Consider the following 72,089-nt stretch of genomic DNA (forward strand, 5'->3'; position numbering starts at 1 on the left):
TGTAGACTAGGGAGGGTTGCTACAGGTTAATTGGAGCACCTGTAGGCAATTAAGGCCCTGTCAGGAACCTAATAAATTAGGCTCCTGACTGGAGCTTGGAGGTGTGTTGTGAGAGCTGAAAGACCAGAGAACCGAAGTAAGGGAGACCCTGCCCTGGCAGGGTGGGGAGACTCCCTCCCCCAGCGTCTAAGGAACGAGGGTAACACCACCCAAGGGGAAAGAGGGTAAAAAACCTGCAGGGCTTGAGAGGGCCTGGGACTCAGAGTGAGGAGCAAACCCAGACCCCTTCCCCGCTTCCCTCCTCTACCACCTTCCCAGGCCACTAGCAAGGCCTTCGGCGCCCAAGAGCAGGGGAAAAGGTGGCGTCTTAGCCCCCCCCCCAAAGAAAAGCACAGAACCCCCATATGAACATCGGCCATCTTGTCACAGTATAACCAGCAGGTGCTTGATCCTGACAAAGTTTACACATGCAGAGTAGTCCTTACCTATGTAAATTGACTCATTGACTTCAAAGTGAATGGCACCTAGATACCTAGGCAATGGGCATATTAGAAATGCTATTGATAGTAGGATTGGTAATGCTACTGATTGATCCGTGATTGATAGAAGATCTGTATTATCATGAGCTCAGAAATGGTTTTCCAGAAAGCTAAATAGGTCAGAAGGATTAAATACATCCACTGATCTCTCCATACCAAGCTTTTTGTTATCAGTCTTCTGCTCTAGCTCTCTATACTATTTACTTTTATTATAGAGTCCTGCTGATAGGCTGCACCTAACACATAAAATCTTGCTGCTATTGAAAATTGTTGAGAGAAGGGATTTCCTCTGGTTTCAGAGTAACAGCCGTGTTAGTCTGTATTTGCAAAAAGAAAAGGAGTACTTGTGGCACCTTAGAGACTAACCAATTTATTTGAGCATAAGCTTTCGTGAGCTACAGCTCACTTCATCGGATGCATACTGTGGAAAGTACAGAAGACGTTTTTATACACACAAACCATGAAAAAATGGGTGATTATCACTACAAAAGGTTTTCTCTCCCCCCATCCCACTCTCCTGCTGGTAATAGCTTATGTAAAGTGATCACTCTCCTTACAATGTGTATGATAATCAAGGTGGGCCATTTCCAGCACAAATCCAGGTTTTCTCCCCACACCCCCCCAACACACACAGAAACCCACTCTCCTGTTGGTAATAGCTTATCTAAAGTGATGACTCTCCTTACAATGTGTATGATAATCAAGGTGGGCCATTTCCAGCACAAATCCAGGGTTTAACAAGAATGTCTGAGGAAGGGGCGGGGGAGGTAGGAAAAAACAAGGGGAAATAGGTTACCTTGCATAATGACTTAGCCACTCCCAGTCTCTATTCAAGCCTAACTTTCATGTCTGTAATCGTGTGACCAGAGAAATTGAAGTGTTCTCCGACTGGTTTATGAATGTTCGCAAAAAGAAAAGGAGTACTTGTGGCACCTTAGAGACTAACCAATTTATTTGAGCATGAGCTTTCGTGAGCTACAGCTCACTTCATCGGATGCATACTGTGGTATGCATACCACATACAGTATGCATCCGATGAAGTGAGCTGTAGCTCACGAAAGCTCATGCTCAAATAAATTGGTTAGTCTCTAAGGTGCCATAAGTACTCCTTTTCTTTTTGCGAATACAGACTAACACGGCTGTTACTCTGAAACCTGTCTTTATGAATGTTATAATTCTTGACATCTGATTTGTGTCCATTTATTCTTTTACGTAGAGACTGTCCAGTTTGACCAATGTACATGGCAGAGGGGCATTGCTGGCACATGATGGCATATATCACATTGGTAGATGTGCAGGTGAACGAGCCTCTGATAGTGTGGCTGATGTTATTAGGCTCTGTGGTGGTCTCCCCTGAATAGATATGTGGGCACAGTTGGCAACGGGCTTTGTTGCAAGAATAGGTTCCTGGGTTAGTGGTTCTGTTGTGTGGTATGTGGTTGCTGGTGAGTATTTGCTTCAGGTTGGGGGGCTGTCTGTAGGCAAGGACTGGCCTGTCTCCCAAGATTTGTGAGAGTGTTGGGTCATCCTTCAGGATAGGTTGTAGATCCTTGATAATGCGTTGGAGGGGTTTTAGTTGGGGGCTGAAGGTGACGGCTAGTGGTGTTCTGTTATTTTCTTTGTTAGGCCTGTCCCGTAGTAGGTGACTTCTGGGAACTCTTCTGGCTCTATCATTCTGTTTCTTCACTTCTGCAGGTGGGTATTGTAGTTGTAAGAATGCTTGATAGAGATCTTGTAGGTGTTTGTCTCTGTCTGAGGGGTTGGAGCAAATGCGGTTGTATCGCAGAGCTTGGCTGTAGACAATGGATCGCGTGGTGTGGTCAGGGTGAAAGCTGGAGGCATGTAGGTAGGAATAGCGGTCAGTAGGTTTCCGGTATAGGGTGGTGTTCACTTTACATAAGCTATTACCAGCAGGAGAGTGGGGTGGGGGGAGAGAAAACCTTCTGTAGTGATAATCACCCATTTTTTCATGGTTTGTGTGTATAAAAACGTCTTCTGTACTTTCCACAGTATGCATCCGATGAAGTGAGCTGTAGCTCACGAAAGCTTATGCTCAAATAAATTGGTTAGTCTCTAAGGTGCCACAAGTACTCCTTTTCTTTTTGCCTCTGGTTTGTACAGTTCCCAGAATAATGGAGGCCCCAATCCTCATTAAAGCCTTTGGGGGCGTGTGTTAATTAATAATATTGACTCAAAGCAATGATGTTTAAAAGAGGCAGAAGCATCCCAAAAATAGATAGAAAGCACCATAGCACCTTTGATGCTGTACTTCCTGCTTTAGACACATCACTTACGTTGAAAGAAAAAATACATGGAAAAGAGAAATAATGCTTGTTAATTTAAATACCAGGGAAAAAAAGATCAGATTTGCAGAACATCAAGTTCCAATCTATTGAACATCTAATTTATCAGCAGAGGTAATTTAACAGTCGGTTCATACTGCTGTGTTAAAGAGAGACTCGAGCATGTTGGAAATTGAAGAATACTAACTAGTATTATAATTATAACAGCAGGACTTTTTATAATTTGTAATTATCTGAAAAACCGGTGCACCTGGAACATTGCTTAATGTATAAAATCCTCTTTATTTTCAAACAATTTTCAATTTTCTGCAGCACAGCATTGTGTATCTTTAATTAGCACCCTAAATTGTGATTATTTGCTTTGGAATTTAAACTGCAAAAAGGCTAGCTATAATTTTAGTGATGATTTCTTTCTCCCAGGAGGTATTTATAACTCAGAAATAAGATTTATTTTAAATTGTGACTGATTACTTACCTGTCAGAGTTTTGTAGCAAAAACAGTTTTTCCAGTAGATGTTTTAAGCTAAAACTCCTTCACCCCTTTCACACATTGTCAGTTCCTTTAGTTCTGTGAAAAACTAACAAGATGAGGGCCATATTAAATTGTTATGTCAATGCCTGGAAGAGAGAAGTTTAAGGCATGATTTTATTCCTCTCTCCTGATGCCCAAAAAATTCCTTCTACCTCTTTCTTTAGTAGAGAAATATTGGTAACCAGACCTAAATTATGGAACACAATATAGAACTCCCACATCATGATAATAAACACCGTCTGTTTTGTCCTTCAACAGGTTCATTTCTTTAGCAAAAATTACTGTACTGAAGAAGGGTTACATGACAGATACAATTAATGATAATTTTGTGCAGAGCAGGTTCATTAATTTTAGGTGCAGACACAGGATTCTGACCTACCTCAGCTTTCACAGGCTTGCATAGAGCAGAATGCCTGTGACTCCCATTGCTGGATGGATAGTAAGTACTTTGTGTCTGCACCACGTTTTTCCAAACCAATCCATATGATTCAAAAGACAGTCAATCGCCTGCTTACAAATTACTATGCTGTTTTATATAGGCTCTTATACTGCACTCATCACTGTAGTATCTGTGGCTCCCACTAGGACATTAGATAGTCATAGTCACACAGCTGGTCATGTGTTGTTTGTTCTCTCTGCCTCTCCCCAAAGGAAGCAGTGTGTGCAACGGAGTGTCTTATTTAGGTAGGATTTTAGGAATATTTTTAATATACATGTTGCTATCTATTTATGTTAGAGAAGGGAAGGTCAAAGAAATGTGCCTTGCACTTGGTGCTAGAGGAGTGGACTTGTCTTCGTCCTGAATCTGGTGATTTTAGATCACTCACTTAGCTCAGGCTGGATTTCTGGGCCCTTTTGATAAGATTAGTTGTGGGTGACAGTTTCAGTGATGGTTCTCTAAATGCTGTTCATTTTTCAAATCATACCCTGGAGAAGGAATAATTCCATCAATGGTGATGGATGGTAGGGGACATGTTGGCTCCACTGCAGTAAAGCACATAATCTCATGCTAAATTTTCAGAATGTGAGTCATTTAATTGACTTCAATGTCATTACTTATATAGAATTTTTTTTCTGTACTGTGGTATCTGAATCACCTCAATATTTCCGGGTAGCTGAGGGTGACTATAGTCCCGTTTGGGCTGGGAAAATCCCTTTTTTAAGCCCTGTCCCGGCCGTCACGACTTTTTTGGTAAAAGTGGGCATTTGTCACATACGATCTTGCCAACTTGATCAGTGAGCAAGAGCAAACAGGACAAATGCCCTCTTTTGTCAAAAAAGTGGGGTGCGGAAGAACATGGAGGGGGGGCAGGCAGGGCTCGGGCAAGCAACAAGGCCAGCCCCGTGAGGGGAGGGGAGGCAGGGCTTGGACAAGCAGCTGGGATCAGGCCTGTGCAGGGTGCGGAGGAGGGGAGGCTCGGGCTAACCTCATGTAGTGTTCCATTTTGCCCTTGGAAAATATGGTCACACTACTATAGAAAATAACTGCAGTATCTAAGATGCTGTGCTTTTGTACTAGGTGGTAAATGTTGACTTTAATGGCAACCATTGCATAAACGGACTCTGAGAGAGAATTTCTAACCAGGCGTTGGGGTACCATCATTGTGCTGATGATTCACTTCTGTGTGTTGATTCCATCATTGTGCTGATGATTCACTTCTGTGTGTTGATTGCACTATATATCCTCATGAGTTAGACTCTTGAGCTTTAAATATATTAACACAACTGAATCAGGACTTGACCCCATTAAAATGATTTACTAAATGTTGCATCAGTTTAAGAAAAATGACAGTGTTTTACAGAACTATAATATATACACAGGAAGGAAGGATTAATATTTGAAATTGGCCAGTGGCTAGCTTGTTTTCTCTGTTAGTTTCTGAAATGTATGTCAGAGTGAATACTTACCTCTCAGTGAACCATTTAACTCTATATAATATAATCACAAATCTCTGGTAAGATAGGTCTTGAAAAGATGCCTTCATAAACTTCAAGTTATTTATCAGTGACAGCATCATTTTACCCATAAACAAATCCATTAGTATATTTGTAAAACAAGCTCTTGGAGGAATCATTAGGTAAGGGGGGCTCCATGTGAACTAGGATTCTGTAATAGTAGCCTGAGGACAGCTATCCCAATACTTCTGTAGAGTTAATTGTATTCATGCAATTCTATCAATGTTGAATACTTAATTTTACAAGCTCACTGACTAAGCCAGAACTGCTGGACTAAATAATCAACTTCATTTTCTCCCATGCACCAATAGAACCTGTTATGGACACTACTGAAAAAAAAAACTTTTCAGTGATTTAATGCAGCATATGCAGGTACAGATAAGAGATATTGTTTCTTTAACACTTTATCATATTGTGACATTTTAATTTCCTAGTGAGCATGAGTAATAACACTTGGAATTAATTTATTACCAATACTAATTCAAATGGCGGATGATCTCTAAAATCAGCTGGCAATATTACTGATATTTTGCAGATACTTTCTTAGTTTGATAAATTGACATCAACTCATTAATACCACATTCATTCTCATTGTTGAGAGGTAACTATCACATTCCTTAGCTTGAAAAGAGTGTCCCCTACAGTTGAAAGAGATTTTGGTCTCTAGGAAACCAAATTATGCTAAAGCAGAATAAAATTGTCAGGATGATTCCTGCCCACATAGGAAAAGCTCTCTGAACGTTGAAGTTGTAGTGCTTATTCTGCTATATAAAACAGATTATAAGGAGGCATGTGTCATTGGTACCAGGCAATAGAAGACAACTTTGGGCTTTATTTCCTTTTAAATTTATCATGCAACTTCAATGACAGCAAACACAGTTTAAGCATCTATGTTAAAAAGAGGACAGCTATTGCTTGCTTAAAACAAAAAAAATTCAGGCTACACACATGGTATTAAAGCTGCACACCTGCTTGTCCTGTAGAAAAGGACTTTACAGCTACTTGCCACAACTTACCTATTTTCATATGAAATTATATATCCTTGATATGGTGCTTCCTCACGGTAATGACACATATAAGTTTTAGTTATAAGTACTTCTAGAATTCATTGGGCAACTTACCATGCGTGGTATAAAAATATCTGCAGAAGAAAATACAATCTCCTGTACAGAAAACCGCCTTGAAATCATGTTGCACTAAAGTACAACTCCTGTTACACAGTTCAGATACCACCACAATTCCCACCCGTCTCTGAAAACACAAATTTCCAAATATGATATCTTCGAGCTGTACTGTTTATGTTTGCATCCCAACAGGTTAGGCTGTATTCATTATAAACCACTGTTTTCAGGGGGTTGAAATAGGCCATGAAAAGTCTTAATCCTGTAATCTGATCCACATAAGTAAGGGTAAGGTATCCCACTGAAAGCAATGGAATCTTTCATTGACTAATGAGTCTAGTCAAGTAGATAAATTCACGGGATCTGGACCAAAATTTGTTCCAAGTGAATAATCAGTACTTCCCTTTTAGTAACTTATTAATATTACACGGTGTTACCTTTGTGGAACAGCTATAGAGAATATCCTATAATGAGGAAAATAACGTACATTAAAGAAACCTTTAGAATTATTTTTAACATCTCAGGAGGAGGAGATGATAAAACATATTTTGAATGGCGTTTTGCATCCATACACGTTTTTAACAGTGTAATTTGGATTAGCTGAGTGCTGTTTGAGGCTGTGATCCTATGTTTTATCTCTTAACTGACTTTATAGTTTGGGGATCTTGTAACTATTATTTGTCCTTTTGTAACAATACATTTTAGAAAAATTCTTACTGCTTGAATGGAATGTGCACATGTGGCAACCAGGCCGAAGGACTGACACTGCACCAAAAGAGAAACAGTGGTGAGAAATAATGAGAGAGCTGAGGATAGGCCTTAATCAATGCGGTGGCAGCACACCGAAGTGTAGCAGGACATAGGTAAGCAGATGGAAAATACAGGCCCAAATTGAAATGTGGCATTTTCCAGGAGGAATGGGTTGCCAAAGAATGAGCTGGAGCCTGATTCTCCACTGCCTTGCACCTTGTGTAGTACAAAGTGAGTGGCAATCAGAGCGGTAATGTCTGACACCCACTTTTTACAGGTGTTAATGACTACAGCTGTTTAAGGCAGCGGAGAAGAAGGCTGTGGGTTAGCTAGACAGAAATGTGGAGACTTCCCTCAGGTGTACCAGTCTTTCTCATGCCCTCGTTCTTCCCATGCTGTCTCTTTGTTGCATATCCCCCTTGTACTTGCTATGTAACACGGCTTTTTGAAATAGTTCTGGCAGTTGCACCCAGGAGGATTCTACATAGGTCAGTCCTTCAGATTATGTGCACACCCTCCACCTTCAAACACACCCCCATTTCCTAAGATCTTCTGCATGTCCTGCCACTGGGAGGGTGCTTGTCATGTGGAGATGTCAGAAGGCAGCAATTGCAGCTATATGCATAGGTGGGGCATGCAAACACGCAAGGAAGATGAGCTATACCGCTTTGCACTATGTAGGACACTGCCAGATTCTGCTGTCACTTAGAACCAGTGAATCCTTGCTGACTTCTTTCCTGAGCAATTCTTACTCCATCTTCATCCTCCTATCACACTCACACTCCCTTTCCCTCCCACGTATGCAATGAGAAATGTACTGCAGGCAGAGGAAGGACCACGGGATGTGTTCAGTAAAGGTTAATCCTGACTCCCTGTGACCATGCTTTACTAAGTCGGCTCAGAATGGCCTTTTTCCCCTCGCTCTGCATTCACTATGAACTTTATTTCACGTGCTTAGATGCTTTGTTAGAATTTTTTGAAGGGAGATAGATGCTGTTAACAGAGCACACCATAGGAAGTGACTGTAACACATTTTAGGGAGGTGGGATTGCTATCATTGATTTCAATCTGTCTGTGGTAGCATTCACAGTGTGTGGGGTTGGAGGAGAAAAGGATGTAGGTTAGAGAACTGCAAATAAAGATCACTGGAAGATCAGCCTGGTTTTTGAAGGTTGAGATGAGAGAGACAGTTTAATGTACTGTACCACCTTTTCCTCATATTATACTTGGGGTTGGTAGCGCCAAGTATTATTAAGGTTGCATGACACTTCCCAGTATAATTCTCATTTACAGATGCTTATAACTTTGCCAGACTAACTGTTTGGGCTGAAATTTTCCCTGCTGTGTGTCTGCCTTAAGCTTACCCTTTCTGGAAGTTGTCAGCCAACTGTCCAACCGTTCCTGAGAATGGAGGTAGGTGTGCTTATGTTTAAAAAAAAAAAGTTCTGGTGACCTTTTCTTTGAAAAGCTCTGGCACCTCTGTGCTTTGGAACAGGTACTTGAAATTTGGCATGGGACGGTATCTTTTATGTCAGGGGTGTGCTTTTTGCCATCACCATGAAAAGGAAGTGGTGGGGAGGGAAGACTGGGACCAGGAAATAGTGAGAGAAAGAGGAGGCACTGGGAGCCAGTTGGCTTGAGGGTGACATGAGAATTCATGAGGAGCTGCGGGGAGGGAGAAACTGGGAATGGCTGGACAAGGACACTGTGGAGAGAACCTGGAGACACAGGTGCTGGAACTAGGGGTTCTGGGGGTGCTGCTGTACCCCTGGCTTGAGGTGGTTTCCATCATATACATATACAGAGTGTACCATTTGGTTCTATGGCTCTCAGCACCCCCACTATACAAATTGTTCCAGCACCTTTGCATGGGGCTGGAAGAGGAGCGATAGCTCTGACAAGGAGCTGAGGTTATTACAAACAATAGGATAACTACTGCCTGGAGCCTAGAGACATGAATCTATATGTTAAATTATGTGTCGCAGGTTGAGTTACCATTTATAGACTGGAGGAGATTTTACTTATTACTGTGCTGGAATTTTTCTGGCCCTTTTAAAATAATTTTTGTTAAAGCAAAGGGCAAAGACACTATCATCTTTCATCAGGAAGCCCTATGTTTTATTTAAGGTATGATTGTGTTGATTTTTATCACACAACAGAAGACAAGAACTTAGTGGATAAGAATTTTTTTATTCTCTGAGGCAGAGTTTACAACTTGCTCAGAAGTCTCTACTTCAGATATCAGTTTGGGTTTTCACAACAAAAAATGCATTATGCTTTGGCTTTGAAGCTGTATTTTTAGACCATTTAGGAAGAGCACTGTATGCTCATTTAATCACATTCTTGCTGTATTTCTGTTCACAATGTATATAGGAAACTGTTGAATAAATAGAGCAAATTGACATGATACTGCACAGATATTGATGGAATACTGTACAATAGCAAAACTGTGTAGTGTATATTGAAGAAAAAACCATACCATTACACAGCCATTACAAAATAACTGTGGCTCCGCTCTGCACACACTCCCCTCCCTCAAGCCCCGGAAATAAAGATTATTGGTTTATATATAGGCAATATGTGCTGGCTGTATAAGAATGCCCTAAGCTAATGAATATTCATTAGAAATCTGAAAATCATGTACAGCTCAAGTGAGCGCGCAGTTGGTAATACATTTTGGTTTTTGAATACTGCAGCCTTTAATTCATTTATTGTGGGGACAGATGAGTAGTGCTTTAAAAATAATAACAATAACAGTTTCAATATAGAGAACAACACCTTGTAAACAGTAATCTGTTCATCTTGTAAATCAAAAGAGATTAATAAAAGTTCCTCAACACAATGTAGCTAGTGGTGCAGCATGTGAATTATTATTACATACCTTGTTATGATAGGCTTTTCTCTCACCTTTCACTATTTCCCACTTATTACTACTTTTGTTAGTACATGGTAGCTCCACTTAGATGTGAGACTGAAGGGTAGAGCATTTGCCAACAGCCTTCTTATACTATAGACAAACCAGAGCCTTATTCTACATTTTTTGTGGAAGGCCCTCCAGGGTACCAGTCATTTGTATCTGATATATCCCCTAGGCCCAAAGATTTTGCATCATGGTGACCTTTCTTCTGGCCTAGAAGGTCTGGGACCTGGTTGTCTCCAGAGCCTGTGAACACCTCTCTGAGCAATAGCCAGGAGGGGTTTCTGAAAAGAGATGGACATCTCAGATAACACCACACACACAGATTGCGTGTGCTGCCTCTGCAGCAATCCCAAGATCTTGCCCGTTGTATTCTGGCATTACCATTAAGAGCAGATTTTTTTTTCCTTTACAAAGATGGCATCTGCTCCAGCTGTTTGGCATTTTGCCTGCAGAGTGTTTGAAATACCCAGCCAGCTCCTGCATGGAGGTAAGGGTTTGACAAGCAATGTTTTTACATGCAACTTCGGAGGGCTTCCCTTTTGACAAAGTAAGGGAATGCCACTAAAACTAATACTCGTCATATCTTTACTTGACACATTGATTTGACGATAAGCAGTAAATAGCAACAGCTTGTGTTAATGAGATATGGTCGATGAACATCCTCAGAACATTCATCCTGTGCTGTTGATTCCAAAAATTTTGCTTCGGCATCCAACAAGCAGGTACCAAAACGTGCTGTTGCGTATAAGGCAAAGGCCCCTGTTGGATCTTCACATTTAAACTCAACTTGTTCATTGCTCTTACTGCCCAGAAGAATGGGATTTCTGCTTAGAGTACACCCAGTCGCTGATATTCTGAATGTGGCGCGATTAAGGGGGGAAAGAAATGGAATGAGATCTTATATGTAGGGCCCTACCAAATTCACAGTCCATTTTGGTCAATTTCCCTGTCATAGGATTTTAAAAATCATAAATTTCATGATGTCAGCTATTTAAATCTAAAATTTCACAGTGTTGTAATTGTAGGGGCCCTGACCCCAAAAGGAATTGTGGGGGCGGTCAGGGGGTTGCAAAGTTATTGTAGGGGGCTTGCAGTACTGCTACCTTTCTGTGCTGCTGCTGGCGGTAGCATGTCTTCAGAGCTGGGCAGCTGGAGAGCAGCAGCGGCTGCTGGCTGGGATCCCAGCTCTGAAGGCAGAGCAGCAGTGCAGAAGCAAGGATGGCATGGTATGGTTTTGCCACCCTTACTTCTGTGCTGTTGTCTGCAGAGCTGGGCCCTCAGTCAGCAGCCGACACTTTCCGGCTGCCCAGCTCTGCAGGCAGCAACGCAGAAGTAAGGATGGCATGGTATGGTATGGCCACCCTTACTTCTCTTGCTAGCAGGGCGTCGCCTTCAGAGCTGGGTGCCCGGCCAACAGCCACTGCTCTCTGGCAACCCAGCTCTGAAGGCATCAGAGAAGTAAGGGTGGAAATAGCATGACCCCTTTAATAACCTTGCAACCTCCTTTTGGATCAGGAACCCAAATTTGAGAAACGTTGGTCTCCCCTGTGAAATCTGTATACTAGAGGGTAAAAACACAGAAAAGACCAGATTTCATGAGGGGAGACCAGATTTCACAGTCTGTGATGTGTTTTTCCTAGCTGTGAATTTGGTAGGACTCGACTTATATATATAATTTAAAACACATGAATAAATCCCTTCATTGTAAAAGGGAGACAGTGGTAAAACTATCTTAAAATGTATCCAAGATCAAGAAGTGTCCCTTTGGATGAGCAAGACGTGGTGTTTACTGATTGATCGTCTGTCAGTTGTTGCAGGTCACTAGAGACTGAAAGGGGTCCTGTGCTGCATGGCTGCTCTTGGATATTGCAAATGTCTTGTCTGAGTGTTGTGGGCAACTCAAAATTAAGGCCCTGATACTGCTATCTGTGCAGGTGGACCCCTGCACTCATATGCAGCAGCGTTGATATTAATAAGATTCACACCAGGGTCCTTCTGCGTTTATCTAGTTGCAGGATCAGGGCCCAAGAGTACAAGTTCTTAACAGGTGAAGTTTGTAACACATATATATGTAGAATAATCCCAGTTAAGAATTTTGCAGTACTTATTCAAGAGTCAGAAGCAAGCACAATGAGATCACAGCTCACGGCTTCATGGCTCTTATATGAACAGATAGCACAGACAGGTATTCTGAACTGAAATGGGAATGGTTTGAGATTACAAGGAATTAACAATATTCTGGGCTCTTTCTGTCTTTTTGTAATACTGGTTTATTGAATCAAATTTGATGCCAGTTTTCAGCTTTGATCATGGTAAATTTTATGTTCAAAAGTCTTAACGTTTCTCTTGTATTCTGTATAAAACTTGGAATAACAATTAGATCAAAACTGCAAAATTCAGTAACACCTCTAGAGCCTCTATCACAGAAAGTAAGAATTACAAAAAGCAAAGCCAAAAATTAATTTGAACTTTCTGTGTATAAAAAAATGTTTTTGAAAAATTGCTAGGAAATAATCATAATTCCCACATAAAAATGCCATTGTCTAGAGATACTTAAGAGCTTAGAAAACAATAAAGAATAAATATACTCTGTAAAGAGACTTCTATTTAAATTACATTTGTGTAGAGTTTCCATAATGGTTTGTTATTAGGAGGAACAGACTGAAATGCGAGAGAATTAAACATTGTATATACAAATATGTGCAAAGTTTATCCCTGGAGTTTTTAATGAGCTACTTGCATCTATTTCAAATCAAATAAATTAGTAACTTTGCAGAGAAAGCTACCTCAGAGGCAACACCACTAAGGGCCGCACACAAAAGAATAGTGCCTTTGGAAAGCACATTGGATAGTAATTATTGCAGAGGACAAAGGAGCTGAAAAGTGAATAAATAATTGCTCTTGTTAAAACCATAAACTGTGATGTTTTAAGTCTTAACGTGTTCTGCACATTGATCTTTGTTCACTTGGGTAATCAAAATAAGTTTCCAAGTGCAATTATAGAACAAAAGGTCTTGAACTAAAATTCATTACAGGATTGGAATACTCAAGACCACCCACTTACTGAATTGATTATGATTTGCCCATAGATTGATTTTCTTTTTTCCTCTTTTTTTTACTTAAAGCTAAGCCGAAAGCGGAAAGAAAACACTTTTGAAAATAGAATGCTCTTAAAAGGTATGAATTATAAGTGAGGAAAGTAATTGCTGAGCAAGTACGGTAGCAGCAACATCTTGGAACAAGAGACCCTACTAGTGAAATGCCCTGAAAAGCATAGTCTGTTTTATTTCTGGCATGTGCTTAAGTTCTTGCAAAATTGCAACTTCTAGTCATTATGCAGAATGGCAGTGATATGACCAAATATTTTGTACCATTAACAAAAATTTTAAAAGTCATGTAACTATTAGTTTCATGTCCAGTGGAGAACTGAGATTTTTGTCTTCTGTTTAATGTTTTTCTCAAAACTAAGGAAATTTTTCAGAGCCCCCCGCTCCAAAAAAAAACCCCAACAAACCCACCAGATACAGTTGCCAGTTACACCACAGTAAATACAGAATAACTCCGTTGACTTCCCTGTAAATTATTCAGATTTTCACTGGTATAACAGAGCAGAAATTTTCCCCATTCGTCTCTAAACTAAGTAAACATTAAGAGTGTCAGCCTTCAGTCAAAACAATTCTCATGAACATAGACGAGTCCACTGAGTGTCGACTTCTCTACTTTGCAAATCTACAGAACCATAGTTTGTTTTCCTGCTGAGAGAGCACGTATAAAACAAAGAGCAAGTCATCATCTCTTGGAATCAGTTGACCATGACACATGATAAACGGGGTGTTTGTGTGTGTGTGTATGCATGTATGTATAAATCTGTGTGTGTATTTGTGAAAACATTTAGCTGTAGTAAAATAATGAATCTTGTCCAGTTAAGCCATCTTTGTTCCATTATTCTTTTTGGGAAAATATGTGATTCATTTGCAAATACTGTGAGCCAGCTTCAGTTCCTAATACAGCCCCCTTGTGTTGCTGTCGTGATCTAAATGGGCTGGTGAGTAGTCTACCAATGTGAGATAAAGCTGGTGTAGCTATAGAGTCTATGGATGAGGTGGGCAGATGTTAGGGCAGCAACACGGTTGACCTAGTCTGTTGGAGACTGGGATGTGGCAGTCATGCCCAGTGGTTGGAGCAGAAGCCAGCAGTCAGGCCTCAGAGCCTAGGGTCAGAGCCGGATGTGCAGGAAGTTGGGAATCAGAGTTGAGCATCAAAACTGGGTTACCTGAAGTGGGGCAAGGCTGGAGCAGGGCTGAGAACAAGCAGGGTCAGGAGATATTGTAGCCACCAAACTGCTGCTGGGCCTAAGAGCTGGTCTGCTGACTCTTCCCACCAATCCGATAAATTAGACAACCTATTACAGGCCAGCTGCACTCATTAGGTTGCCTGGAGACTGGCTGTATTACCGACCCTGATTCCAGCAGAATAGGACTAGATGCAAACAGCTTCACCGCTATCCCTATGCCTGCCCTACTGATGGCACAGGGGTGAATCTAGCCCATAGTCCTCTAAGGTTAAAATTAATGATGTTATTGCCATGAAAATGATTTTTAATTTTGTTGGAGCTATGTTGTTATCCTCAAACAACTGGTAGATGCTGTAAAGTGAGGAATGACGTTAGATTAATTTGGCATCTTGCACACAGGTATGTATTAGGGTTCTAGGAAGTAGACAAGGACTGTGTATTAAATACATCTCGGTAATTACTGACTTTACTACTCTTAAAGCTATTTTCTTTTCCATGTTTTATTATTCATCTCACCGTACATAAAAAATAACACTTTGGACTTCTGCAGGGTGAAGGATCTAAGTTCTGATACTGGCATCCATCCCTGCCAGTAGGTAACAGACTCTCAAACGATTTCCAAACATTAATGGGTTTTGTCTTAAAACATCCCTGCAAGGTAGGTAAATAGTTTTATTCCCATTTCCCAAATGGGTACACTGATACATAAAGCAATTAGATACTTAGTTTCTCCTGCGAGGGGCTGAGCAAACTCATCTGATATTGATTTTAGCCAAGGATTGGTTCAAGCGTTTTCACAGTGTGGACCACAACTTAACAGAGAGAGTGTGCCAAATGCTAAACTGGCATAAATAGAGGTAGCTCCATTGAGGTCCCTGGACTGATGTTGATTTATACTAGTTGAGGATTTGGCTGTTGTCTCGGAGGTAGTTCTCCTCCCATTCATTGTTGCACAGAGCACTTCTCCCATCACAATCACAGACCATCGGAAAGTATTTAAATTTTTATGTGTTTAATTAGAATAAAATTGGCGAGATGGAGAAAAAACTTACCAGTCACTGAGGGCTTATCTACATGGTGGGGTTATGTGCTATGTGGGGTTGTCATTTCTAAAGCGCATCACTTGGTCTGCTTAGAACTTGGTGCTATATTTGGGGGTGGGGGCAGCTCCAGTCAGGCCAACAGGGCCACGCATAGGGGGGCAAATTCTGTGTCTGCCAAGGCTTGCAGTTTGAGGGGGGGGCAATGCCACCTACTTCCCCAAACTACACCCATGACAATATCCCACCATGTGGACAAACCCTGAAAGAACTTAGAGAGACGAACATCTTTAAATGGCAACTTTCTTCAACAAAATCTCCAATAGAATTTTCTAAAATACACAAATTACTCCTCCTTTAATGTAGAAGGCATTCATTAATCCTAAAGTAATTACCAAGAAATCCTTTGAAATTATAATTTACAGCCATTTTCAATTAAGAAGAGTTGACCATCATTAGTGATGGTACAATGAATACCTAAGAAATTCAAAGTGAATCATGTGTGTTACAAAGTTAAAAGTCTAAATACTTTTGCAAAATGAGTAGTACTTTGCAACTATGGCATAGTAAGGGTGAAGCTGGGTGAAAACAGAAGTCAAAAAGATTGCGAATAATGCCCACAAATAAATATCTACAATGTGTATGTACTAGAAGTGCCCTCATAATTCAACCAGCTCTAGCAAAGGACAGGATATTGCACTCATGAGAATGGATGGTTTAAAAAAAAAAAAAAGCCCACCTCTCCAAACATGTAATACAATTATCTGTTTAAATTGAAAGGGTGATAACAGCAAATGGAATTTCCAATTCCAGACAAGCCTAGACCAGATTTTGAAGATCTTATAATAAATAAATTAAATAAAATAAAGGTGGTGCTACCATAACGAATGCTAATCTCCATCCAGATATTTAGGTGTTAACTAATTTTCTCTCCAGAACTAGTTCACTTTCTCTTCCTAATGAGTCTTTTTGTTTTGTTTTGCATTCTTTATTTCTTCAGAAGTAGGGAATAGTGCCAATGAGTGCCTTAAGGAGGTTTTTTGTTTTGTTTTTTTAAAGAAACTCCTCATAGCTGACAGACTGAGTTTTTTAAACAATGGAAAGGATCAACTAAATTGGATTTGAGATGTTTAATTAAGTCAGTTCACAGACAAATGGACTTGATGAGTGACAGCTTAGTGTGGTGCAGTCCACCAGGAACAACTGCAATTAGAATGAACCTGTGGACATTCTATTAAGATCTTTTCAAGGTCAAGCCATGGAACTAATCTGGAAAAGAACTAACAGGATGCTGACAAAGAATCAATAATAAACCCATCCACAGGACATACAAATAATATGAAGCTGCAGTAACCCCTCCTTCCAACTCAAAACCTTTTGCCTTTTTATCTGAGTGGTAAGTTGTTGCATTAAACCATTCTGGAACTACACATACAGGTTTGTTTGTCACTCAGTATTAAGTCATGAGGACATGCAGCTATGTAAACATGCCTGTCCGATATTACATCAAGGAACCTTGGTCCTTATTTAAAGCAATGAATGTGTTTTATACATATGTAAATATATTGGGTGAAATCGTGGCCCCACTGAAGTCCATGGCAAAACTTCATTAGTCCATGGACTTCAGTAGAGGCAGAATTTCACCCAGTATATTTACTGGTGCACATTACAGACCAATGCTTGTTAAATGTAGATATTTATTAGGAGGATTATAATAGGCACTTACTTTGACCCATCCCCTTAACAGGAGTTAGACCCTTTCTACAGCTGCTTAGTAAGTTCTGCTACCCTGTTGTGACAGGTTAACTCCACTGGGATATGACTGTCTGGTTAGAGTAAACTATTGGAAAGACAGGGAGGTCCTGCAGAAAACCCTAAGAACAGCCAGGCTTTGAGCTGAGGATTTTATGATGTTTACATTTGCTTATAGGCCCCAGCAAGGGATAAGTGCCTCTCTCTAGTTATTTAGGTTCTCTTATTGTGCACATTACCATGGTGTATGGGCACCTCAGATTGACCTTATACAGTGTGAGTAAACTATATTTGAGCAAGATTAGATGGCACCTGCTCACAAAACTTTTTCACAATGGAAATGACCAAATATTAAATTGGTCCAGATTCTGATTTCAGTTACTTCTTCCTCTCATGGATATCGTTGCCACCTGGTTCCATCACGAACAATATTTTTACCTCCATCTTTCTCTTGTATCCCCACTCCTGCCCTCCTCGTCATCCAATAGTTTAGCCTGGAAAAACTGGTTTGGCCTGAAACTTATGTTACTTTGAAAACAGGTAGTGTTTATCAAAGAAAACTGTTTTTGACCTATAAATCAATCTAGACCAGGGGTTCTTACAACAAAATTTTTAGTGGTGTCAGAGTATGGCCACCAACTTTTGCTAGTGGCTACTCTTACAAATTTTCCTAATATACTTCATTAACTTTAGGAAACACAAATAAATATGCACATACACAAGTCCAAATCGTTGTAATTTATTTTATGTAGGCTTTTCTTAAGACTCAATAATAAAAATGTATAGTTGTATTTCGGTGCCCTCCACTGCCGCCCCCCCCCCCAGCTCCCCATCACCCTCCAATCCCCCGTACTTCCCCCCTCATTGCCCCGAGCTCCCTTCCAGGCCCTCCCACCAGGCTCACCCTGTTCCTTTCCTGGTAAGGCCGGCCCTTCTGAAGCCTTCTGTCTGGGGGCGGGGGAGGTAGACTCATAGATTTAAGGTCAGAAAGGATCATTATAATCATCTAGTCTGACCTCCTGCACAAGGCAGGCCACAGAATCTCACCCACCCACTCCTGCAATAAACCTCTCACCTATGTTGAGCTATTGAAGTCCTCAAATCATGGTTTAAAGACCTCAAGGTGCAGAGAATCCTCCAGCAAGTGACCCGTGTCCCACGCTGCAGGGGAAGGCAAAAAACCCCGAGGGCCTCTCCCAATCTGCCCTGGAGGAAAATTCCTTCCCGACCCCAAATATGGCAATCAGCTGAACCCTGAACATGTGGGCAAGACTCACCATCCAGATACCCAGGAAAGAATTCTCTGTAATAACTCAGATCCCACGCCATCTAACATCCCATCACAGGCCATTGGACCTATTTACCACTAATAGTCAAAGATCAATTAATTGCCAAAACCACGTTATCCCATCATACCATCTCCTCCATAAATTTATCAAGCTTAGTCTTGAAGCCAGATAGATCTTTTGCCCCCACTGCTTCCCTTGGAAGGCTGTTCCCGACCTTCACTCCTCTGGTGGTTAGAAACCGTCATTGAATTTCAAATCTAAACTTCCTGGTGGCCAGTTTATATCCATTTGTTCTAGTGTCCACATTGGTACTGAGCTTAAATAAATCATCTCTCTCCCTGGTATTTATCCCTCTGATATATTTACAGAGAGCAATCATATCTCCCCACAGCCTTCTTTTGGTTAGGCTAAACAAGCCAAGCTCCTTGAGTCTCCTTGAGAAGGCTGAAGCTGGAAGGGGCCACTGAAGCACAGCTCCTGCCAGCAAAGTCCCAAGGCTGAAGGGGAGAAGCAGGGTGAAGCCCGCCCCTGGAGCCCTGTAGCTCAGTAGCTGATGGGGGGGACTGAAGCCCTCCCCCAGAGTCCCTGGGCACTGTAGGGAGAGGCCACTGCTCTGCTCTCTCCCCCATCTCTGCCCAGGAGGCTGACATGGCTGCAGGAAAACCCCTTAGTGGCTGCATGCAGCCATGGTGGCTGCATTTGAGAAACACTGATCAAGACATAGCCCTGCAGAGAGAAAGGAAAAGGAATCGATGTGGGAGGATAAGCAGGAGCTTCAGCCAGGTGCAGGGGGATGGTGACGGGATACATTTCCAGGTATCCTGAAGATACCTTTGAATACAGGGCTTGTGTAAACACCGAGTTAGTACAAGGCAAGTCAGAGTGATTCTGCAGTGCACCAGCTGCCTCACAATAACGCCCATGTGGACTCTGCTACAGTACAATCAAAATCCTGGATTGTGGCTGAGTGTGCTACTGCTTGAAAATGTAGTAGTCCTGTGAGATGCTATGTGCCAGGAACAGGTCTGGCATGAATGTTTCAAAATATCTGAAAAGTGCCAAACATCTTCACGAGTAAAAAGGAATCAGGCTTTGGATGGGAGGCAGATTGCATCAGAAAAATACTACCTGTTTGAAAGTCAGGAGACATCTTGCATAGAGGAGACCTGAGAGTGCAGAGAGGAACTGAAGGTCAAAGGACACATTTCTCTTATGACAATAGTGCTTTGAATATGATTAGCAGCATTCACATTCCCAGTGGGATTAGGTATAATTAGGAGAGGAAATAGTGGCATGTTCTGTGGAAAAATCTTTGTTAGTAGAAAACCTGCAAGTTCATCACAGTACCCCCCTTTTTCAGCTTGTTAAAATTAATTTAACATCCATGAGGAAAAAAGAACTAGTTGAAAGTTACCTTTGCTGCTGTGCTTTAAACAGGACACACCTTTGGATTTCATAGTCATTTCCAAAATTCGGAACTACTAATAGGACAAATTTAAAGTTCTCTCTCCCTATGCAGAAGGTCTTCTGATGTCAGCTGAAAGGCAAGCATCTGAAGAATGCAGACCCTGCACATAATGTGTATGCTCTATGGGACAGTGTATCATTACATTATTTCCACTCTTAATTGCACATCATTTGCTTCTAAATTGTCATTGTAAAGTAGTTTCTGTCTAGATGAGTCTAAAGGAGAGCAAACAGAATTCTGCGCACTGCGGCATATTACATTCACTTTCATTAGATGTTTGTTAAATCTCTGTGATACAGAAATAAATAACTGTTTCACAGGATTAATGGTTGGAGGTGATTTCAATTAAACACTTGCTAAATGCTTTAAAAGTCCTCTTCTATAGAATGCCAGATAACGCTTTAGATTAATTAGTTCATCATGTTTGCACAGTGTTTTGGAAATGTAGCGCACTAAATAAATAGAGAGAGAGATTATTTTACTATCTGTTAGGTTTTGTCAGTATCATAGATAACTTTCTACTAGTGGAAACTTACTGGATGAATGAAATACTCATAAGTGCCAGTTAAGATACAGTATTATTTCAATGGTATTAACAGTTAAACTGAATTATATTTGATTGTTATTTAACATTAAAGTGGGAATATGCCCATACCAAAGAACTCTGTGCAAAGAGAAAATTGTTAAGCTATTAAAAGAATGGAAAGGAACAACTAAGTGAATGTAGGTAAATATCCTCAAAGTTCTTACAAGCTCTCAAATAAACGTAAATAAGTAAATTATCACAGTGCAGATTCTGAAACCAACCTTAACTCTACCTTCTCAGTCCGCCCACCTGAGCATAAGGCCAGAACCCCACTTACACCCACACACCCTACATTTCCGAGGTTTGCTGCAAATCACCACAGGCCCACTGCATTTGGCGCACAAACAATCATTCCATTCACCTGTCCATTATGGGCCAGAGGCACCACTATCTTGCCCCTTATTTTCCATCTAGAAATCCACAGACTCAACCATAGGCTCCGACTTTTTGTTTTCCCTGGGGGTGCTTCATTCCTGCTCCACTCAGGGCCCTGCCCCCACTTGACCCCTTCCCCCAAGGCCCTGGCCTCACTCTGCCTCTTCCCTCCATGCCCCACCCCCACCCCCGGGGCCCTTGCCCACTCACTGCTCTCCACCCTCCCCAAGTCCCTCCCTGAGCCACCGATCAACTGTTTGGCAGTGTTGCTGAACAGCTGTGGCTAGTGGGTGCTGAGCACCCACTATTTATTTTCTCTGGGTGCTCCAGCACCTACGGACTCAACCCTCCCTCCCTGTTATCAAGAGACTACACCCACCCACCCTCAGGCTGAAAATTCCACCATGTCCTCCCTATACATCTTCCTACTGTAACTCAGAGACTACCACCATAAAGATGAAGACCAACAGCCCGCTTCTCCTCCGCCTTGTATCTTTTATAATTTACACAGGGGGAAGTAAGTGTAAAATGTTTCCATACCCACTTTACGGTCACAGGTGATTACACAAATGCAGACCCCATGTCACCACTTTTACCCAGATCACTAAGAGGGAACTAATTCTTGTGAAGAAATCCTGCAACAAACCTATGCAGCACTTGAATTTTCTCAATAGGGCATGAGTAGAAGGTAAGCGGTGCATAGGCCTCGCGCTGGACCTCTGCACCTCTGCCCTAGTTACTGGACAACACTGCTCTTGACTTGCTTTAATGATCTCTAGCCTGAACACAGACTAAGCCCAGTGGAAAAATAACTTGCCGGGCGGGAGACCACATGCTACAAAATAAACGTTTTTCACCTTGGCCATGTTTGGACTATGGTCATTAACAAGTCTCATGTTCAAGTCTACTTTTTTTTAGCCAGTAGGTGGCGCTGACAATTTTCACATTTGCTGCAGTGTTTATCAGACTTTTTTTTTATTCAGAATACAGTAAAAAGAAAAGGAGGACTTGTGGCACCTTAGAGACTAACCAATTTATTTGAGCATGAGCTTTCGTGAGCTACAGCTCACTTCATCGGATGCATACTGTGGAAATCGCAGAAGACATTATATACACAGACACCATGAAACAATACCTCCTCCCACCCCACTCGCAGGAGAGTGGGGTGGGAGGAGGTATTGTTTCATGGTGTCTGTGTATATAATGTCTTCTGCGATTTCCACAGTATGCATCCGATGAAGTGAGCTGTAGCTCACGAAAGCTCATGCTCAAATAAATTGGTTAGTCTCTAAGGTGCCACAAGTCCTCCTTTTCTTTTTGCGAATACAGACTAACACGGCTGTTACTCTGAAACCTGTCAGAATACAGTATGATTCAAAACCATTTTTATCCAGAATGCCACATTATCAAAATCCCTTCCTTTTCCCCTATGCTGGAGGACAGTGGGAGGGATTCAGATAATGAAGAGGTTCAGATAATAGAGCAGAGGTCCCTGGCCACGACTGCAAGGAGCCCCCAGCTGTGCTGGAGGCCGCCCTGCTGCTAAATAACATCTGCAGCAGTACAGGGATCCCTCTGGAACTCTGCTGTCCTGGGAGAGAGGGAGCAGGGCCCTGATGCTGGAGTTGCAGAGGGCTCCCTTTGCTATAGCAGAGCTGGTGATGCCCAATCCCTGCAGGTGCAAGGTGCGGAGAAGACTGTAATCCTGAAGGAGAAGAGCAGAGACTCCTCTCCCCATCCCCAGGACTGCAAGGAGGAGGAGCCGCCCACAGCCGCAGGGAAGGCTTACCCGCTGCTGAATGGCTTTCGCCCTCTCTATTATACAAATAACATCTAGGTCCCCCATGCTATTTGGATAATTGGGGGTATGCTGTAAATATTGATTTTTTTTTCATTTTTCTTATACCTCTAAATTGTATCCATAGGCACTGTATTTGCTGCATTCATCTAGACAGATATATCTCAAAAAGGCAATGAAAATGTACCTAAGACCACATTATTTTTAGATGTATTTGATCCAAACTTTCAAACCTTTTCTGTAACCATGAAGTTCAGATGTGGATTCAGACTTTCTTAGAGTTCAGGTTTGTTCAGATTCTGGGTTTTGGCTCAGTCTTTATAACAGTAAGAATTAGTAACAAAGCTCAGGTCTGCATCTGAACTTTCCTGCATCTGGAGGGGTGTTTGAATGCAGGGCCTTCATTAAACCTCACCTCTACTTTCTAGAAAGAAAAAAATGTATTTTACCATCCCACCCCCCATGTTCTCTCCACTTCCTCCTTAAGGACTCCTGCATATTCTGGATGGGATGCATATATATATAATAAGTTATAAGTGACATTTTTAGTGTTACAGGTGACCTTTAAGCTTTTGTGGTGTCTCCTGCAAACTGTTTTTTTGTTTCCTCCTTATTTCTGTCACAAAGAATTCACCCAGCATCTGTCATCTGTAGATTTATAACGAAACCAGCGTGCTATTTGCTGTGTCAAATCAGTTCATTAGCAGTTTCACCAATTGCTTCTTTTTTCAGTGTTTCTTTCCATCACTGCTGCCAGCTGTGTCCTATTTCCAAAGCTTCATATAACAGCATAAAACAGCTTGGAACAGTGAGGTAGATTTTAGCAGATTAAAGATTGCACTGTAATACACTAGACTTAATCCTAATGCCGTGTAAACTCTTTATATGCTATCTTTCCCTCAAGATTACAAAGATTTATGTAACCATATTTTTTCACATCCAAAGGAGCTTAAAAGAATAGACATAGATTGTTCTGGGTGTTGAATAAAAGCAGTAAACCCAGATAAAGTACTTCTGTTCCTGAGATACTGTATTAGAACATAGCATTTTTGACTGAGTGGTCATCAGATACATGAATGAATAGAGGTGGGGGTGTGTGTGTGTGTGGAAAAGCAAGCATAATTATTCCTTGAAGAGATATTATAAATTGTACTTCATGTGCTATAATAGCTTATAATATTATAATACATTTGCTACGTAAGGAACATTAGTTTAAAAATCCTGATTTTAATGAAGCTATACAGCTTATTTACATAAATCTTTATTCTCCCCATCTAATATTCTCATTTCCTTGTAGAATCACTGTATAAATTGAAACTGTAAGTGGAAGGTAGTAGTTTGAATTAAGTAGGGCTGTTTATAACCATATGCTAAATGTAGCAGCTTCTGTAGCAGGAGTGCAAACAGAGTTATCTTCTTTAAAAGTCTTTTTTTAAAGTTTGTTGTTTAAGGGTGAGAGTAGAGGATGTTTTTTAAAAAAGAAAGTATTCATCCAGGGTCACACGGCTCAGATTCACCATAATTTTTTCAGTGAGGTCCTATTTTTACCCAGTTTTATAGATGAATTGTTTGAAAACGCAGAGAGATCAAATGATTTGCAATGAGCTAGTGGCTTATGGCCTTTGCTCTAACCACTGCATCTCTGAGTTTGTACTCATTTACTCCCTAATATAATCTTATAGACAGTATCCATGTTTGCTAGAGCTGAAAGAAGTTACAGCAACAATGATCTTACAAATCAGTGATGCACAGAAGAGAATATTTTTCACCTTCTGGGATGAACTCTTAAAAAAGTGTAACGGACAAATCATTTTCACTGTTTGAATTTTACTGAATGATTATCATTATTGTTGTCTAATCTGAATGTATACTTTGTTAGTGTTCTCCGTTCAGTCTACTTTTGATGATAGGGAAAAAATTGTGACATTATTACTATCTCAGAGCACCAGTTCCCTCCCTGTCATCCTTCAAATCTCTCTTGAAAACCCACCTCTCCTATCAGGCCATATGCACTGTTGATGTTTCCGCATCATCTGTTTATATTTTATTAGAATGGTGGTAGGGCACTGTTAGTAGCATGTGTGACTTAATAGAGTGAAATGGGTTTTGAAGAGGGATCTAAATGATGAGGGGAAGGAGCCTAGTGTTCTTGGATAGGGAGAATATTGTTTTATTGTTGTTACTACGCAGTGGCACCCACAGCTGTACGCAAATTACGCATACATATCCTTAGCGTTGGGAGGGGCAAAGCCGTTTTAGGCAAGGGGGAAGAGGGATGGCAAAGGGGACAGTTTGCCCTGAGTTCCCCATTAGAGAGGGCCCCCAAACTGAGTGGTATTGCAACCGCTCACTGAAATTTGGCTGGGGGCCTCTCCGTTGTGACACGGAGACATCCGGGCCAAACCTTAATGGTGCCATGCTGTGTTAAAGTGTTAGTGGTTAAGTTGTGTGTACCATATGCCCCTGTTACTCACTGTAAAAGAAGCTTACGTCAGATGGATTATATAATGGACCAGATTCTGCTAGCCTTACTTGTACATGTGTTATGCTATACAAAGCACACGGGATCTTTATAAGGGAGAAGGCAGCACGCTGCATTTATTGGGAATAGAATAGTTAGCATAGGCTCTTCAGTCACACACACATACACATCATGCACACAGTCCTGCCAGTTGATGTTTTTATAGTTACCAGTCTGTTGTAGCTCGAGTCAATCTAATGGCCAGTTAGATTGAACACGAGTGAGGAGCTGGGCTCTGTGGGTTGCAATCTGATGCTCCGAGGTTTTGGCAGGACTGAACCCAGAGTTTCATGGCAAAACACCCTAGCTTTATACTTGTAAATTCCCATTTGAGTCCATGCATTTTGCAATGCCATCCTGTAATCATTAGTCCTTAAGTGGTGGTAATCTTGGGGTTTTCCGCTGTTATCATTTGATGGTTATTGTCGGGCTTCCCATCGTTATCTCCTATTTGTTGTCTTGCCTTCGGGGGTGGTTGCATCTCCTCTGAGGCCGTCAATGCTGCTAACATGTTTAGCATTGGGTACAATGGATGTTTTCTGACTGTGTCCTGGTGTTTCCAAGTCTCTCACTGTTTCTTGACCATCTGGACATTTGTGATGGCTTTCACACCTTATCTTTTCCTGATGCATTCATTCCTCATTCACACAAACAATCTCTCACAGAGAAGACAGCAGTATTTTATATTCAGCAGAATACATTGTAAATTAAACTTCACTAAATCTTGTGGTCAAAACAGTTTACATTGTGGTTCAGGCCTTTAACATTCCTTTAATCTAATTAACATAGACAGAATACAAGATCCTGTCTTTTACTCACTAAACCTTAAAACAAAGAAATGACTAGAGAGAAGTTTATAATGCATATAGGAAACAAGATCCCAGTCTCGGACGGTCATTCCTTTCTGTTATTCAAAAAGGGTGGCTGGCAGAATTAATTCAAAGTTTACATCAATTTTTATAGTACAACTATAAAATCCTGTCCCTACACAGGTTCTATTTAGTCCTGTAGAAGCAAATGATATTACATAGTTTATTATGATGTAGCCTTTTTGTGATCATGATCACATACTTTTTTGGAAATGGCACATGTAAAAATACACAACCACAATAGATACATGTGTATCATTGTCTGCTATTGTGTATTACCCAATGTATGCCAGATAGATTCCATGAAAGTCATTCAAGATACATCTTGAATATGGCTTCTTCAGAGCCCTGGCATTCACTGAATCCCTTACATAGCCACAGGGGTGTAAAGGGGTGAAATATAAGTTCTGCAAGCAACCTCATTTTTATATTGCTTGTATTTTGTGTGCTTAATCATGCAAATCATAATCAGTTTTTTAATGGGATTTCCTACATTTCTTAAAATAAAAAATCATTCCGCATCATGTAATTAGATAGCTAAACAACATCAAAACACCCTCACCAGTGAAAAGTGTGCATTGATTGCTTCATTCAGGGCCCAATCCTGGGAGGTCTTGATCACCTCTAAGTCTTTTACAAGTTCAGGCACTCAGTACAGCTTAGAAAATCACCTGACATAAAACTGAGCTATTTTTCAATGTGCTGCTACTGTACTTTGTAAATGTCTGAGACAGATTTTTTCACACTGTGACATTAAGTTAACCATGTACACGTGCAGTGGATTCTTCTTCTGCTTAGAACACTGGTAAGAGTTCTAAAAATCTCACCCTCAAAATACGGCATATTCACGAAGAGTGATTTTAAAACCCTTACAGTTAGTCCAGACCACAACCAGAACACTCGATATGGGCTATTACATTTCACCTATCTAGTCCCATCTGTTTTAGCATTAAAGCTTGTTCAAAAAGGGTTGTAAGAATTTTTGGAATTCATTTTTTAAATGGATTTTGTTCAAAGTTCTGCTCTATTCCCTTCTCCCCACAGTCACATCTAAGCAGAGACCATGGATGAAAAACTTCAGCTTGATGAGTTAAAAGTTTCATAAAATTACAAGCGACTAAAAAGAGGGGTTATAATGGTGACACTTAAGCAACTTTATCTATGGCTAACATTTAAGTAGGACTCCATTTATAATAATAATAAGAAGAAGAAGAAACATTGTAGATAGGAAAGATCTAATTAGGTAATCTAAAACCCTGGTCCATGCCTTAGTCAGTTATCACCTGGAATACTATAAACACCTTCTCTTTAGACCTTGCTCCATTCTATCCAACATACAGTTCCCAAAATCATCTTCTGTTCCAGCTGTTCTCAGCATGCATCTCCTTTCACTCTCCTTCTGCATCCAATTCTAACTATACAACCTCACATTCAAGAGCTCTACAGAACTCTGCCTCCACTTACCACACATCCCTGTTCTCAACACCTACCGCATCCTGTCTTGATCCCTATGCCCTTGCCCAAGTTTCTCTTGATAGCTTCCTTTGTCTGTCTTATCTATTGAATTCTCAGTTTCTTTCCTGCAGCCCTTGACACTTGGAACAGGTGCCCAATATAATATTTGCCAATTGCATTCCCTTTCTGCCCTGAAAACACATCTGGGGACTGGCCCCAACCCACTCAGAATTTTGATTGCTCTCTCTGGTAACATTTTATGACAAATCAGCCCAATTCTATTCCCATTCAAGTGAATGGGAACTTAACTATTGATTTAACAGGATCAGGCTCTTAGGAGGCAATCCCTTTGAAGCAGAGACTTTGCTAGTTATTCTGAACTCTTAACTATTGTACATAATGTATATTATATATAGCTATGGAAATAGTATTTTAGAATAGATCATTCAATGCCTTTTGCAGATTTGTTCACAGCAAAGTGTATTTTGCAAAACTTTGTTCAATCTAGTTACAGTGCCAGATACTCAGCTGGTGTAATTCAAAATAGCTCCATTTACTTCAATGGAACTTTGCTGATGTAATCTGGTCATGATTTGGCCCATAATCACTAATCAATGGGTTTTCCACTTCTGTTATTGAGACTAATCCTAAATAAATCTCCCCATATGGGAGTTTCTCCAACCTTCTGTAAACAAGGTAGTCTTTTATTATTAATAACAATGTCAAAGTTCCATTTGAGAGGGAAAATTATCCAATTGGCTATTTTCTTTATGAATCTGATTGTTCTCTGAAGAGACAGAAAAAAATCCAAACACAACAACTTAAAATGCATCTTGCATTTCAGGAGAGGCCTAGAAGAGAGTGAGTTGTGATTTTTTTTTTCCCTTGGAAGTTAGCCAAAATCATTAAGTAGAGAGAACAACCCTAGACTCTGAGTCCCAAAGCCGTGTTCAAGTTGTTCAGTCTAAATTCCACATCTAGAATCAATGTTCAAAACAACCAGGGCTGCCAACAGCATTGTGAATAACTCGTGACACTTTTGAGTTTTTAAAATATTTTTGTTGCACTGGAGATGTGTAAAGCACATATTTATATACCGCTCTGCTCTCTCGTATGTCAGTGTCTGCTCATTCAAGGTTCTAAAATGTCTGTATTTGCCAATATTTTCTAAGTGAAATCAGAACAGAAGTATTACGTGGGTGGGCAGTCGCTCTATTAGAAGAAGGAAATGCTTCAAGTTGTAACATGTCTGACAAACTCAGAGTTACAGTTTAGTTGCTGCAAAGAGTCCTGTGGCACCTTATAGACTAACAGACGTATTGGAGCATAAGCTTTTGCAGGTGAATACCCACTTCGTCAGAGGCATGTAGTGGGAATTTCCAGAGGTGGGTATAAATATGCAAGCAAGTTTAGTTGCTGAGTTTACAGTCTGAGGGCCAGATCCTAATCTGTTGTAACTCAGCATAACTCTATTGTATTCAATGGAGCTACACTGATTTACACCATCTGAGACCCAAGACATCTAATAAAAACTCTGACAGGTGTTTAAAACTATTAGCGGCATAATCCTGAAAGTAGCTGTGTTTATCTAAAATTGTGTACACCAAATTCTGTTCTTTGTTATATCTATAAACCCTTGCTGAGGTTAGAACAGAAAGCTTAACTCGGTCCTTCAGTAACCCATTTTAATATTCTTTATTGCCGCAAAAGTATATCTTTTAACAACAAAATGTAATAGAATAGAACCGTGGGAGCTTAGACCCTTAATCTTAACTATGGGTAGAAATGTGCTGGGAACAGGGAATTCACTGCTCACAAGTTGGAGTGATATCAGCCATTGAATGCAATTACCCATGTTGAATAGAGGCGAAAATAGTGGGAAGGATTTTATTTCAGATAAAATTTTACAAAAGTTTATAATTGTTATTTCTTTTTGTTTTCTTTTCTTTTCACATACACCCCACTTATTTCCTGATGATCACCACCTTAAATTATAGGTACATCAGAATTTTTAATATATTCAAACTGTGGTAGTATGTCTTTAGTGATCACATTAATCCAAGTTGCATAGCTAGAATAGCAAAATCTTTCCCCAAGATTCACGAATTCTTCTCTAAGACTGAAATCACTAAATTTCATCTGAATTTGTTACCCAAGTTTTGGGCTCTGCTCTAATTTGTAATATTAAATCTTTGAAAACCATTATGTTCCTATTGTAAAATGTATATTGAATTCTGTCTGCTTCCCAATTCACATCATGTGCAAAGCATATGGAGGATTTTAATCTAAGCTGCTTTATACCCTGAACTACAGCAGAAACCGCCAGACCCATTGTATGTGTTAGTGTAGTGATGGCGCTTTAAAAAGAACAAGTTAATAAACACGCAATCTTATCTTAGTATCTGCAGTGTTGCCTTCTGCTTCCCTATACTTACTAAAGGAAATACTCTGAATATGGCAAATACCGAGGTTATCTTGCTGCAAATATCTCAGGCATTTAAACTTTTTTAAGGCCCACCCGCATTTGAGTGTGTGTGTGAGAGAGTGATATGCTATTCCGCAGTGGTGATTTGCTATATTTGCTAGTCTTTGGCTTAAAGGAGGGCTGTGCTGTTCAGCACATCTCTAGCTTGGTTACTGATGTGTAATATTTTGAGTGTGAATGGGAGCTCTTGGAAACTGTTCCCTTCTGCCCTGGCTTATCCCTTTCCTCCATGTTTTGGTGATGCCTTGTTTGCAGATTGTTCTCTCTCCCTTTGGTTAAGGAGAGATTTTAGAATCAGATGTGATCTCAGGGGAGCCTGAGCCTTTCTTTGGACTGAAAAGCTCTTCAGACAGGACTCAGTCCATTAAGATGACATTTATCACTGTCTGAATTTCCACTGAGTTTTTTCTATACAGATGTAAATTTAACATTATCTGGCCTTTAAAGGGAGACCTCTTGATAGCAAAACAAAAACAGAAAGGAACCAATGGGTTGTAGCAACACAAACAATTTGAACACATTCTGCTGGCTTACCATTGTATATGAAAACGCATAAAAAGATTACAGCTGGTCATTATTTTCCAAGAGAAGTGGGGGATAGGTGAGAATGTTTGATTTTTCTGTACTTCTTGAATTGCTTCAGCATGGTGCTTACTCGGTGGGCAAAATCACAGAGAAGCAGAAAAGGAGAGAGAAAAGCATCTGGCACACAAAGCATTGTCCCTTAATATCCAGTATCTCAAAAATGCTTTTTATAGAGAGAAAAAGAAAATGTTGAAGTATTTTTTACAATAAACAGGGTCATTTCAAAAAGTGGAATTTCATTGCCTTTTCACAAGTGTCTGGAAGCCTTTGACAACAGTTCCATAACTACACGCAGAGAGATATATGAAATGAAACACTTAACATTTTATCAACTAGTACAAGAAAAATAAAAGTCTAGTTTGCTATTTTTAAAAATGAGTGAATACTGAAAAATGCCTCCAACTTTAGTGATGTTTGGCAATTTATTCAAAATATCTAAGAGATGGAATGTGGTGCTATTCTGCCTCCTTTGTCCCTGTGAGCTGGTGTGACAGATGGGGTGTTGGACCAAGTTCACTGGATCTGGCAGGGTGGTGAGCAGCTCCTCTTGCCTGAGTCTCTATGGCACTTACATTCTGGGCTATGAAGGGTGTTTGTTTCAGTCCCACTGGGGTGTGCAGGTTTTGCCCTTAAACTTAGTGGGGTCAACTAGTCCTGGCCAGTGGTGGATTAGCCACTGGGCCAACAGGGCCCGTGCCCAGGGGTCCTGGCCAATTGGAGGGTTCCGGAAATAGGGCATCCCCACGCCCTGACCCGCTCCACCAGCATGCACCCTGACCCCGTAGGTGCGTCAAGCAGGCAGAGCTGGGCAAGCCCCCACATCCCGACACCATTTCCCCAGCAGGAGCGCCATGGGGGGGCAAGAGGAGGGGACCCCATTTGCTCTGGCCCAGGGCCCCACAAAACAGTAATCTGCCTCTGGTCTTGGCACTCAGGGGATCTGGAAACCCCTGTGGTTCTAAAGTCTCTCAGGGGATAGTAAGGGAACCCAGGCCCACTCACATCACTGGGTTCCAGCTCAGGGCCCTTAAACCCTTAAACCAGGGTCCTTAAAAGCCGGTAGAATCAGGCCTCAGCAATTGCTCCTGCTGTGCTCTGAGCTCCTTTCTAGTTCCCTTGGTTTCTGTAGGGTTCTCCAGCCTGTAAATCAAGTCATTATCCCTTCTCTAGTGCTGTGGCTTCTCACCAGCTTGCTGGCCGGAGTTTCCTTCTCCAGCCTGCTTGCTCCTCTGGCAGCCACCCCAGCCCTCTGCTTCTCAGCTCTTCTATTTTCCCAGCTGTTGTGAGGCTGCCAATCAGCGCTGGCCAGTAGTTCCTGCATTAACACCTTGGTTGCCAGTCCAGCATGGGATATATACATCCCATCACAGTCCCCTAAATATAAAGAAAAATAAATTCTTCTTCTTCAAGTGATTTGCACATGTGCATCATACTCTTGCAGACTGGAGGGTACAATGAAAATAATCTGGTCAAGTGACAGTAACTCTATTACAACTTAAAACAACACAACAATATATGTACGCTGATAGGAAATGCTGGGAGCATTGAATGCAGGGGGGGCAATAGCTGCTGCCCTGAGCTGTCATCAGACTTGCCCTTCTTTTAGTGCTTGGATCATGAGCAACCCCCATTGGCTCTTATAGTATAGGATCAGGGCCTAACTGCCTAAGGCCTAACTACCCAAGGCACTGATGGTAGATTTGCATGATTTCAGGGGCTGTATCCCTGTGCAGGCTACTATATGAGGAAACCGTGAACCTTGCCACAAGAGTCTGAGCATCTTTGAAAATCCAGTCCCTTATGGCACACAAAGTGGATTGATGCCTAATTTGCAGGAAAGCATATTAACTCATCTCCCAACTTCTGTGACATTGGGAGGTCCCGTGCCCCTAGCTAACCCCTTCCAAAAATCATTCTAAAATCCCCAGGGGGAATCATACGTGCTATCAGGAGAAGCCACCCAAAGTTGTGATTCAGAGAGAGAGAAAGAAGAGGGGAGGGTGGTGACCAAACATTTAATTAATTTTACCCTTAACATATGCTGATTTGTTCATGCACTCAATCCTGCCGTCTGCAAAACATCCTGATTACCTGATGCCAACACATAACTCCATGTACCTTCTTGTAAAGTGCTTTGAGATGAAAGGGGAAATTTAAGAGTTAAGTATTAATATTATTATTGTATACACACACAAAACCACAGTTGAATTTAACACTATCCATGCATCACATAGTTCATATGGGAAGGAAGGTGCGATATAGCAATGCTGGCTCTTCCAGGAAGTTCCACATCACCGTCTTCTGGAGCTGCAAAGATTGACCTATAGTATCCTTGTAAGGGCACCATAGTTGTGCTTTTGCGGTTGATGATCAACATTCCTTAGCACAAGGTGTTTAATAGATTCTTTGTACTTCTGTATCTTCCAACCACTGATCTAAAAGCATTTTACAGTAATTGATTAATCAATCTCACAACATCCCTTTGAGGTAGGTAGGTAAATATTATTAACCCCAATTTACAAGTGTGGAAACTGAGATTCAGAAAGGATACTTGGTGAAGTCACTGATCAAGTCAATAGTACAGCTGGGAATAGAACCTAGATCTTTTTACTCCTTGTCCTGTGTTCTAAGAGCTAGACAATTCTCCTATTATATTCTTCACTAAAAAATGCCAATAGTCAAGGTGTCAAAAGAGTTAAGACATCCTACATGGCCAGCAAGCAAACAGATTATATTATTATTAATTCTGAATCACAAAGGCACAATTTTTCTACCCAATAAGGAAGATCATCTACAAATGTGAACCCGAGGCACACAGCATGCAGTATCTCTTATTGGTATAAAATGATTCTGCTCACATTTTTATATTTTTTAAAAAGAGGCAGTATAACGTGTAAGCTTAATCTGCCTTCAACAGGGTTTATGAATTGTATCAGCTTCTCAACTTTCTTAACCTCCACTCCTTCTGCTGTTGATCACCTCCTAGGGAGGTTCTCATTCACCAGACAATAATTATGTCAGATCTGATGATATTTAATTCAGAATAGCATTGTCATCATTTGTCCTGATATCACATATTGGAAATTTTTCTCTCTATATATTATACATAAATGTAAATAGAATCCTTTTCTACAAACAGAATGCCATCCCATAATTCGAAAGTAGACTGTTGAGGGGGACTATTCCTTCCGTGTGAAGCAGCGCAGAACACACGTGATGTCCCTATGCCTCATACCCACACTCATTTATAGATAAGGAAAAAGACCAGTCTCAAAGAGAACCTTTAAAGCCTGATGGATTCTAGCGTTATGTTCTCTTTCTATATATTCCCTAATCCTACATTAGGATTCACACCTCAGACTCCTGTGCCCATGCAGATTCCAGTTCAGACAGACCCACAGGGGGCCAGGCTAGTGGGTCCTGATGCAGAATTTGGCCGTGTGTGTGTGTATGTGTGTGTGTGAGTGAGAGAGAGAGAATCACCTGAGCAGTGATGGATGAGTAGAGGGTAGTGTATTGAATCTTCTGGGGGTGATTCTGCTGCTGCTTGTTTCCTCAGGCTCAGGTGTGTGAGGGGGAGGCAGGAGGGGAAGATTCTGGGGCAATGAGGGGAGGAGAGGGAGACAGACCATGGCCTCTGGCACCCTGAGAGGGTCTTGGTCTTGCAGCCGAGGGCGTATTGGAACCTGTCCAGTGTGAGGTTCAATAAAGCCTTAGCAGCTGAAAGAAATAGAGTGCCTGCCTCAGCCACAGGATATGAGGCGCTACCAGGTATTATTTCAAGACTAGGGCTGGTACCACAGTGCTCCTGCACCTCATGAGGGGGTGACATTTTCAATGCGTTTCCCGTGGCTCCATGGGCTTGCTACATTTTCACTCAGAGGAATGCCTGCTGTACAACAGTAGAGAGACGGAAGAACACTTCACACTAAACTATTACTCAGGTAAATTCCAGATATACTTTGATAGAGGGGCACGATCAAGGATTTTTAAACCCATAGTTTGACCATTAAATTATTATGACTGGTAGGAAATATTTTCTGAATTCTAAATGTCTGTGAATATTTTCAATACACCCCACTACCGATGAAACAGTAAGGATTTACTAGCTGTTATTCACGTGGAAGCAACAAAAACACCAATTTGTACCTTGGAATTCTTTTCCCTGATTCTGCTGCAGCAGAAACAAATGAAGAAAACAGGAAACCCATTGATTGTTTTGCTTGTATTCCTGACGATGCTGGGTCGCTCAAGAACATCAGTCAGAACTAGAGCTTGTTGGAGGGGCAAAACATTTTCACAAAAATGTTGTGATATCCCCTCCACCCCCCTTTTATTTCCATTGGAATTTTCCAGGCAGCTCTTGTTAGACCTCACTGTGAAAGAAATGACTACGGAGTTAAGAAAAGAGGGAGACTATGATCTGAAAGTCTCATCTGTAAGTAGCTCAGAAACATCAAGAGAAGCAGGAATTGCACGTTGAACTCTAGCATAGTAAAAACAAATTCCTAACTTGTGGAGAGTCTGCCTTGTGTACTGTTTTAAAATAAGAACAAAAGGCACTCTGTGGATTTTTTGGAAGCTTCCAGATTAAATCTGTGCCTAATGCTCAAAGAGAGCTGTTTAGTCATATATATTCATTAGTTGTAATACCCTTTTGAAAATAAAATTCCTTTCTCTCTTCCATTTTGTAAACATTGATTTTTCCCTTATTTTTTATATAGAACTGAAATTATTACAGCTGATTTTGTTTACTTCCATGAGTTCAGGGTTCAGCTGATTGCCATATTTGGGGTCGGGAAGGAATTTTCCTCCAGGGCAGATTGGAAGAGGCCCTGGAGGTTTTTTGCATTCCTCTGTAGCATGGGGCACGGGTCACTTGCTGGAGGATTCTCTTCTCCTTGAAGTCTTTAAACCACGATTTGAGGACTTCAATAGCTCAGACATAGGTGAGAGGTTTTTCGCAGGAGTGGGTGGGTGAGATTCTGTGGCCTGCCTTGTGCAGGAGGTTGGACTAGATGATCATAATGGTCCCTTCTGACCTTAATATCTATGAATCTATGAGTGAACCAACAACAGCACTATTTTTGGTCTTTGATATTGTTTCCCCTTATCTTGACATCTAAGCATGAGGAATGTGCTGCTTGACCCTGCCATTGACACTGTGATGGTGGCAGCAGCCCAGAATGCAATTCTAAAGGGTCTCAGAATAGAAGTGTCACTTATATAAGAGAATATGCAGGCTGTATTTGAGGCACTCCTCTAGTTTATGCTATGAGACCAAGCCTGGTTTCCACCTGCGGTGTGACATGCTGGTGGCAGCTGTCTCCATAATGATGAATGTAAACTACTGACTTTGTATGAATTTGTGTATGTCACGTTAAACCAGACACATAGAGCATAACCTGTGTTTTTTGCCCTGGATGGCTTCTATTGCACAATAAAGACAACAGCCAAAAGAAGGAATAAAAAATGTCCAAGTGAGAAGCTCGCTCTGTAACATTGTGCAGCTGAACTGAAACACAAATTGACAACTATCCCTTTAGCAGACAGGGGGTCCTCCTCTAAATTTAACAGTACAGTTCACATGAAGCAGAATAACTGCCTCTTTCTTCAGTTACATAGCTGCACACACCACAGTGCAGCTATCTGCACATTATATCATCACAGGATAGGAAAAGTTTCTTTCCAGTGTCCAGGCTAGAAATGCAAATTAAGAAGACTGCCACTTAAGCTTTCTATTACTCCTTGAGGGGATATTATAAATTGTGCTTCATGTACCATAACAGTTTCTAATATTACATAAATTTTGCTACTTGAAAAGCATTAAGCCCAAAATCTTCTCATTTTAATGAAGTTGCAGGGCTAGTTGAAATAAAGTATTTCCCAATCACTTCAGACCCTCACTTCATTTAGTAATACATACTTTTATTTCCTCCTGCCTGGACTACAGAAAATCTATTTACCTGGGCTCATGCTGACAACCATTAGGAAATTCCAGCTTGTACAGAATTCAGCAGTCCGTCTCTTCAGCAACACTGGCTGCCCCAAACGCATCAAATCTGTCCTCCACGCTCTACATTATTTCCCATTGAACATAGTGTCAAATCTGAGGTCTCCGATCTTATTTTTAAGGTACTCAGCCATTTGGGGGCCAGGATATCGAATAGATTGCCTAAAGCTCCAAGATGAGGAGACAACAGCTCTACTGCAAAGTCACACTGGAATTCTCCATAGCATGGAAAGCTCATTTGCACAGGAACGAGCTTTCTTTCTCTTAACTCCCCTAGGAATTAGAAGCCACTTCCAACCTTCCACTCCAAGTGCAAAGCGCACTTCTTCATCCTTGTTTTTGCTAACATAGCACAATATGCCTATCATATATTAATTTTTTTAATTGAAATATAACCCCATGCCCACACAATGTTTCCTTGGGGAAGTGGAGAGGGAAAGAAAGAACATCATCTAAAAGATGCTAGTCATGCTGTTTACTGCAGTTCTTGAAGGTACTTAGATACTACTGTGATGAGGGTTAAAAAGAGCCTAAGAAAAACAGAATCTGTAGTTTGAATTAAGTAGGGCTGTTTTCAATCAGACACCAAATGTGGCAGTTTCAACTATTATCTGTCTACTTTCTCAAAAATTCTGAGTGGAATTAAAAATTGTGGCAGTTTCATCACCTTTGTTGGCTTACATAGTAGCTTCCACAAACACTCAACAGCACAGAGGTACAGTCTGGGAGCTGTAAAAATCCACCTGTTTTGCAGCAGATTATTGTGTCAGAAAAGTTATTTCTATTGGACTGCACTGAATTCTTATTTAGATATAGCTAGATACAGATATAGACAGGTAGAATTTTAAGGCTTGATGACTACATTTGAGATGATACAACAATTCCAGATATTTAGAATAAGAAATAACTGCAGTATCTCAAATATGGCAAACACAGAGGGCCAGACTCACCAGTATGTCCCAGCTGTTTTGCACGACACTGTGACAAAAAGTAGCCATAAACCTAGTTTACCTGGAGTGTACAAAGTAGCTGAAATGTATGGGTGAATCTGGCCTTGACTTTTTAATGGCACCTACTATAATGTGGAGGGGAGGGGGGTGAGGGCTCCAGCTGGGGGTGCAGACTTTGGGGTGGGGCTGGGGATGAAGGGTTTGGGGTGTAGGAGGGTGCTCCAGGCTGGGACTGAGGGATTTGGAGGACGGGAGGGGGATCAGGACTGTTGGGGTTGGGGAATGGGAGGGGGTCAGGGGTGAGGCTCCGGGCTGCGTTTACCTCAGGCAGCTCCCGGACGTAGCGGCATGTCCCCTCTCCGTCTCCTAAGCGGAGGTACTGCCGGATGGCTCTGTGCACTGCCTTGTCTGCAGGCGCCGCCCCCACAGCTCCCATTGGCTATGGTTCCCAGCCAATGGGAGCTGCAGCGCTGGTGCTTGGGGTGGGGGAAGCGTGTGGAGCCCTCTGGCTGCCGCTATGCGTAGAAGCGGGAGGGGAGACATGCTGCAGTTTCTGGGAGCCACATGAAGCCATGGAATGCAGGGAGCCTGCCTTAGCCACTGCGCTGCCGATGGGACTTTTAATAACCCAGTCAGCGGTGCTGACTGGAGCTGCCAGGGTCCCTTTCCAAACGGGCGTTCCAGTCAAAAACTGGACACTTGGCAATCCTAATCAGGAGTAACTCCACTGAACTCAGTTGAGATCCACTGGAGTCAAAAAAGGCATATAAGTGAGATCAAAATCAGTCCCAAATATCTTGAACCTATTATTTTGACTGTGCTGATTTCCTTATAATTCTGTGTCCTATGCATACACAAAAGCTCTAAACCATATTCTAGCAAGTGGGCAGTGGTTGTACAAATATGACTCAAATTTTTTTAAATGCCAATCAGTTGTTTGTTTTTTCCTAGCTCCGTGTGAAAAATACATTTATCAAGCTTTCAAATCAACAGTCATAAAAGATGCACTAGAATCTGACTTATTTAGAAATTCATTTACTATAGGTGTATATTCTTGGTAATTAGATTAACAGATGTTATTAAAAGGCTTTAGAATGTGGATGTCCGAATATCTCATGAGATGGCAAGAAAATTCTATCTGCCTGTAGGTGCCAAATTAGGAAAACTTGGATGAGGATGCTTACCTCTAAGTTCATTATCCTCTGTAATACAAATGCTTATATATCCTGATGTTGTCTGGATGTTAGTGATAGCCTTATTAACAAGCACTGCACTGACTGTGTAATTTATGAATTATAGTTGCAGAGTGAATTCTTAATTGGAAATTATGATGATCGTACAACAACACAGCAATTCCATATAACTTGTGTGGTACATGCATGCCATGAGTTACAAACTGTTGTCGTCTTGTGTGGAATTAAAGTAATATCTCACAGACGATTAGATGACCCTTTGCTACCTTGAACTACAGCGAAAATGAATGGGAGCAATTTCACTTCTACAGACAATGGTAGAAAACCTAGCAAATATCAGAACTTGGCTGCATATAAAGGTCAGCCACAATCAGTTGCCTCCATCTTTTGCAGATACTTTGAAATGTTTGGGAGATCCCCCAATATCTTATTTATAAGAATGACAGGTCTTTATTATTATTATGTTATATTATTATTATTTATTAAATATTGTAGACCAGAAAAGTTTGCTGTAAAATTTGGTATTGCTTTTGTTTTGTTTCGTGTGGTTTTGGAAGAATATCATCAATAATTAACGAACAGTGATTGTTTTCAGCAACTGGCAAGCCATCCAGGAGTCTGAAAATAATGTAATGTGAATATGTAGATTGCCTCTCTTCTGCTTAAATAAACAGCTCTATAGTATTTTTTTTCATGTTGCTGGTGATTACTGCAATGTTTGCACAGAATTGGGAATGTGTGTAAACTGGCTTGCAAGGATATGCAATCAAAATAGTTGATTAGATGAAAAACAAATTTCATATTACTAGATGAAAATTCTCACAGGTCTTTGCTTTCCTTATCAAGTAATTAATAAATCCAGTGTTCATTCTTTCCATTGCCCTAACTGAATTCACAATGCTGTAGGCCAGAGTCAGCGGTGAGTATAAGGGCTTGTCTACATGGGGGAGTTAATGCACAGTGACCTAGGGTGTGAATTTAAAGCACAATCGTACTCTGCACGAACTCCCTAGCTCCCTCAGACTTAAGACACTTCCAAGTGCACTAAGCTTTCAGTGCAGTCAGAGAGTCCACATCAGGAATTAGTATGGAATAGCGAGTGCGCACTAGCTACTTTAGGCTTTTTCCCTGTGTAGACAAGCACTAAGAGAAACTATTGTAACTTACGCCTTCCAGATCGCTTAGTACAAATGTTTCATGAGCTCAGACTGACTCAGATTTACACCCACTAATTGATGTGTAAGTTACAGTTAGCATCTGAAGTTAGCCTACTGAATCTAAGAGAATTTAAACTGGTATAATTTACATGCCAAGAGCTAGAAGCATGGGTGTAGTAGGAAAACAACTAAGAGTAAGGGCTAATTAAAGTACCTTCTTAACTTAAACACCTTCTTCCAGCACCTACATTAGAGTATGTCTACACTGCAGTCCAAGGTGTGATTGCGGCACACGTACACATACCAGAGTTAGCTTTTACCTAGCTAACCTGGAGTACCAAGAGCAGTGAAGCTACAGCAGTATGGAGCTCACCATAGGCTAACCGCCTAAGTAAGTACCCAGTGTCCTGAGAGGGCTTATACAGCCTGCACTGAAGTCCATGTTGACAAGGGTTCACTGCTATTGGTACCTGAGCTAACGAGATTAAAACTATACCTGCAGGTGTTGCAGTCACACACACTGATTGCAGTTTAGACATACTGACAACAGGCTCCTTTAGAGGGAGACTTCCTTGCATCTGTTTACACTCAGTCACTAATGTGTAACTTTCACTGCCTTACACAGCACCTCGCAGGTTGTCCCCATGTTTAATCAGAGTGAATCAATCAGAAGTATTGTTCCCCTGATGCATAAGTCACCAAGATGCGACTTCAGCGGGCTTTGTACAGCTCAAAATAAAGAATGGGGTTTCGTCCATAATGAGCCTTGCTTGAGTTATTATTATTGCTATCTTAGAGTGCTGTGTTAAATGAGAGGGAGAGAAAATGTGAACGTGAAAAAGCATACTTTATTGCTGTCTCATTTTTGTTTCCCAACCTTTGAAAACAAAGCATTCCTCACTCAAAACAACCCCGGGATATTTTTGACCACATTCAGAATAACAAAAGCTTACCCTGCAGCCTTGCTGTTTGGAATCTTCCCTTGTTTCTGTGCCTGAAAGAGTAAAAATAATATTTAAGGATGTCAATCATTCTAAAGCTTTGGTACAGATCCCCTTCCCTTGGTGGTAATGCTCTGCACTCAGATTGTTATTTCACTGTAGGCAGAAGGCTGTTCATACACTTTTGAATTAGATTATGCTCTTTGAAAAATATGAATCTACCTGGATTAATGGTACATTTGTGTACATTGTCTTTGCCCATGTAGTTCAATGGGGCATCTGTCTTTAATCTGGCAGAACTTTGACAATGTGTCTCAGAAGCATACAAGTTGAGCAAGTTTCTGTTGAAATCTAATCAAGTTCCTGTGATGACAATCTGAGCCATCTTTCTATTTTAGGTGTGATGACATATTCATCCTCCTCTATAAAATCATGAGAATGTTAACATCTTTCATCTGTTATATCTTTCCTGAGATAATCCAAGGAAAATAGAAAATGTAGTGTTCAGAGGTGGAACCTGTTATGTACATTCATTAAATAATCAAAGGGAGCAGAGAACACATGGAATGTGTTAAAATTTACCTTCCCCTGCAAAGCTAATATGCCTTCTGCGAACTTTTCAACATCTCAATAATTCATTCTATAGGCTGTTGACTAAATAGTTGATATTTCTATTAAAATTGGTACCAATATTTGATGGTTTTATCCCCTTAGCCGTTAGAGTTCTGTTCACTAAAGAAATGTTTGATTCTGATTTATAAAGATAATTTGGCATGCAAGAGCAATGGGACCCCCCACCCCCAAAATGGTCAGAGGCTAGTAAGGCCCTAATCCTGCAACTGGCCCTGCATGGGCCAACCCCCTATTCCAATACAGAGCTCCTTTAACTTCAAAGAGTGGAGGGGCAGAGGTCCATCCATGTGGATCCAGTTTCAAGATCAGAGCCTAAGTGACTTCACATATGACTTAAATGTACCCAGTTAAGTCAATGGGAGTTTTTGGCACTGGTTTCAATGGGTTCAGAATGAGGACAAGAGACAGGAGGCAATTGACAGGATTTGTGTGTTGTGGATGTATCTGACTAATACTAAGAATAGGAATAGTGCCATAAGCCAATAACTGTGCTGCTAAAGTGTCTTTTTTTAGGAATGAAGAAATGCACTACATTGATAGTATGTGCTAATATAGAGAAACTTCAATGAGTATGTAATATGACACTTCAGTACAACGTCTCTAATTTGCCTTAGTGACAGGAATGCCCAAGGTGAATTACTGATTTTTTAAATTAGCAACAGAGCAAACTAACACAATAATAAAGGCAGGGCAATGCATCAAAAATAAACTCTGATAATGTATTTTGATAATTGTAGTTTAGTTATGCTAATATTTCATAATATACATGTAAAAGTATAGTTCCTAAAAGTAATTTAATTTTAATTATATGAGACCTCACTAAAGTGCTGTGAGAATAAACCTTTGTTCAGAAGCAGCGAGAGATAGCAGGTGTTTGTGTGAATTATAAGATATGTGGATTATTGAATTGCTGATCAGTGAGGGTAGTGCTTTACATTCTGGGCATCTGGATGCTGGGTTCTTTTGTAATTGAGTTCATCAGCTAAGTTTACTTAGCCTTAAAATAAACCTACCTTGACACATGTCCTGTTTTGTAGCATATATTGTACCTTAGAGTGAAGGTAGTCAGAAAACTTATTGTGAAAGTGTACCAACGTAGAGTTAGAACACTTAACTTGTAGCTTCAAAGCATGGGCCTTTCCTACTTTAGCTAAAGGAGTAACTGTTGTTACTGTTATGAAACCAGCCCCTGTGCCAGTGTTGTAAGGGCATCCATATTTATTCTCTGTCAACAACTTCTATATTGAATTGGGTCAGCATGCAAGGCAAAAGATTTGGGGGTCTGTTTTTCTAGGGGTTAATCCTACAAACTCAATTTGTAATCTGAAAATCAAGCTGTTTTGTTTCTTCCTCTTCCACTATCATTTAACCTATAGTTTCTGAGGAGTAAAGTAGGTTCAGCACTTGGCAGTTAGCTGGAGATCTTACTGGTGATACATGCAGCAGACTAGAATTTAGTAATTGTAGTACTACAGTCTTGTTTTTGACTGCAATGTTGAAATAACACTGAGTCCCAGATCCATTGCTGCAACTAAAGAGCTCATAACAGAACTCCTGGAGTGGGGGTGGGGTGCCACATTCTATTTACTTAATCCTGGGCAATCTGAATTCTTGACCACTCCCCTGCATGAGTTAGAACATGTCTACACTTACCCATCCGGAGCAATCGATGGGTTAGGGTTAGGGTTAGCGGGGGTCAAGCGCTCTCCTATTGACTCAGGTGGAGTCGACGGGGCAGCATCAGCAGTCGACCTACCGCAGTGAAGACACCGCGGTAAGTAGATCTAAGTACGCTGACTTCAGCTACGTAGCTGAAGTTGTGTAACTTAGATTGATTTCCCCCCCTAGTGTAGACCAGGCCTCAAGGTCCTCTACCTTACATAGCCTGCCAAAAGTCCCTAGAGGCTGATATGATAGGCTAGGGCACAGTGAAGACCAAGCCACATCCCCTTTTCCTAGCCATGTTCCCTATGCCAGCAAGAGGGAGGGGGCAGTGTGTGAGGGCCACTGAATCAGTTCTTCTCCACCAGAGGACCCCTCATGGGCAACTCTCCCATAGCAAGCTACTCTGCTCTCATTTTCTCCTGTAAGTGCTAAAAAGAAAAACAAATGGTGCTCTTTAATCCTATCTTGAAAACATTATTTTGATTTAAACAGTAGCACTGCACTGCACTACAGCAGTGCAGTGTGTAACTTCATATTCTTCAGCCTAGATCATTTTCTATTGTGCCTCAAGCTCCCTCCTGACAGTAGAAGCAACAGTCATACTATGCACATGTATAGTGTCTTCCCTCTCCAGATGTCAAAGCATTCATTAATTAGGGCCACTTACTAAGGGCTCTGTCGTAAGGACACATATGGATCTTAAATTTTTCAGTACAACTGTGAAGTAGGTACCCTTCTAGAAACAGGGTACCTACTTCACAGTGGATCTAGAAGCACAGTGAAAAAGGGGGGTTGATCCATCCCCAAGTCAATGGGGGTCTTTGAGTTCAGTGGGAGATCCATCAGACTAGCAAATAACTTTCTGTAGTTTACTGAGAAAACTGTTGGTAGAGATGGGAAGATCCCAGAAGATTAAGGACGCCTATGTTCTTGCTATTATATAATGCTCCTTCTCTATAAGATTAGAGCACTATGTATTAAAATAGAAAAATATTAACATTAAACCAGAGAGACCGATATGATTTATGACAAAGGTGCATGTACAACTTTAAATTTTAACTCATTAGGTAGGTTGTGGGGGAGAAGAAAAAAGAGTATCTTTAATAATACAATGTTAGACTCTACATCTGTATTACAATATTTTCTTTTAAATAACTGTTGAGTCCTGTGAAATGATGTGATGTATGCCATTCTCTGAATTGCATCTGAAGGCTTGATTCCACAAAGTGAAGTTCTGGGAATATTACAGATCTCTCAAAATGTGTAGAGAATATTAGGCATAAATTTAGATTACCTCCCAGAAAGTAAATTGCAAAACAAAAAGAAGATACTTGTTGGGGGGTTATATAATTTCAGGCAGAATATTTATTAAAAATTACTTTCAACATCAGAAAAACACCATGTGAACAAGATATAGAAAACACAAATGCACTGGAAAAGATTCTGGGACAATAATTACAGAATACTACAAAATACAAAACTAAAACTGCAGTAGATTAAGATTCTCCGTAGACTGTATTGGACATCTTCAGAAATACAAGTATCAGGGGTTAGTTGTATTAATCTGTATCCACAAAAACAGCAAGGAGTCCGGTGGCACCTTATGCCCAAATAAATCTGTTAGTCTTTAAGGTGCCAACGGACTCCTTGTTGTTTTTTTCAGAAATACAAAGTGTATAATTTAGAAAAACAGATATTTTGAAAATATAATTAAGGATTGGGCAATTTTATGTACATGATTTGGGTGTGCAAAGAAGTGCTGCATTTCTACACATTGATTCTGCAGTTTTGTTATGCAGCTCCATGCTAATCTGGCTGTGTAAATACTGACAGCCTACACCCAGCATAAGTATTTATTTCAACCAACAAACAATACAATTTTCTGCAGGATAGTGTGATAATAGTAAAACAAAAAAAACCTATACTTCTATAAAGATGTCACCTCATCAGAGCATGGATAGGTTTCTTATCTCTCATACTGACGGCAGATTATGAAATAATGTCATAAAGATTAAAATGATACTTTTAAGGGTATATGTCAAGAGTTTAATTTTTAAATCCAGCCTTCCTGTCTAGCCCACAATTTGGAGGCTCAAATAACAGAGAGTGCAATTGATGTCACTTAGGGCATGTCTTCACTATGGAGCTAAATTGGGGGTGCTGCAATCGATGTAGTGGCACCAGTTTAGTGGGTCTGTTGAAGACATGCTAAATCGATGGGAAAGCATTCTCCCGTCGATTTCTGTACTCCACCTCCCCAAGAAGAGTAAGGTAAGTCATCGGGAGAGCATCTTCTGTTGACACAGCACAGTGTAGACACCACAGTAAGTGGATCTAGCTATGTCAATTTCAGTTGTATTATTCACATCACATGAGTAGTGTAGCTTAAATCAATTTACCACAGTAGTGTAGACCTGGCCTTAGTTATCAAAGTACAGCATCTGCAATGTTGGCACAATTAGATATAATTTATTTATCAGTGTAATAAAAAGTGACTGCACTGCAAAATTGCATGCACAATTTTTGTGCTTTCAAAATTGTAGGTGTAAATGGGAGAGGTTGCTCCCAGCTTTAAATCAGGATCCAACAGTGAAGTCACTATACTGATGTGACTTAAGGGGGAAAAAATATATTAAGATAACAAATTGGTCCTAAACTTATTGTCATTGCAAACAAATAGAACCACAAACTATTTTACATATTACAATAAAAAAGTAATGTTAATGTCTTTCTTCATTATACAGTCTGCCTTTTTTAAAGCTTTCCTCTTTTTTTTTTTAGATGGTAAGTATTTAAGGAGAGGGGCTGTTTATTATTTCATGTGTAAAATAATAATAATTAACAGCAGCATGGCATAGTTCATTTTGTAGCTCATTTTGTAGATCCACCTTTAGCATACATGGTTTGGGGGGAATAATTAAATGTGTTCCTATCTGCCCTTTTTTGAAAAATACTCCAGTTTTCCAACTGCCCGAGGTAGGAATCCAATTTAACAGAAGTAGTAGCTCCTAAGTGCTTCTATATCCAGAGTCCTGTAATGAGCACTGAAAATATTTTAAGAATTTTCTCCTCAGAGTGGAATACTAAACATAAAATTTATTAGTGAATCTAATCTGAATTCTTACTGTAAAAGAGGCTTTAAAATTGCCTCAAAATATGAAGATGGTAACAGTGTTAGGTAGAGAGCTACCCATCAGCTTCAAAAAAAAAAAAGCAAGAATAGCTTCCCTAATGATAAAGATCATGAACAATTAACAAGCAAAATCACAATTTCACAGGTAGTTGACCATTTAAATTCATTCAGACTTTGGGAAAGAGTGAGACTGCATTCAGTTTTAATCGAATTTCACAGCTGTTGAAATATATTCATGCTATACTTGATTGACATTTCTAACACAAATAGTCTGATCTATAAACAGAAGTGTTATGTTTTAAGGTCAGCCATGTCATTTTCATCTGCCCATGTTCAGAATGCATAGTGTTGAAAGATAGCGGTTATTTCGAGTAGTTTCTATTCATTTTCCTTTTATAAACCTCATTTTTATATACTATACATATCACTGCCTCACCAGGGACTAAAATGAGTATGATGAATGCTAATACTTTTTCAAGAGTATAATAATAATTCTTTATCTTTTGTGCATATGTTATCTTCCTGTCTTCATGCATTCAGCCTGTTTTATGTATTAACCAAATTTGATCTACGTGGAAAGGTTTTAATTAAAAAAAAAAAGAAAAAAAGAAGTTGGTCCATAATTATAAACAGTGCTATTTGTACTGCACTTGTTTAGTCTAGATCAATATTCCCATTAATACTTCAACACATATCAGCATTTCCCAAACTGTGGTCACAACGATCCCTAGTGTGCAGATGCCATTTTGCCCCATACAGCATGACCTCTCATGTATGGTGCGTGTGAGGTCACTATGCATGGAAGATGCCATTTTGCTCTACAAAATGACATCCTCCATGTGGTGTGACCTCGCATGTGCAGTGCATGCAAGGTCACGCTGTGTGGAGGGTGTCACCCCACCCTGTCTGGGGTCCTGGCAGGAAATACTTCCTTAAAATGGGGTCAAGTCAGTAAAAAAATATATTGGGAACCGCTGACATGCACTAATCTGTTCACATCATCCAGTATCAGGGCAACAATCCTAGAAATGATTTTTCAGAATGCTTTTGAATGTTCTTCCTTTTTCAGGAGTACAGTAAATGCCAGTCTGGAGTTTAACAATCCTCGGATGTATGTTACACTCTAAAAATTGAAACTTTTGTTTGGATATTGAATTAAAAATTGTCATTGATATTTCTTAAGTGATTTAAAGCTCTGTATGATCCTGTTGACTTTGGTGGCACCCAAATATGCTTAAAGTTAGACACGTGCTTAAGTAGTTTACAGAACTGGGACGTAATATTAAAGGTATTGTTATTAATAATTAAATGTGAACTCAACCATTTTAAGACTTTTTCTCTTGTATATAATCTATATTGTAGTATTAGTGCCTCGTAACTAGCCATCTATCACTAACATGTCGAGATGTAATTTCAACTGCCCAGAACAGACCTGTAGAAGCAGCCTCTCACAACAATCTTCCTTATTTTAGAAAACATTTTCTGTCATCTGATCTCTCTTTTCAGCAGCACTGGTCATTATTTTCATGTGCATGTTACTGAAAATGTAAGAAACATCCACAGTATTGGGTAGGAAAATAAAAATAATATAGTTATAAAATAGAGGAGCTTCTTAAATGTGTTCAGTGTGTCTATTTTTAATAGTAAATGGCCAGCCTTACTCATCTTGAGGAATCAGAATGTGACCTAAAGTGTATTAGGTAGTTTTATAGGAAATTTGGTTTGGGAGAACTTCTCATATGGCTATTTAGGGTTAGCGATTGAGAACAGGAGATAGATGAGAAAAAAGAAATAAATAAGAGCATGTGGTATTCTGTTTGTCTGTTTCTTGTCCCTAACACCTATGCTTATGGGGAGCTTTTTGCTATATGCCTGAGCTAAATCTTAGCAAATAGCACTGCAGTGAATGCACAGCGCTCTCTCTGCACTGGGGAGGAATTCTAATTTCATACATCATTTACAGTTACTGCAGTGATTCCTCAGTCAGTATGCAGACTAAACATAATGAAGGGTAGGAAGGGAACATGCACAGTCTTCTTCAAATGATTGCTCATGTGTATTCCACAATAGGTGTGAGTGCTCGCCACGTGCACTGGTGCCCACCCGGCGCCCAACTCCTTGGTGGTCGAGTCGGTCAACCACAGGGAGTGGCAAGGGCAACCAGCCTTGATCGCCAAGAACAAAGACTCTCAGAGGCTGGATACTTTCAGGAGAAAAGTTTATTCGTTGTCAAGCTTTCAGCTACAAGTAGCAAACTATCAGGCTCTCCTGGGTCACTACGAGTTTAACCTCTGGGAATCCCTCCCCAAGTTTGAGGACTCCCTCCGAGAGCACGATAAGAAGGAGTTTAAGGTGCTTGTGGAGGAAGGGGTGGTGGCCGCAAGGGCATCCCTGCAGGCTGCTTCGGATGCAGCGGACACGGCTGCATGGTCCATGGCCTCGGCGGTGTCCATGAGGTCATAGAATCATAGAATATCAGGGTTGGAAGGGACCTCAGGAGGTCATCTAGTCCAAACACCTGCTCAAAGCAGGACCGAACTCACAACCCTGGGTTTAGCTGGCCAGTGCTCAAACCGCTGAGCTACCCCTCCCCAAATAAGCGTCATGGCTTCTGCTCTCTGGGCTCTCCAGTGAAGCGCAGTCATCAATGCAGGATCTCCCTTTCGACTGGAAGGCTCTGTTTGCTGAGGAAACAGACATAAGGCTGCATGGCATGAAAGACTCCCGTACAACCCTCCAGACCTTGGGCCTCTATGTCCCTCCTCCGGCAAAACCCAGGTTCAAGCCGCAGCAGGCTCCCGTCCAGGCCGCCCTCCTGAAGTCTGAGGCCGCCCACAAAAAGCAGCAGGACTATAGAAAGCGCCCACAATGGCAATCCCGGCCTGCCCCACAGCCTGGGTCTTCTAAGGGCAGGCAAGTGGGGAAAAGGCGTTTTTGACGGGATGCTCCCCGCCAGTTCTCAGCAGGGACCTACCCCCAATAAAGCTCCTTTTCTCCAATCGGTTGTGGCTATATTAGTAGGATCATTGCCAGCAGATCGAGGGAAGTGATTATTCCCCTCTATTTGGCACTGATGAGGCCACACCTGGAGTATTGCATCCGGTTTTGGTCCCCCCACTACAGAGAGATGTGGACAAATTGGAGATAGTCCAGCAGAGGGCAACAAAAATGATTAGGGGGCTGGGGCATATGACTTACGAGGAGTGGCTGAGGGAACTGGGGTTATTTAGTCTGCATAAGAAAAGAGTGCGGGGGCGGGGGATTCGATAGCAGCCTTCAATTACCTTAATGGGGTTCCAAAGAGATGGAGCTAGGCTGTTCTCAGTGGTGGCAGATGACAGAACAAGAAGCAATGGTCTCAAGTTGCAGTGGGGTAGGTTTAGCTTGGATATTAGGAAACACTATTTCACTAGGAGGGTGGTGAAGCACTGGAATGGGTTACCTATGGAGGTGGTGTAATCTCTTTCCTTAGAGGTTTTAAAGCCCGGCTTGACAAAGCCCTGGCTGGGATGATTTAGTTGGGGTTGGTCCTGCTTTGAGCGGGGGATTGGACTAGATGACCTCCTGATATTCTATGATTCTATGATGTGGGAAGAATAATTCTCAAACAGGCATTGCACCTATAATGGTAAAGGAAGAGTATCAGTGGTTTATTCTCTCCTTCTAAAATCTGTGACTGATCCTTCCTAAATTTGGGACTGATCCTGGAAGATGCTGTGTGCCTCCCAAGAGGTGCTGAACACTCTCAAGTCCCATTGACCTCTTTAGAATTTGCCGGTGCTCACCACCTTGCAGGTCCTCTTTGGCATCTTCTGGTTAGCCAGACACTGTAAAATTGTCAGACATTTTGTGCCAGGTTAGTATCTGTATGTAAGCGTACTATAGCAGTCAAGCTGAATATTGCATATAGGGTTATTGTAGCCATGTTGGTCCCAGGATTTGAGAGATACAGGGTAGGTGAAATAATATCTTTTATTGGATAAATTGCTGGTGGTGCAAGGTACAAGCTTTTGAGCTACAGAGAGCCCTTCTTTAGATCTGGGGAAGAAACTGAGTGTGGGTTCAGAGTGTCTGAGACACTCTGCTTCTTTCCCCAGACCTGAAGAAGAGATCTGTGTGGCTCAAAAGCTTGTACTTTCCACCAACAGAAGCGAGTCCAATAAAACACATTACCTCGCCCCCCTAGTCTTGCTCAAGCTGAATATTTTCTATTTGGGCATCCAAAATTCTCCTGTTGTATTCCATCATCAAACAGGATTTTTATCCACCAGACTGTTTGGCCACCATTTTGCACTCACAAAAGGTTGCTTTTTATAAATTAAATGATTGCAAGCATCACATCAAGAAGACCCCCTTCCTCCCCCCCCCCGCCCCCAAACTTTTGAAATGGTATCATTCCAAGATTTGGAAGATCGCTGCATTTTACCTGCAGCCACAAAATATATGCTGGCAGATGGGGTTTGTTATTGCCACCTGTTCTATCTGGATCAGCATCTGTATTTGCAAACTGGTAATACAGTATGTAGTAAATGACCAGCTATCTACACGCATTTTCAGAGATTTGGATTAAAAATGCTCTCTTTTTGTAAATGATATTACTCATTTATGTGGGTTGCCTTATTTAGCTATTTGTACAAAGGCAAATAGTTTGTCCTTCCAAAACAGGGAAACAGCTATGGCTACAAGTTATCCATATCTCAGTGTAATTAAAAACAAACTCTCTGTTAAATGTTGGCTATGCCTATTAAAATTAATTAAGATCTTCACCCTTTCCTGGCCTGTTTCTTAATGAGCTTAGAATGAAAGTAATAAATCCACCAAACAAGATGTGTCTATAATAGCAAAGTCTCCATATCTCTTTTAGTGGGTTCATTGTATATTTCTGTTGTTTTTTCTAAAATTTTTATGCTCATCCTTCAGTAAACATCTATGTGCTTTTTGAAATTAATAAATTACTTTGTATGCAAAGTAGAGGGCAGTAATATGGAAATCCAAGATAAAACAATTTGAGAACTGTATTCATTGAAAGGTCAGGTTTTCCTAGTTATAAGGGCAACTCACCCAGCAGATTATTAAAAGCTCCATTAATAATCAATGAATTCCTAGCTCTGGCTACAATAGGGTGCCACTACTGAACCAGGACAAGAGTTGATTCTCCTAATTTAAACTTTGTGCGAACACATTTTAAGTGACTTCATTAGACAGATGAACAGACTAGAGCATAATGAAAATAAGAAATACAGTGAATATGTAATTAATTGGAATTAATATTTTAAACTAAAATTAATTGGTTATATGACAAAGAATAGTTCATTTGAATAGTGCTTGCTGGCTGATCTTGTTACTCTTAGATCCTCTACAGCATTTTGTTTCTGCTGTTCATTAATTAAATTAGAAAGGTTTTCAAAGCTTCATGTTCCTGAAAAACCTTACCTCCTATGGAAAAATTCTATAGACTGTATCAGGGATAAATCAAGAAAAAATTCTACACTGGTTAAGAAACCACACCTGACTTAGAGTGGAAGTGAAAGCAGCTATAAAAATGGAACAAAATCTATAACAAATGAAAAAGGGGAAATGGGTAGCAATATATATAAAGTAGAATGTAGGAACTAAGGGGAATTGGTAAAAGAAGCAGTAGGACCGAAGGACAAATCTATAGCTAGCAAAGTTAAGGACAAGAAGGAGTTTTTCAAGTATATTAGGAACAAAAGAAATCCTAACTCTGGCATTGGTCCATTACTACATGGAAATGGTAGAATTGTCAATAATAAAGCAAAAAAAGCAGAAATGTTCAAAAATATTTTTGTTCAGTATTTGGTAAAAAGCCAGATTATGTATTTATATCATATGATGATGATGAAATCCTCTTCATTCCAACCAAGGAAGATGGTAAACAGCAGCTACTAATGTTAGACATTATTAATCAGCAGGCATGAATAACTTACATTCAATAATTTAAAAAGAGCTGGCCCTAGAGCTCTTGGTAGTATTAGTGTTGATTTTTAATAAGTCTTGGAACACTGGGGAAGTTCCAGAGGACTGAAAGAAAGCTAATATTGTACCAATGTTTTAAAAGGGTAAATGGGATGACCTGGTAATTATAGGCCTGTGAAATTGATACCAGCAAAATAATGGAATAGCTGATACAGGACTTGATAAATAAAGAATTAAAGGGGGTAATATAATTATTGCCAATCAACATGGGTGTATGGAAAATAGATCTTGCCAGACAAACTTAATATCTTTTTTTGATAACATTACAAGTTTGGTGACAAAGATTGATGTAATACTTCTTAAAGGCATTTGACTTAGTACCACATAACATTTAGATTAAGACACTAGAAGGATACAAATTCAACATGAGACACATTAAATGGATTAAATACTGGCTAATGTAGGTGTCAAAATGTAATTGTAAAGGGGGAATCATCATAGGAGGGGCTATAATGGTGTCCCATAGAAGTAGGTTCTTGGGCCTACGATATTTAACATTTTATCAGTGACCTGGAAGAAAACATAAAATCATTATTTATGAAGTTTTCAGATGACATAAAGCTTGAGGACACGGTTAAAAATGAAGAGGACGGGGCACTGATACAGGCAGATCTGTATCTCATGGTAAACTGGGTGAAAGGAAACAATTTGTGTTTCAGTGTGGCCAAATGTGGAGTCATACATACGGGAACTACGAATGTATGCTATTCTTACAAGATAGAGGTCTCTATCCTGGGAAGTAGTGACTATGAAAAGGATGATCAACTAAACATGAATTACCAATGTGACCTCATGACCAAAAAGGCTAATGTGATCCTTGGATCAACTAACACAGGAAGAGGGCATAGAAGTAGAGAAGTCTAAGTTGTAACTCCACTTTTAAGTGGAGGTAATTTCTAAAAATGTAAAAAGAATTCTTTTGGACTGATAAATCTTAAATTTTTTCTTCAATCTCAAGATAGTTTATCAGTCCTCAATGTGGTCTTAATTAAATCTTTTTTCATTTTTAAAAGTTACCTCCACTTTTGCAAGGACACTCAGTGCTGCCTTTTATTGCTTTCAATACTATCCTGTTCAGAAATCAGAGTACAGAAAAACACACAGGTAGGAACAGCAGATAGTTGGATGAAGAACAGAAATGGAACCGTACGGCAGATACTGGGAACCATGTGAATAGAGTATTTACCAGATAGAACTCTTGTTTTCATATGTTTAAATGCTAGAAATTTGTTTTTGTAGCCATGGAGAAAGCCTTGGCACTAATGCCCTCTCATTTGTTTCCACTTTTAATCACTTATGTGTTTCTCCTGTGTTATTTAATCCAGTCCTACTGGCAATAACTCTATTGTTCATGTGTGCTGCAGTATGTGCACTATACTATAAGTGAGACTTAAATCTTCCATGGATGCTTTAGTACATTGAATTTCTTATCCCTGATTCGCTTTTGAGAAGGCCTAAACTTTAGCCGCAGGCTTATAAGTGCCTATGTAAACAGGTATTTTGGGAGAATTACATACTGAGTGTACTCTCTAATTCATGCATGAAAAATTGCAATTTACTACTCCACAGCTCTCAGCTGGCCTGGGTTTAGTAGAGCTTGCATTGGCTTGTGGCTCTTAAAACCAATATTGTCTTGTTTTCCTGAATCCCTTACACATAAAAAAGATTGACATGACAGAATAATAGAAAGAGTATTACATTAGAATTTAGCATTAAAGATAAACAACACAAATGAAACTGAAAGCATATGGCACTCTTTGCCTGCTATGCCAGTTGATGAGCAATAGATTTTGTATTATGATCCATTTTGGAGGTTTTAGGCTATTAAAACCGAGTTGCTCTGTTTTGTATGCTCAAAAGTTGCCAGTTAAACCAACTGGAGCCGCCTAATTTTGCTGATTGTATGATGGATGTGTCAGACTTCTGGCTTTGATTTTTCTGCTATTGGAACTGGAAGACTAGACAAAAAATGTGATGACAACAAATTGTATTCAATAACACAGCCTTAAAAAGGAAAATTATCACTGAAAGAATGACAAAAACTAAAATAGTATTTATGAAAATATATTCGAAGAAATAGAGAGAAAACAGACTAAAACTCAGATGTTCAGGTATCAGATGCAGTGGCTATCATTAGAAAGTTAACATTCATTTCCAGTAACCTCATAGGAATATCCAACAAACTAGAGTATTCTCTTGCACTACTTGCAAGTGTAACTGCTTTCCAATGTGAGTAAGGCTTCAATTATTGGGCCCTTAGAGTAGAAATTAACTGAAGTCCCCCAGATACTACATAGACATTTAGGGACAAGTTGTGGCTAACCCCTGCAGAGGTACACAAGAGATACAGAGATTGCGTCCCCCATGCTCCCACTTACCTCATCAATCCAAATATACTGAACAAATCATTAGCATAAAATCAAGACAGTGCAAGAAAATAAAGGTACTGGAACCTCTCAGGACTCCCGATGCAAGTGCCTTTACCTCAAGACCTATGGTGAGACTGATTTCCCTCAGTCGGGTCAAGGGAATAACCCAAATCATGTAAGGTGCTCAGCATTGCATGTACTTAGGAGGAAGGTGCCCCAAGTCCTCCATGTCTGTTCCCCCTAAGCATGTCCGACAAGCAGTGGTGTCCTGCTATAGAAACAATTTAAGTGGACTGTTTTAAGAATTAGGAAAGAAAATCCTAGGTTATATTTCAAAAACACAAAGCTCTAATGATTACCAGTGTTTAATCCAGGCAGGAGAATGATGTGCGCTAAATACAAGATGACGGTAACCAGGTGAGAATAATTCTGTTGGGATTGTGGCACCCAAAAGTCTTCATCTTTGTGTATTGTCTGTTGATAACATGAAACTTACTTATGCCACCACCTGTAAGGTGATCGGTCACTCCTGTGCTAGGCTCCAGCCAATCCCCAAGCCAGGAACTGGTCTGGTATATAAGCCTTACAGGAGGAAAAACATCTTGAAACTTTTTCCTGCCTTAAGTGGTAACAGACTCCTGAAGCCTTCGCCTGTTCCAGCCTTGCTCTCATTCTGGCCTCGCTCCAACCCCACTCTGAACTCCTGATTTGGGCTCTGCTCCTGACTCTGACTCCTAGGCCTCAAGTTCATGGCTCCAACCACTAGGACTGACCATCCCCATCACGGTTTCTGACACCACCATATTGCATATTTTATCTTTGTTATTGTGACGGCCATCCTTTTGTCCCTAGTACACTGGGGATTGAACTGGGGGCATCCAGAGCTAAAATCAGGAGCTGCTGAAGCTTGGGCTAAATTTATGTTTTATGGCATACAAACAGATAAGTTTGATAAAAACATAAAATACTCTTGCTGGAAGGTTGTAACATAACACTACTTATTTCTCAGAATTCAGAATGATAACACACAAGAACTCAAAGGTAAAGACACACAAAGCAGGCTGCTCCCTAAATCAGAGAGGCACAACTCACCAAGAATACTCTAAGCTGTCTGACTGGCTCTGATGGCAGGCTTCTCCACACAGAACCCCGTGTATGCAAGCAGGACCAGGGAAACCCCTGAGCATTTAAAGCGATAGATCATAATTTTAACACATTTTTCAATACACCTCACTAAAGAACCAGGTCTCTGTAGTGAGCAGGAATAACAACTCATATCCTCCTTGGATTGGCATGGAAGGGACCTGTAACACACGCTCCTTAGTGGATTATGTTATGTTCAGTTCATTCTATCTAAGATATGATTGCTTAAAACTACCTTTCAAGTATGCAGCTATTGATTCTACCTTTTAATGAAGTTTGGTACAAACTGACTGTCTTACGGGTCAAAGGAATTTTAGCTCCTCGCCACTCCTTTTTTTTATATTGAATTTCTGAGAAATACTTGAGTCATAAAATAAAATCAGCATTCTCGAGGGCACCATTTATCTAATTCCATTTACGTCTCTCCATCAGTCCTTTTCTTGCAAAGGCACAGATCTGTTTAGACAGGCTTGGCAGCGTGTGTGACAATTTGTTCATGTTTATTTCTAACTTGAAAAAGCAGTAAAGGCAACACTTCCTTTTAACTTTCCTATGATTAACTGTGTTACGTCAGTGAGAGAGAGCCCAACTGAAGGCTTAGCTCTTTGCTGTTGTGAACTTTCAGTAATACGGTCTGGATGTTTGCAAGCTTTCTCACCAAAGCAAATGGACTCATGGGGTTTCCAGCTGGTTAGTGCAACACATTTAATTATACTGATATTGACAGTGTTTTTGACAATTATTGTGAGTTGTTTCAAATGGTCTCTTGTGGTTTGACTGTTTAGGTGACTATCAATTTGAGATTGGGCAGAAATATTTTTGATTTTCAAATTCATTTTTAATAAATACAGGTTTCTAGAGAGAAAGTAGTGGTGTTTTTCCCTAGAACTTTCCCATCACTCTTAGCCACAATAGAAATGATCAATCTGCAGCACCCACAAAAGTGTTATCTCTCAGAAGTTACTAGGTACCACGATTTCTGGAAGCCATTATTGTGACCACAGAAAACCGTGTGTTTCATTGATTGAGTGTGTACTCTTCTAATACCAGAGCTGAATCAAATAATGAAATCAATTGCAAATGCTTTATTTGATGACTGATGGGGAAAATAATCAAATACATTATTCATCAAATCATACCATCTACAGTACTGACTGCATTTGCCCCACTCAGTACCCTGCTGAATAAGCTTTGCGTAGGAGGTAGTGGTCTAGAATAAATCAGCACATTATTCTTCAGCTTGCGCTTGTATCTGAATTTAATCTCTTAATAAAACTCAGTTATTGATTGTTATATTTTTAATTTGCCTCAGGGCTCTTATATAACATTATTCCAAACACAACACAATCTAAAGGAATTTTCCTACAGAGGATACTTCAAGTAAAAGTAAATAACACATAAGCCTGAGTTAGACTATGTTATCCAACTTTGAGTTTCAACTAGAGAGATTTAGCAAGTGGAAAGTTTTGTTAAAAATTAAACAGCTGAGGAATTTTCCTTTGCAAAGTGCACTGAAAAGTTTACATACAGCAAATGCTAAAGTGTATTTCATTCATGAGACTGCCAACCTAAGGGCACACAAACTCTCTCATAAAAATTGGAGATCAGCCTGAGCCCAGAAAATTGGTTGCAAGTTGAGATCCACATAGTAAATGCAAAGCGCATGTTGATCTCTATGATGGATTAAATGGAACTTTAATTCAAACCACCACAACCTTTGGGAAAGTTCAGCTTCAGATCTGGTCCCACAGCTCAGTCTCTCTCTTTCCCCTGTAGATATGAGATTAGAGCCGGATGAAAATTTTCACCCAAAACTCCACCCCTACCCCTCCTGAAAAATGCAGATTCAGACCAAACAAAATATTTTGTTTGACTCCAAAAAAATGTTTTCAACTTTTTCTATTTGCTGAATTAAAAAAAATAAATAAATCAGTTGCAGTTTGACCCAAACTTAATTGTTTTTATATTTTTCGGAACTATTGGTGAATCAAGAAATCAGCTATTTGCATAGCTCTGTTTGGAATATCTAATTCAGTGATACGTTTAAAATCATGTAACTTGATTTATTTACTGCTGCTTCTGTTGCTCATTAATCATTTGTTCTCAATGTAGGCATTGTAATTCACAAAGTGAGTACTATTAACATTGGCTTCCTCCCAACTTCCCCTTTTCTTTGGATCTACATCTGTACAACACAAATAGCATTTTACAAAATACAGGCATTAATGTCCATCACTGCCACCAAATCAGAGACCTACAGGAAAGAGGTCTGTGCCAGCAGACAGGAAATGTCCCAGGCTGGGTAACAAACACTCTTAAATATTTTAGGTGGCTATCATTTCTGTGATGAGAAGCAGGCATCATGCCTATGTGTTTTGGAGATTTTATTTGTGCTCCCATCTACCATGATTTCTTATGCTCTGTGATTTTATGTTGTGTGTCCTGACATGGGACATCTTTAATGCTGAGCATGGTGAAAGAAACAAGCCAATACAGAGAAGAATTTTCACCTAAAAATAGCTGTCTTAGACAAACTTATGGCAAAATAGTGAATAAATTATCTGTTGCAATGAGGCACCTAATTACTTTTGGCATTTCAAAATGCGTAGTTCTTTAAATTTTAATGTCAACTGTAATGTGGAGACTTTCACTAGAACCAGCAATAACTTTAGAATTGGAATGAACTGTTCAAGTATAGGAAAGATCTCAGAAACCTTTATGCCTCCAAAACCAAAAGAACATTTTAAGTGCGTGCGCTGTACTGTATATATAGGCAATTCTTAGACCCTAATATTATCACTCTTTTTTTAACTAAGATTTAAATAAATATAGTATTATCAGGATTGCAGTGAGTGTAGAAGTTATTCATGTGATCTATTGGCAGTAGATAGAACTGAAGCGTACTTGGTACAAATATACACATGTAGATTTGAACAAAAGCCACTTACTGTTTTCTTACTTGAACTGTTTTACATGGAAATATTTTTAAATAGTTTCTCAGATAGTCTAAACCAGGATAAAAGGACAAACTCTGCCCTTGTTTCTTTCCAGCAACTCCACTGAAGTAAAGGGAAGTGCCTAATTATAAATGAGAGCAGAATTCAACCCTCATTGTTGGCCTGATTCTTTTACCCTTACTCACTGAATTAAATTGGACTGCTGGCAGAGTGAGCTGCTGCTCATCATATGTGTAGCAAGACTGATTTCAAAAGAGTTGTTGTTGATCACGCCTACAGCCTCAGAGATAGGGAGCCTTTGTCCTGAAAGAGAGACCGGAGGCTGGCCTTGCCAAGGATTTATCTGCATCTTCCCACCTCATGGTCTTGAAGAGGGGGCTCTGTGGCTGACTGGTAGGAGAGAAGGGTGAAGCATAAGCCTGTTGGTTCCAATGCAATCAAAGGAAGAGTTTATAAGCTCTTTCTGCTGCCCGGGGAAGTCCTCTGCACCAGCAAGAAAAGCTTGCCCTCCCCCCACCGCCTCTTGGGATTAGAGAAGGAATGGATTCTTGTGTCTACTGTGGGCATCATGCTAGTTGCCTTTTGGGGGATGGGAAATAATTTTTTTCTTGCTACCAGATTGTCTTGGGTGGGGTGGATTTTCTCACGTTCCTCCCAGGAAACCAGGGACCCAAAGGGTAGGTTAGATTGTAAATTCATTTTGTTGCAATTTGGCAGTTGCCAAGTGCAGAAAATCATTTAATATGGGTGTGATTCACTTAGAAATCGGAGGTGGATAAAGCAAGTGGTTGTAGCAGCATGTAGTCTCTAAACCTATCCTCTTGTGGCATGACATGCCTCAGTTTCTCTCCTGGGTCTTCACCAACCCACGCAGACTTCATCATGTTCACTGCTGGAGTGACTTGGCCCTCCAGCTGAGTCCCAGTTTAGTCCATCCCTTGCAGGGCACTAAAGTCTCAGTAAACACAAAAACCACTGCAGCTCCTGGGTTCTGCTCAGTTTCTCCCAGTCAGAGAGTGCTGATACTCAGAGTTACTCTGACTGGAGTTTCTCTCCCGTCAGAGTCCTCTTCCGTAACCCAGGGACTTCTGTGGGAACTTCCTTGCAGCTCTTCCCCAGCTTCAGCTGAGCTTCATAAGGGCAAGGTGCTCCTCATCAGGCCCTGAATCCTCAGCTGGAAGCCACTAATCAGTCACAGGTGGGCTTAGACCATCTCCCGCCTCAAAGACTCCAGTCACCGTGTGACAGTGGGAAATAGGGTTGCGGCTCCTTATGTCTGGTACATTGAGGAGACAACCTTCTCTTCCCCATCCCCTTAACTCTTGTACAAGAGGAGGGTGGTGGGTCCCAGCAATGGTGCTAGGACTAGATTAACAGGTCAGGCGGGGGGGGGGGGAGGGGGCTCATAATAGCTCTCCATCATGTGGTACGGATTACAAAGGAAGGAGAAGCTGCTCTGGATGAGTTGTTGCAAGATAATTCCCATATGAGAACTTAGTAAAATTGCAGCCTAGTTAAACTACATATTTCTGGTATCTTGTTTTTCTTTCTGTGGTGTCCTGGGCAATTAGAGATTGGTCTATACCAAAAATATCAGGGGTTCTTACAATCCAAACTGGATATGACTATATATGTCATGTCTGTCCACTGTCTCTGTAATGAACTGGACCAAATCCCCAACTAGGAACACTCCTGAGCATCAAGGAGCATTTATGGAGAAGGATTGAAATCTGAATCGAGGTCCATATTGTACAGCTCACGGCAGTCCTATCTCTAATCCTTTTATTAGTATTTATTATTTGTATTATTACAGTAGCAGCTAGAGGCTCCAACCAATCTCAGGGCCTCACTGTGGTAGGCGCTGTACAAATAAGAGGCAGTCTTTACACAGGGGTGAAAGTAAAATTGAAAACTTACCGGTACGGGGGCCGGCTCCACCCCCCCCGAAGGGGCGGAGCCTCAGGTGGAAGGGGCGGGGCTGGGAGGTCAGCGTCCCCCAGCCAGCCCTTCCACGCTGCCTGGCCCACACTGCCTGTGGCTCCAGCGATGATTTAAAGGGCCCGGGGTTCCGGCCGCAGCAGCGGCCTGAGCCCCGGGCCCTTTTAAATCGCCCGCCCCAGGGCAGCTGCTCCTTTTGTCCCCCCTCCCCCATTGGCAGCCTGGCGGGGGCAAAAGGGGCAGCACTTTAAAGTAAGGCGGTAGGGGCCGGTACCGGCAGCCACTTTTTACCGGTACGCTGTACCATCCCGTACTGCCTTACTTTCACTCCTGTCTTTACCCCAAAGACCTTGCAAATCTAAACAGACAAAGGGTGAGAGGGGAAAAAGAAGCGCAGAAAGGTGAAGAGAATTTCCTAAGATCATACAGCAGATCAGTGGTACAGCTGGGAATAGAAACCATGTTGCCTTCCAGCAGTTTGTAGGAGAAGCCTGGACAAGCTGAAGAAATTCTAGTGTAAGACTAGCAGATGTGAAGAATGAGATGCTGCAGAAGAGAGAAAGGACTTTGGTCTAGGTGTATGCTCTCAGAAATAGTCCTTAGTTAGTGGGTTGGCTACAACTGTTCAGCGGTTTAATACAGTCTTGAAGTAAAGGAAGTTTTATTGACGTAACTGCCCTATGGTGGTTTGACAGAAAGAAGGGCTTAGGCATGATAATTTACTCCCTCCAGTATACTGTTTTCATTTTTAGCACACATTTCTAGGACACTGATGATTGTGAGGAGACCACTGGTTTCTTTTGGAAACTCTGATCAAAACATTGTATGGCATCTTCTTTTTAGCTTTTGTAGGCAATTTAGCAGAAAGGGAAGCTTTCTTTGTCATCATGGTAATAAAGTTTAATTGGAACAGTGATGCTCCTGCCCACTTCTAGTGTCCTTTCTGTTAAAATTCCTCATCCCCAGCTATTGTCTTTTCAAAAGCAAATGTCTACATGATCAAATATCCCAAGATTGCTTCCAAACAGAGAGGAGGCTTCCATGATGTAGCACTTTCCCATTTTCTCTTCCACTTTTCCTCAGGAAAATTCTTTTAATGGGAGATAAACTAACACTGGAACTGACACTTTTCCATCAGTAAGATTTGAGTGAACAGCAGGGTACTAATAGCTATTAATATCCTGACAAGGAAGGATGACCTGATGTTGTTAACATTACTTCTCTTACACAGTCTAGTTTTACATCTGGATGCTGACCAAAATAACCCCTTAATTCAGTAATGTGATTTGATCTGCTTTATAGACCTACAAAGAGATATACAACGTATTAAGAACTTCCCATGACAGTCATTTAATACATTCTGTGTAGTGACATGAGCAACTCTGATACTGTTCTCTGAAGAGCTGGATTTTTTTAAAGTATTACTTTTCTTACATGTCCCTTAATTCATCATTCTCTTATATATTTCATTACCCATTATTCATTGTATTTACTATTCCAGGTTACTTTGCTTTATACTATGTCCCATTGCATTACACTACATGCAGCGGTACTCTATAGAATGACTAGTGAAAGGGAAGAATTGATTGTCTTTGTGGTCCAACTACCATGTACTGTACTCACTCTGTCCTTATATTGTAGCAGAGGGACTATATAGGATCTTTTGATAGCCCAGTAAGTTGAACTGGCCAGCTGTTCTTTCAAAATCACTACCCATTGCTTTAAAGATGCTGTTTTGTGCTTAATTTGTCCAGTCGCCATATGTTTCAGACTGCAATGACCATCGTTCAGTAGCAGAACTTTATTACTGATGATTGCACTGTCCTACAAGCAATAATGCAGTTTGTTAGCTGCTGGCATGGAAATGTCTTCCAGTAAATTAGTTGACCAAGTTACCTAGGAGGGATGCATAACAGTCCATGTGTTGAAGTCTGGCAGGGAGCAAGCATAAGACTGAAATAACTGCCTTCATGATAGACCAGATGGGGAAGTTGAGACTGTTTCTGTACCCATAGAAACTCCATGTTTGGCTTGTTAAAACGTATCCCTATCTATCCCTGTCCACCCCCAACTATTTTGGTACAAGCTATGTGGCCTGAGTCACAACTGGTAAAAGCTTCCTGCCTTTTCATTTATGAAACCACATTCTTTGTGATTGTGTGATTGCTACAAAGACTTGATATCCATGGAATAAATGAAAAGGGTGCCACTGAGTTAGAGTTCATAAAGAAGAGTAGACTCTTATCAGACAATAAATAAATAAAGTAAATTAAATCAAAGGTATGAGAGAGCTAGGGTATGCAAACTCATGATTTTTCAGTATCCTCCCAGGACTTGAAATGTTAAATAAATGATATGACTAGAAGTGCACTGAGCTTTTGAAAAGGGATTTGGACTCTGGTGAACAAATCTTCTAGGGTTTCCTAAAGAATCTAGGCCTTGACTTTAATCTGTCCTCTAGGCTTGTGTCAGGCTTACAGAGGGCTAGACAAAAACAAACACAATTTCCCTATTAAATTATTACCCTTTGTGGTGCACTCCGTGAGTGACTCCAGGAAAGTTCTTATCTATATAAGTCATTAGAGGGCCCTGGAGCAAAGGAAAGACTGGATCAGAGTATGATAGAGGTGCAGCTAAATGAGATACATGCATCCGGTGGCAATGTCAGCAACATAGGGGATGCAGGAGATTCAGGGACATTCTCCAGTGAGGCACCCTTACCTGTTTTGCAGAGGAAGAAGGATGCGAAAGTAATAGTAAATCAATGGCATTACAGGATTGACAGTTCCATTATAACTGTAACTTTTTGAGATGCTGTAATTAAACCACTAGGTTGACAAATTACGAATGTATTATAACAGAAACGTATTTCTTCTTACTCTTGCTATAGGGCCCAATTCAGAAAAGCCCTTAAGCATATGCTTAGCATTGAACATGTGAATAATTCTCTCCCTGTTCAGCAAAGTGCTCAAGCATGTTCTTAAACTAAGTACATGAGAAGTCCTCATTTAAATCAATGGGATGAGAATACAGCAGGAAATATTTTTTCTTTATTAACGTTCATGAAGGTTGAAAGAATGATTCCTCTGTGTGAAGAGCCATCATGCAAGCTTTCCCATGCAGCAGCATACGTTGGGGTTGATTATGCTCTCACACTGGTTTTATGCTAGTATAACTCCATTAACTTCAATGGAGTTACTCATAATTCACCCTGGTGTAAACGAGAGCAGAATCAGTCCTGTTCAGTCTTGGCTAGCACCATTCCTGAAGTTGGAACTCTGCAAAACATTTTGCAGGGAACATAAACGTGGTCAAAATATTTGTCTGCCTTTGCCAAAGAAAGCACACTGTTCTATAAACAGGACAGAATGGTGTCTTTCTCTTCTTTAAAATAAAAAATTCCTACTCCATCAGTGTAAATCCACAGCTATCTGATAAGTTTCAATCTCAAGCTCTTCATGAGTGCCTTATCTTGTCTATAACATTACAAAGATGTAAAACCTTGTTTTCTGTTGGTAGAAATTCTTTCAATGTTTGTATATATAATTAGCTAAAGGTCACAGGTGCACTTAAAACAATTCTCTTACCATGCCTGTACTCAGGATTATTTCCCAGGTTAGGTTTTATTTTCAAATGCAAAATTTATTTCTTTTTAATGAATTGAGTTCTGTGAAAGGTACTTCCCTGACAGTGCTAAATTCTGAAATCCTATATTTATCCACAAAAAAGTTACACAGGAGGAGCAGCAGTGCAGGCTTTCCATTATACAGAGAAGACTAAGGGATGAGGTTTGAATCCAAAACTGGGTCTTGTCTCAGTTTGGATCTGAACTACCTAGGGAAAGACATTTAGATCAGGTCTCATCTAAGCTCAGTTTTTATGTTCTAGATACACAGATATAGCTATATAAGGTTTCAAAATAGCAGATCTTAAACTTGTCACTAGTACGAGACTGAATGTTGCTCATCCCTGACTAATTTTTGCAAGAAAGAAGAAAATATTTTGTGGCAACAGTTTTTAAAATGGCATTTTTCCAGAGAAGTGGTTCTGGAGGAGTTAGGCTAGAGGAGAAAGTACAGGAGAAGTTGGCAAGGTTGCAAAAGTAAATACAGTCTATCAAAAGGTGGTAGAATTAAAGGGCTTTATTATTTATCATATGGCTATTCTCACCATGTACAATTTGCATTAAGAACTCATTTGTCTATTGGGGGCAAGGTCATGTTCAGGATGTCAGTTCCCTAAATTCACACATCTTCGGGTACCTGTGCCTCTGCAAAATCTTCCGCACAGCCCCTTGCTAGATGTTGTGCCAGGACATTCCAAAATGTCTCTATCCTTCAGAATAGATCCCACAGCATTAAATGGAAGTTAGTTACAGACTGGGCGGGCAGTAACTTGCAACACTTTGTCCAGTGGGTTTGTGAGGGGAACATGCTAAAGGAAAGCCTGCATTTCTCGTCTTCCGTGCCTCCCATGGCCTAGACCTGGATTTCTGGCTCCACTCCAAAGGTACAGAGTTCCATATGTAAGCATGAAAAATTAAGAGAAAGCTAAGGTTGGATAGAATCAAGGTACAATAACAGAAGAGGAAGAAATTATTGTTCAGATATCCAGAAATGACTTGAAGGACAAGTCTCTTCAGAAAACATTCTTCCAAAAATTTAAAGTCTATTAATTTGCAAAACCAATCATTAGATGCAATAAAATCTCTGGGAATAGTTTTGAAATGAATCATGAATTCATCATGGTAGCTCTAAAATAAACCATAATATTTTTCAGGAGTGTGTATGTATATGTGTGTGTGTGTATATATATATAAAGAGAGAGAGAGAAGTTTTACCTTAAATATCAAAATATAACTTGTTCCAACTACTTTTTTGGAGAGACCTGGCAAACAAAATAGTAATTAAAGGCAATTATTGTAGCCATGACAAAATCAAAGCCGCTACACTATGGATTTCTTATTTCCAAAATTCAAAGCAAGCAAGGGAAAAGCAGTGACTGAGATTTCCCCTAGTTTAGCTGGAAAGGAACTGAACATTAGCAAACTCATGTACCATATCTCACATCTGAAACAAAGGAAGATTGAGATCACAGTGTCATAGTCAAGGTGAACTCTTCAACCTAAGAACTACAGCAGGCAAGCATATAACCTAGTACAATCTTTTGTGGTTAGAATAATAGCTTCCTAACAAAAATGAAACAATTCTAATGCAAAGTACAATCTTTACTTTTTCTTTCCTTCTTTCGATGCTTATTCTCTGTTTTTTCATTTCTATATTTCTTTCAATTTTTTCTTTTATTCTCTCATTCCATCTGGTACTCTCCTCTTCATAGCATTTTCTTGTTACTTCCTATTTATTTTTTCCCTTTCATTATTTTTCTTGTCTTCCTTTTATTTTCTTCAATGCAAAAACATCATAAATATAGCTATTGTATCTATAAACACAGATACACATATTCACATGAATATATAGATAAATCACAACATAGTCTTCCTACAAGAGACACTATTCATTGGCAATTCACCATCTCAAGACATGCTCACTTATACCAAACTTGCTTTCAAGCAAGCACACATGTGAATGAATGATCCTTGCACCTACAATGAAGGTCAACAAACTCAAATTCTGATTACACTATTGTTATGAGATCTGTCTGTGTTACAGTAATGCCTAGACAGAGACCTGAAAAAAGATTATTGCCCCAGTGTGCTATCTGCTGTTTGTATAGAGACAGTCCCTACCATGAAGAGCTTATAACTTTACAGAAAAGGCAGAGGGAAAGTGTCCCTATTATTAGGGCCCTACCAAATTCATGGTCCATTTTGGTCAATTTCATAGTCATAGGATTTTAAAAATTGTAAATTTCATGATTTCAGCTATTTAAATCTGAAATATCACAGTGTGGTTCTTGTAGGAGGCCTGACCCAAAAAGGAGTTGTGTGTGTGTGGGGGGGTGTCGTGGTACTGCTACTCTTACTTCTGTGCTGCTGGTGGCGGGGGCACTGCCTTCAGAACTGGAGAGCAGCAGCTGGTGGCCAGGAGCCCAGTTCTGAAGTCAGAGCCACCGTCAGCAGCAGCATAGAAGTAAAGATGGCCTGGTATGGTATTGTCACCCTTACTTCTGCACTGCTGCCTGCAGAGCCGGGCATCTGGCCAACAATCGCTGCTCTCTGGCCGCCAAGCCAGCGCAGAAGTAAGCGTAAAGGCAGCGCAGAAGTAAGGGTGGCCGTACCGCAATCCCCCTAAAATAACCTTATGACACCCTGAAAATCCCTTTTGAGCAGGACCCCCAATTTGAGAAACGCTGGTCTCCCCTATGAAATCTATATAGTATAGGGTAAAAGCATACAAAAGACCAGATTTCTCAGGGGGAGACCAGATTTCACAGTCCATGATGCATTTTTCGTGGCCGTGAATTTGGTAGGGCGCTGTCTACATGGGGGGATAGGTCAGTATAACTACGTTGCTCAGTGGTGTAGATTTTCCATACCCCTGGGCAACTCAGTTATACTGACATAAGTTGGTAGTGTAGACCAAACCACAGTCTAGTGTAAGCTTCAGCAGTCAGGAAACGGCTGGATTTTATTCTTGTTGATTCTGATTACTCTTATTGATTTAGTTGTTGTCCTTCAGAAATTGCTTCAGATGCAAAATCTCACCTTATGGAGGTAGATTAACTGTCTGACCTTTAAACACTGCATGAAAATCAACTCACCTCTCTTAAATGCAGAAATGTCACCCTGGCAGTAAAAGGACTGGTTAATGTGTTTGGAAGAAAACTGAAGTTTTTCATGGGATATTGTTGCTACAGCCCCACTCTATATTCTGCAGCTTGCCTTGTGGCAGATTGTTTCATTATCTAGCAGTGTCATTAATCTTTTTTATTAGCACCTTAAAAATAAACAAACAATGATTTTGTTGCATTTGACACAAGTAGTGCATTTTAATTTTGTAGGCTTGTATTACTGACTTAAAAAAACCCCCAACAACAATTCAGACTGAAATACTGCCCTCAGTTCCTTACAAATACGAAAACACTATTCAGATATGTGGAACTATAACAGCATCTGTTATGCATATCAAATGACTTGTGCTATTTTTGTATCTTCCACATGGAGCTTAGCATTAACTCGGAAAGTTAGTACCAATTAATTTTGAGAAATAACAGCTCGTCAGTCATTTTGCATTCATACAGACAGTGAGTTAGTGCTACATGCATTACCCAAAGCATCTATGTTTAGAAATTGTCTTAAAATTGTTTTAAGTTATATGGTCACCTTAATTTCAAGAATATTATATTGAAAAGTGAAGGTCTATCTTCATGAATTATTCGTTATTTATAATGAATCAATCGCAACTTTTGTCCTTTCTTTATCGGTATGCAGTTGTCAAAAGTAATAATAATAATGGTGGTGATAAACAATGCACATATCCAAGAGCACTACTATTTTGTCCTAGATATAAATCGCCTCCTTAAGAGTAAACCCACACTGACATGCATTATGAAAATAGCAAAATCATTACCAAGTTTCCCCAACTGTGTGTGAGTCTAGAACACGGGAACAGAAAGAAATTGCCATGGTTTTCTGTTTGTGTAACAAATATTCCAAATATATAGCTTGTGATCCTGTTATATAGGCATAGGGAGAAGCAGGTTAGCCCATCTAATGATGCCACCACATAAGCACTCACCTGCAAAATAGTTTACAGTGTCCTGGATATATGACATAGAGAACCAGATAGATACTGTTTTATTGAAAAAAATAAAATAAAATCTGCATGTGGAAGAGGCTGATAAAGCTGGATAGTCTTCAGAAAAGTTAGGAATTGGAAAGTATGAAGAAAAGCTCTGTAAGCTCGAAAACTTGTTGTGTGTGTGTGTAGACAAATAAAATGTGTTACCAGACTTATTCAGGAAAAAATATGGACATAGATCTAATTATAATCATTCTGCGTTTTATTTTAAGATGCCTTAATATGGATCAGTCCTTCCAGAACCATTCCACATCCATTCTGTCACCCAGTAGTAACATGTCTATAAATCAAATAATACCTCCAAAATTAACATAATTTGATGCTATGCATTTAGCACTGGTTTGTGTTAAATTCCTCCATGCAGCTAGATTTCTTAAAATAAATATTTACAATTGGCACATAGTACATCTGAATGTATTAAAGTCAATGTATTTTAAACTGGCTTTCTCCCCCCACTGAATTATGATTACTATGGAAAAGTGATTCTGGACACTAGATTTCTATGGGAGCTCAGGGCAACAGCTTCATATTTTCTTCATCTTCCTTGGATTTCATCCAAAGCCAATTCTGTTTAATCTGCCTGCTGCTGCTCTGGAAGTGACATCTGTTCAAATTTACACTCTTTATCATGGCTGACATGTTGTTTGTATGTATGTTTACCCCAAGCCCTAGTTCCAACTGCCTCTTGCAGATAATTTGTGATTTCTTCCTTCAGTCCCTCATAGGTTGCTAGGCATTAAATCTCTGCATATGGAGTTTTGCTATTATTTCTTATTTTTTCCCTAACTCTACCTGGAATTACGTTTAGAGAAAAAGAGAGAAGTCTAAATGCAGCATGTGTGACATCAAGTATGCTCACTGGAGGTGGGAGGGAACTGAGAGAGAGAATGTGTGTAATATTTTTACTTAATATCCATGAGGACTACCAAAATACCCAGAAGTAACCAGATAACTTGACTCCTTGGTACCTCTTGATACCTAATACAGTGTGGGCTCCATTATTTGTGAAACATTTAGGTTGTCCTTTGTAAAAACAGACAAACACACAAAAACAAACAAAAAAAGCCCTAGTACTGTAATTTTTGATGTAGAGATAGACTTAAGACAAAAATCTTAATTTAAATGTTGAGTTACTCAGGATCTGAATCCACATGAGATATTTGTGGCTTGTGGTTCATATTTGTTTATATATGTAGATGTGTACACACACACACTTACTGACCATCCCACTCATTCAAAAACCATGAATCAAATCTCAAAAAATCAGGAGATTGGCTTGAAAAGCATAAGATTTCTTTAAAAATAATGAATGTGGGTTTCCTTTTTGTTTACCTTCTTGTTTGTAAGCCTTTGGGGTATACTCTAGTTGCATTTTCAGTCTTTTCTCTGCTGCCATGAGGGCTAGAAACTCTATTTTTTAGATTCTTACATAATCACTTGACTCCAGGAGCAGGGACTTTAAAAAGAACACTAAATATCTTGGGACTCATGATAGAATCATAAGTGCTGCAACACTGTATATATTAAGATGGGCATCTCTGTAGCACATACAACTTGTGGGGGAGGGATTACTAAGTAAAATATATGCCTAAACAGGGATACTAAAAACAGTGTCTGAAATCATAGAATTCCACACCATTGCTAGATTTAGATGCAACACTCAGAATAATTGCGATGTTTGTTCCCAAAAATGAATATGCAAGTAAGGCACAGAGAGAGAGAGAGAATATGCACTGACATTCACTATGAAATGCCATAAGGAAGATAAATTATTGAAGCAAGTAAAAGGAGTACTCAAATCTACTAGTTAACGATCTTTTGGATTATCAGAGAATGCAAAATAAAGTGAGGCAGTAACATGAGAACCAGCTTCAGATTTTATTTGGAACTCAGTTACAACTGTGACATGCCTGGTATAAAAGTGTAGATTAAAAGGAGTCAAACTATGGTACTTAAATGGTCCCTATTGACACAGTATCTGAGCAGTCACAATCTTTAACTCCTAAGTCCCAGACCAGCACCCTAATCCAGTGGTTCTGAAACTTTTGTGCTGGTGACCCCTTTCACATAGCAATCCTCTGAGTGCGACCGCCCCCACCCCCGACCTAAAAATTAAAAACACTTTTTAATACATTTAACATAATTATAAATGCTGGAGACAAAGCGGGGTTTGGGGTAGAGGCTGACAGTTTGCAACCCCCCATGTAGTAACCTCATGACCTCCTGAGGGGTCCCGACCCCCAGTTTGAGAACCCCTGCCCTAATCACTGGACAATCTTTCATTCATTTGTGTGTGACCTGAGCTGCGAGGAACTGAAACATGATGAAGGATCTACTTTGGTGTAGGGGTAAAATATTTAATTGGTAGTGAAAAGATGGGCAGATCTATCTGTACCAGCTGTAATATTCTGGACAAACCTTATGGAATTAAGATAAACTTTCTTGATTTAAATTTAAACTTACTGAATTAGGTTTAACACCTTTGGGGTCCATTATATTGAAAATGCAATTCTGTATGTGTTATTGCAGAATTGTACGTAATTCCTGTAGGAGGAGGGGAATGCTAATGTAATTCCTTTGGTTATCAGCCCTTTGAAGCCAACCTCTGGAGATATTTGCATATATTAATTTACACTGGATTTTCAGGGACCAACAGACAAAGCATTTTTTTATATAAACAGCCTGGTTTTAAACAGGCCTTCTTCCTGAGCCAGCAAACAGACAGGGTCCCTGGTCCATGAAGGTACCCATGGAGGTAAATTTCATAATAATCCTTAGGGACGGGTTTGAAGGAATGGGCCTACTGAGGCCCATAAGACTGTGTGCTTGTTCTGAGCTGAGGCTGAGATGAACTTGAAACCACAAGGAATCTTCTTGGGTGAGACATTGAAGGACTGCACCTGCCAGAGCCCATGTCAGGGTTAGGGTGATTGCTGGTAAACATATTAGCCTGTGTGTAGGTTCTTTTATTGTTTTAATATGTTTTCTCTAATGCTTTTTACTTTAAGAATAAAACAGGCTTGCTTAGAAAACTGTGTGGGAATTTATAACTGTGGGCAATCACACTGTTAACCATCTCTGAATAGAAAACAAGCATGTGTATTAAGGCAGCCTGTCTCTGCTGGCCGTAACACAGTGAAGGCAGGGAACTGGGCAGCTTTGAAATAGCCTGGTCAGAAGAGAGTGAGACGCAGGTCACCACTCAAGAAAGGCAACAGCTGGGGAGTTGGAAACCTGAGAGTGGGTGCCGTTACTGGACCACTGAGGGGAAATACAAATGCATTTGCCCTGAACTGTGAGAGTGGCATTGTTACGGGGGACCTTGGGTTAATGCAGTTAGAGTTGAATACCTCTGTGAATCTAAAATGCATTTAATTGTCAAATTAAAACACTGGTACATCACCTTCCATCGCAACACAGCTCAAAAAAAAAAAAAAAAGCTGACCAGAGAAATAGCAAAGGACGATTCTAGTCCAGTGGCTGACCAACTTCGCCCCTCCCTAACCCACACATGCACATTCACCCTCTAACCCCCCAAACATGTCTGTATTGGTCTCATCCCCTGCCTCTGTAATATCTGCCTACTGGTTGACTAGGTAGTA

Source organism: Chelonia mydas, chromosome 9, assembly GCF_015237465.2.
Source record: "Chelonia mydas isolate rCheMyd1 chromosome 9, rCheMyd1.pri.v2, whole genome shotgun sequence".
Lineage (NCBI taxonomy): Eukaryota > Metazoa > Chordata > Testudines > Cheloniidae > Chelonia > Chelonia mydas.